General features: G+C 43.6%; 1 protein-coding gene across 3 annotated transcripts; it reads right to left on the reverse strand.

Moving 5' to 3' along the window:
• Nucleotides 1-18,600: 18,600 nt before the first annotated feature.
• LOC125537956 (sucrose nonfermenting 4-like protein) lies at nucleotides 18,601-28,935 on the reverse strand. 3 transcript variants are annotated; one of them, XM_048701275.1, is made up of 13 exons: nucleotides 28,572-28,933; nucleotides 28,408-28,483; nucleotides 26,145-26,330; nucleotides 25,924-26,040; nucleotides 25,791-25,850; nucleotides 25,281-25,370; nucleotides 25,083-25,208; nucleotides 24,554-24,695; nucleotides 24,291-24,464; nucleotides 21,931-21,994; nucleotides 19,419-19,488; nucleotides 18,914-19,013; nucleotides 18,601-18,767 (listed from the first exon to the last, which is right to left on the reverse strand). In XM_048701275.1, exons 1-13 carry the CDS (start codon nucleotides 28,637-28,639, stop codon nucleotides 18,676-18,678), a joined length of 1,365 nt encoding a protein of 454 aa, XP_048557232.1. In that variant the 5' UTR covers nucleotides 28,640-28,933; the 3' UTR covers nucleotides 18,601-18,675. The 3 variants fall into 3 exon arrangements, with proteins under 3 accessions (XP_048557232.1, XP_048557231.1, XP_048557233.1); XM_048701274.1 differs by having other exon boundaries at nucleotides 25,083-25,214; nucleotides 28,572-28,931; XM_048701276.1 differs by lacking the exon at nucleotides 24,291-24,464 and having other exon boundaries at nucleotides 25,083-25,214; nucleotides 28,572-28,935.
• Nucleotides 28,936-72,089: the final 43,154 nt, after the last annotated feature.

Here is a 72,089-nt window from a genome sequence, read left to right on the forward strand (position 1 = left end):
TTCAATCTATCTAAGCTATTATAAAAAATTGAGCAAGCCCTGGACATAGAAGGAACAAAATCCAATGCCATAAAAGAGCGACAAAACAGGAACTAAGGGCCAAATTCATAGTAGGAAAGTGATACATCGGCAATACACAATACATGATTAGGCTATAAAGTCTTTACAGATGCAGCATGGAAGTCGAAAGCTCAAGCACTACAGGAATTGGGATATACATTCAGATAGAGTGAGAACAATAACGAAGCAACATCAGCATCTCAGCGGCATGTATGCAAGCCAGTTAACCTCTACAAGGAGAAGCACTAGCACTTCATATGGCTGCCAGGATAGCCCCAACAACCCCAACAGGGGAGATTACTTTCATGACGGATAATGAGAATCTCGCTCGGGTAGCTTCTTCTAGAGACCTTCTAAATAAACCTGGGCAATGAGAGATCAGAAACCATTTAGCAGCCTTTTTCTATGCCACAAGTCATACTCAAGTCAAGATAATGCATATTCCCAGGGAACAAAACCACAGGGCACATGACTGTGCAACTCAAGTCTATCTTTCTCAATTTACAGATAATCCTACAGCGTCTTGATGTAGCATTGCTGACTCAGGTTATCAATGTCCTATGCTTTGAAGCTAGGTAATCTATCAATGAGGCATTGTAACATTACCAATGTAACATGTGCTTGAGAATCAATTGAAAGGCGTTTATGGCGCCTCCACTTTGTCTAAAAAAGATTGGTGTTCCACGCTAGCCTTCCTGGGTCCATGAGTTGATGTATAAGAAGCAAGGAGTTGACGAACCACTTGGCATGAATGGTGAGCTATGAAAAACAATGGAGCAGGGACCTAGATATTCCATTCCACTTTCATCTACTTTCAACCAAATAAAGTCATACCTAGGACCAGATATAATGTTTGTGAAGCATATAAGACTAAATTAGAGGGATTTGCACATTTGGAGTATAAGACCTCTTCCTCGTAGAGAACAAGAGGCTGGTCTGCGCCGCCACTGATGGCCTTTAAGCCTAGAGATGCAAAGGACCTCGGACCTGTCGATGGAAGGGACCCCACTCTTATTATTATTTGATTCAACGTATTGGTTGGGCATATGTGGCGGCGGTGATGTCCCTCGGTAGGAATAAATAATAATGTCTCCCATCTTCAATCCCCGTCTCGACGGTGTGTCTAGCATCGTCGAAGGGTGTGTGGAGGTGCATCTCTATCGGATCACGTGGGATTCGATCGGTGCTAGTCTTTGGTGGATATGTTTGGATCAAGTTTTTGTTCATGTGTTTATAGGTTGATCCTTTCGGTCTACAACTCTCTCCATCGATGATGGCTGTTATCCCGATGCACTGGTTCTGTGGGGTCTTAGCATGATGATTTTTTGGTTGTCTACTACAACAACGCTTGCCCGGGTTTCGTGAGGGAGGGGTGATGACGACGGCGTGCCTTCAGCTCGCTCCAATACTTATAGCGTCACCATGTGGTACATGGATCTGGTTGTAATTTTTGTTACCTCTTATGTTCTGTGTACTGCCATGATGGATTATAGATTGCAAGTTTCTCCAAAAAAGTACCCGTAGGGAACAAGAACAAGGCAACCTCCAGGTGATTACTCCCAAATACGACAATTTATATTTTCTAATTATGAAACTTCGTAGTGTTCTGAATGAGAAAAGTTCACTACAGGTCCTATTACCTGCGCTGGCGCCAGCTTTAGTCCCTGTGGTTACAAATACCCAAAATACAGTCACCAAACTTGCTCTAGGGGTCATCTATGGTCCATTATACGGTTTTGTGTATGTATGTGCTGAGTTGGCTCTAGTCAAACGATGACAAGTGTGCATTGACTGCCACATGTGCCCAGCTCGCTCGAATATGCATGCACGCAGGGTTTTTATTTTGCAAAACTGCCAGTTATTAAAATATCTCCTCCCCACCTGGTCGAATCGAGCCACCTGGTCGGTCCAACCGAGCCACTCCCCTGCTTCTCCCTTCCCCCCTGCTTGTTGCTTCTCCCCTGGTTCATCGTCACTGCCGAGGTGGTTCGTCGTCTCCGGCATGGGCGAGCGTCGCGACGGCACCATGAGCTCGTCGTCGGACGCTGCGCCGCCGCCATCCGTGCCATTTGGGAGGGCCCTACGTGACGTCCCTCTCACACCAACGCGTCATGACATCCATGCCTCGCCGCCCCTCTATGGTACGTCACCGTCACCGGCAGGTTCTGTACTCGATTTGTCCATGAAAGCTCCGGGGAAGAGCTTGCATTCGAGTCAATTGCGCACAGGTGCTAGGGTTTGGGCTATTTCTCTCCCCTTTTGCCACGGATGGTGTAGGGTTTAGGGTTTTAGCAGCGGACGTTTAGCACGGCCACAAATCAAAGCTAGGGTTTCTGATGGGCTATGGATCTTGTATTTAGAGATGGTCTAGGGTTTGCATAGCAAAATTAGAGTTTGATTTTGGATATGTTAGGGGAAGGCCATGCTCGCTTCTCCCCTGTTTCTTTGCTTTATATGTCCTGGTTGTTGATCATGAGATGAGATGATCGTTTTGCACATGAGATGATTGTTTTGCCCATGAAAGATCATATATTTGGTCAGTGGAGGCCATGAATCTGTGCTTTCTTTCTGCAACATGTATGAAATTTGCTCTGTAAGATAACTGAATTTTTATGTGTTAACCTGTCTGAATATTCAAATGTCTGAACTTGATTTAGTACAATAACTGAACATTGACACTGAGCATTGCCACTTTGCTTGTTTTGGTCCAATTACATTACTTTACTGCTTGCTCAGTACCATTGATTAGGTCCTGCTTAATCAGTTAACTGAGCTACTGGTGGTTTGATACAATAACTGAACTTTTGGAGTTAACTGAATATTTTCAGCTTGACTGAACCTTCATAAATGTCTCTGTTTATCTTGTCTGAACATTGCAACTTTGAATGTTTTGCAGGACCCCTAAGCAACCACTTCTTTGTTGAGGTCATACATGGTGGCTATTTCCTTTGTACAAGAAAGCATAGAGATTACCACAAAGGCCACTCCATTTGGTATGACTACTGTGACATAGATAACTGGACACCTACTGTTGTTACTAGTCTGGTTGAGGAAATTGGGTATGAGTTTGAGGGCAGGATCAGGGCTTATTGGTGTGTTCCTGGGTTGACAGTGTACAAGAATGGATTAAGAGAGATTAAGATGGGAGACAACACTATGACAGAGAACATGAAGGATTGTGCTATGAATGGGAATCATTTTCAGCAGAAATTTCTTGATCATGATGAGAGCTGAGATCATATATTTCACATGTTCCTGTTCATTTTGATGATGAGGATCCTCCATTTGCCAAATTCAGTGGAAGTAGGCCAAAGAAAGAGCAAGTGCATGATCAAGATGAACAAGAAGAGCACCATGTTGAGCAAATTGTGGTGGCACAGGAGCAGACTGAGCAAGATCGAGACCATGAGGCTGAGCAAGGTCTAGTTGAAGATGCACTATCAGAAAGTGAGGAAGAGTCAGAAGAAGAGGATTACATGCGAGGACCACCTCAACCAGGAGACATGCATACATTTCAGTTTGAGTTCAGGGGAAGAAGAAAAGGCTATAGGGTTTTAAACATGGATGCAGCATACACAGTTGGTTGTTCAGTAATGCAGGATTCAGATGAAGATGAAGATTTCATTCCACAGATTGTTGATTCATACATTGATCTGCAAGATGATGATGACTTGTTTGACAAGAATGTTGATTGTGAGAAAGGCAAAGGTAAAGCAGTCCAAGAAGAAGCTGATGATCCTACTGAAGATGTGGACATGTGCTTGCCTTCATCTGATGAAGATAAGGTTAAGCTGAATTTTAAAAGTTTCAGGGAAGAGGACCTGTCTAAACTAGAGTTCCAAGTGTGTCACGCATTTGCTAGTGTTGAGTTACTGAGGAGGGCTATCAAGGAGTAAAGCTGTCATGAAAGGGTTGGCATGAAATGATAAGAAAAGTGTTAAAGGCATTTGTGAAGATGGGTGTCCATGGTCTTTGTTTGCATCATTTGATGGGAGAATCAACTGGTTCATGATCAAGAAGTATAACCCAAATCATACCTGCATAAAGAAATGCAGTGTCAAGTCATTCACTACTCCCTTCATGGCAGGAAAGTATCTTGATTCATTCAAAGCAAATGAAAACATGAACATGAAGAATTTTGCAAGGGTTGTTCAGAAGGACTGGAACACGACAACAGCAAGGAGCAAACTTAGAAGGGCTGGGAGACTAGTGAAGAAAGTCATTGAAGGAGATGAGTTAGAGCAGTATAACAGTATGTGGGATTATGCAGTGCTACCTCTTGAGCTTGCGTTGGTTTTCCCCGAAGAGGAAAGGATGATGCAGCAGAGTAGCGTAAGTATTTCCCTCAGTTTTTGATAACCAAGGTATCAATCCAGTAGGAGGCCACGCGCAAGTCCCTCGTACCTACACAACACAAAGAGCTCAACGCAACCAACGCGATTAGGGGTTGTCAATCCCTTCACGGTCACTTGCGGAAGTGAGATCCAATAGATAATATTTTTGGTATTTTTGATATAAAGATGCAAAGTGAAAAGTAAAAGGCAAAGTAAAAACAAAACAAGATTAAAGTGATGGAGATATATATGATGAGAATAGACCCGGGGGCCATAGGTTTCACTAGTGGCTTCTCTCAAGAGCATAAGCTTTCTATGGTGGGTGAACAAATTACTGTTGAGCAATTGACAGAATTGAGCATAGTTATGAGAATATCTAGGCATGATCATGTATATAGGCATCACATCTGTGACAAGTAGATCGAAACGGTTCTGCATCTACTACTATTACTCCACTCATCGACCGCTATCCAGCATGCATCTAGAGTATTAAGTTAAAAACAGAGTAACGCTTTAAGCAAGATGACATGATGTAGAGAGATAAATTCATGCAATATGAAATAAACCCCATCTTGTTATCCTCGATGGCAACGATACAATACGTGTCTTGCTGCCCCTTCTGTCACTGGGAAAGAACACCGCAAGATCGAGCCCAAAGCTAAACACTTCTCCCATGGCAAGAACTACCAATCTAGTTGGCCAAACCAAACGGATAATTCGAAGAGACTTGCAAAGATAACCAATAATACATAAAAGAATTCAGAGAAGATTCAAATATTGTTCATAGATAGACTTGATCATAAACCCACAATTCATCGGTCTCAACAAACACACCGCAAAAGAAGAAGATTACATTGGAATAGATCTCCACAAGAGAGGGGGAGAACATTGTATTGAGATCCAAAAAGAGAGAAGAAGCCATCTAGCTAATAACTATGGACCCAAAGGTCTGAGGTAAACTACTCACACTTCATCGGAGGGGCTATGATGATGTAGAAGCCCTCCGTGATAACGGCCCTCTCCGGCGGAGCTCCGGAACAGGCCCCAAGATGGGATCTCGTGGATACAGAAAGTTGCGGCGGTGGAATTAGGTTTTTTGCTCCTGTTCTGACCGTTTGGTGGTACGTGGGTATATATAGGAGGAAGGAGTACGTCGGTGGAGCACCGAGGGGCCCACGAGGCAGGGGGCGCGCCCTGTAGGAGGGGGCGCGCCCCCTACCCTCGTGACCGCCTCCGGTACTTCTTGGAGTAGGGTCCAAGTCTCCTGGGTCTTATCCGAGAAGAAAATCACGTTCCAAAAAGGATTTTTCTGTTTGGACTCCGTTTGATATTCTGTTTCTTCGAAACACTGAAATAGGCAAAAACAGCAATTCTGGGCTGGGCCTCCGGTTAATAGGTTAGTCCCAAAAATAATATAAAAGTGTAAAATAAAGCCCAATATAGTCCAAAACAGTAGATAATATAGCATGGAGCAATCAAAAATTATAGATACGTTGGAGACGTATCACGCATCCCCAAGCTTAATTCCTGCTCGTCCTCGAGTAGGTAAATGATAAAAGGAGAAGAGAATTTTTGATGCGGAGTGCTACTTGGCATAATTCAATACAAAATTCTTAATTGTGGTATGAATATTCAGATTAAAAGATTCAAGACAAAAGTCATATTGACATAAAAATAATAACACTTCAAGCAAACTAACAAAGCAATTATGTCTTTTTAAAGTAACATGGCCAAAGAAAGTTTATCCCTACAAAATCATATAGTTTATGCATGCTCCATTTTTGTCACACAAGAATGCTCTCATCATGCACAACCCCGATAACAAGTCAAGAAATTGTTTCATACTTTAATAATCTCAAACTTATAAACCTTCATGAAATACATGAGCGTGAGCCATGGATATAGCACTATGGATGGAATAGAATATAATGATGGGGATTATGTGGAGAAGACAAAAAAAAAAAGGTGGGATCTCGTGGATACAGAAAGTTGCGGCGGTGGAATTAGGTTTTTTGCTCCTGTTCTGATCGTTTGGGGGTACGTGGGTATATATAGGAGGAAGGAGTACGTTGGTGGAGCACCGAGGGGCCCACGAGGCAGGGGGGGCGCGCCCCCTACCCTCGTGACCGCCTCCGGTACTTCTTGGAGTAGGTTCCAAGTCTCCTGGGTCTTATCCGAGAAGAAAATCACGTTCCAAAAAGGATTTTTCTGTTTGGACTCCGTTTGATATTCTGTTTCTTCGAAACACTGAAATAGGCAAAAAATAGCAATTCTGGGCTGGGCCTCCGGTTAATAGGTTAGTCCCAAAAATAATATAGAAGTGGAAAATAAAGCCCAATATAGTCCAAAACAGTAGATAATATAGCATGGAGCAATCAAAAATTATAGATACGTTGGAGACGTATCATGCAGCAGAATTCAAAAGATCAAGCAACTCTTTCTATATAGGTGTCAATGATGGCATATTTGGAAGTTGTTACTTCTCTCTGGATGCCTGCAAAAGGGGTTTCATGCAAGCCTGTAGGCCTGTCGTTTGTTTGGATGGATGTCACCTGAAGACAAAGTATGGAGGTGTTATGCTATGTGTTGTTGGCATAGATCCTAATGACTGCATATACCCTCTAGCTTTTGCAGTTGTTGAGGTAAAGAACACTGACACATGGAAATGGTTTATGTCAAGTCTGAAGAGTGACTTGGGAATTCTGAACACAGAGCCATGGACTATAATGTTAGACAAGCAAAAGGGGCTGATCAAGGGAGTGAGGCAGCATTTTCCTGATGCAGAGCACAGACACTGTGTTAGGCATATATGGCAGAATTTTCAGCAAACACACAAAGGAGATGTTCTTAAGAACCAGTTATGGAAGTGTCCAAGGAGCACAACACCAGAACTGTGGGCTGCAAGCATGGAGGAAATGAAGGTCATCGGCCTAGAAGCATACAAATGTCTTGAGAAGCTACCACCCAACACTTGGGTTAGGGGCTTCCAAAGAGAATTGGTCAAGTGTGATATCCTTCTGAATAACTATTGTGAGGTTTTCAACGAATATATTCTTAAGGCCAGGGAGATGCATCTCAGATCAATGATTGAGAAGATCAAAACCCAACTCATGGTCAGATTCTACAACAAAAGAAAAGAGGCAGAGAACTGGCCTGGTTCTGTATGCCCAAAAATAAGAAAAAGAATTGAAAGGAATATAGAGCTGGCAACTACATGCATGGTTTCAGGGGCGGGTGATGGCATCTTTCAGGTTGACAACAGGAGCAAGATATACATTATTGACCTCAAGGAAGAGAGTTGTACATGCAAAAGGTGGGATCTTAGTGGAGTTCCATGACACCATGCAATTGCATGCTGTAGACATGAGAGAATTGACCCAGAGAGTTTGGTGCACTCCTACTATAGTATAGAAGCATTCAAGTTAGCATACAAGCCAATTATCAAGCCTTGCAGAGATAGAAGTGAGTGGCAGAAGATGAATGCTTGTGAAATCAAACCACCTGTCTATGAAAAGAAAGTTGGGAGGCCTTAAAACAAGAGTAGGAGAAAGCAGCCTTATGAGATTGAAAAGAAAGATGGCACAAAGATACTGACCAAACATGGAGGTGATGGGGAACGTAGTAATTTCAAAAAAATTCCTACGCACACGCAAGATCATGGTGATGCATAGCAACGAGAGGGGAGAGTATGATCTACGTACCCTTGTAGATCGACAACGGAAGCGTTTGGTTGATGTAGTCGTACGTCTCCACGGCCCGACCGATCAAGCACCGAAACTACGGCACCTCCGAGTTCTAGCACACGTTCATCTCGATGACGATCCCCGGACTCCGATCCAGCAAAGTGTTGGGGACGAGTTCCGTCAGCACGACGGCGTGGTGACGATCTTGATGCACTACCGTCGCAGGGCTTCGCCTAAGCACCGCTACAATATTATCGAGGACTATGGTGGAAGGGGGCACCGCACACGGCTAAGAGTATGATCACGTGGATCAACTTGTGTGTCTAGGGGTGCCCCTGCCTCCGTATATAAAGGTTCAAGAGGGGGAGGCCGGCCGGCCATCATAGGGCGCGCCAGGAGGAGTCCTACTCCCTCCGGGAGTAGGACTTCTCCCCCAATCCTAGTTGGAATAGGATTCGCGAGGTGGGAAAAGAGAGAGAGAGAAGGAAGGGGGCGCCGGCCCCCTCTCTCCTTGTCCTATTCGGACTAGGGGGGAGGGGCGCGCGGCCCAACCCTGGCCGCCTCTCCTCTTTTTCCACTAAGGCCCATTAAGGCCCATGTACCTCCCGGGGGGTTCCGGTAACCTCCCGGTACTCCGGTAAAATCCCGATTTCACCCGGAACACTTCTGATATCCAAATATAGGCTTCCAATATATCAATCTTTATGTCTCGACCATTTCGAGACTCCTTGTCATGTCCGTGATCACATCTGGGACTCCGAACAAACTTCGGTACATCAAAATGCATAAACTCATAATATAACTGTCATCGTAACCTTAAGCGTGCGGACCCTACGGGTTCGAGAACAATGTAGGCATGACCGAGACACGTCTCCGGTCAATAACCAATAGCGGAACCTGGATGCTCATATTGGCTCCTACATATTCTACGAAGATCTTTATCGGTCAGACCGCATAACAACATACGTTGTTCCCTTTGTCATCGGTATGTTACTTGCCCGAGATTCGATCGTCGGTATTCCAATACCTAGTTCAATCTCGTTACCGGCAAGTCTCTTTACTCGTTCTGTAATACATCATCCCTCAACTAACTCATTAGTTGCAATGCTTGCAAGGCTTAAGTGATGTGCATTACCGAGAGGGCCCAGAGATACCTCTCCGACAATCGGAGTGACAAATCCTAATCTCGAAATACGCCAACCCAACATGTACCTTTGGAGACACCTGTAGAGCTCCTTTATAATCACCCAGTTACGTTGTGACGTTTGGTAGCACACAAAGTGTTCCTCTGGTAAACGGGAGTTGCATAATCTCATAGTCATAGGAACATGTATAAGTCATGAAGAAAGCAATAGCAACATACTAAACGATCGGGTGCTAAGCTAATGGAATGGGTCATGTCAATCAGATCATTCACTTAATGATGTGATCTCGTTAATCAAATAACAACTCCTTGTTCATGGTTAGGAAACATAACCATCTTTGATTAACGAGCTAGTCAAGTAGAGGCATACTAGTGACACTTTGTTTGTCTATGTATTCACACATGTATTATGTTTCCGGTTAATACAATTATAGCATGAATAATAAACATTTATCATGATTTAAGGAAATAAATAATAACTTTATTATTTCCTCTAGGGCATATTTCCTTCAGGAGGCACAATAACATGTTCATACTGCCATGAACAGGGCCACAACATCAAATGATGTAATACTAGAAAAGCTGGCATTTTGCCAAAACTACCAGTGAGAAGGGGGCCAAGGGCTATTCCTAAGGATGTGTCTGATGATGAACCAGTTATGGCATAACAAGATGGTGGGTAAGTCACACAGGAGGAGGTTCATGTCACACAAGATGGTGGGCAAGTGACACAGGAGGAGGTTCATGTCACACAAGATGATGGGCAAGTCACACAAGAGGAGGTTCATGTCACACAAGATGATGGCCAACTTACACAGGAGGATGTCAATGCCACACAGAATGATTTCCCAGTGCAGCAACAAGAGGATGAATATGATACACCAGTTGTCTTTCAGGTAAATTCTAATTTTCCATTTCTTTTAGGTTGTATTTAATATGATACACAAGTGATGATAGCATGTGATGATTGGCTGTGCACGGGTGCAAAACTTTGGATGTGCAATGCTTCTTAAGATGCAGCAGTCTAGGCCTGTACCTAGAGAAGAAACTGAAGGCACTCTGCCAGATTCATCATCCATATTACATGCATCCAGTTCTCAAGCTTCAACACAAACAAGAACAACTACAAATGGTGGCAACCTGGCCATGAAGTTATTGAAGATGAAAAGAGACAAAGAAAGGCAGATGGCAGCCAGAAGAGATGAAGCACTAGAGACAATGAATGAGATGGCAGAGAGGAGAGCAGAGGAGGCTGAAGCAAAGAGGCAAGAAATTGCTATCAGGAAAGCAGAGAAGGCAGCCAGAAGAAGAAGAGCAGCAAAAGAGAAGAAGGCTGAGGAAATAGCAGCAAAGCTAGAAGCTTCAGCGGCAAGAAAAGCAGCATTACAAGAAGAGAAGGAGGCCAGGGCAATTGAAGCAATTGCAGCTAAGGCAGAGGCAGCAATGAAGAGAAGAGAAGAGCAAGAAGCAAACAAAGCTATTGCAGCACTGAAGAAAAAACAAGATCAAGAAGCAAAGAAGAAACAGTAAGAAGAGGCCAAGAAAAGAAGAGCTGAATAGAAGAAGCAAGCAGGAAAGCCAAGTGGATGTGTGCCCAATAAGAAAAGAGTCAACATGTTTGATGAGTTCAGATGAATCAGTGTTGTTGCACTTGTAATTCAGTGATTTTTTGGCAGAAACTTAAATTTGAGTGTTTCAAACTAGTAGAGCTCAAATGTAGTTCATTGAGTAAGTGGTTCATTGAGTAATTTGATGCTCATTGAGCTCAAATGTAGTTCATTCAGTGAAGAAACTACTAGAGCTCAAATGTAGCTCATTTCAAATGTACCAGACATAAGTGGTTCATTGAGTAATTTGATGCAAACTGAAATTGATACAAACTGAATTTGATGCAAACTGAACTTGATGCACACTGAATTTTTGCTTCTCTGTCCATCTTTGCTGAATTTGAGGCACATTGAATTTTTATGACTGAATTTGTATTGCTGAATTTTCTGTAAACTGAACATATGTACCAAATTTTGTTTAAAGAAAAAAAATAAAAATCAAAAAATAGTTTTCCCTGGGTCTCGAACCCAGGACCTAAGGTATTGAACATTGTGGGTAATGCCAATGGGGTAAGTACTAGTGCTTTGATCAAGGGCAGGTACTAAACTAACTATTTAGTAGTTGCTAGTGGCCCAATAGCCCATGCCTTTTTGGTTTCCTTCTCTGCTCTTTAAGCCCACCCACCCACTGCTCCACTCTCCAATCACCTCTAGTACACAGTCCACCCACGTCGCCTCGGTTACCCCACTACCAAACCCCCACTCCGCCGTCAAGAAAACCCTCGCCGCCGACCACCACACCGCCGCCGCCGACATGGAGAATAGCCCCGCCTGGCAGAGGGTCATCGATGACCTCGCGGGCGACGACAAGGCGATGCGCGCGAACGTGACGGAGATCGGGAAGTGGTTCCCGAGCATTGCGATGCTGCGTCACCACGCGCATGGCCTCCTCAAGGTCATGACCGACGACGAGCTGGACCGCGCCATCACCGACCCCTTCTGTATCCCTTATGCGCTCGTCCTCCGCTTCGTGATGCAGGAGACGCGCTCCGACGACCCGAGGCAGTGAGCCCGGTGGTGGATGTACCGGTCCGCCATCGCGCCGCAGCAGCCGGATCCCTTGCGCGTTGGCTTGCGAACGGAGCGTGTCCACAACGTCGACCTGGTTGTCCCCGTGCCTGTCGACACGGTGTACTGGGACCACTACCAGCCCGATCTCCTCGGGCGCGACGACGTCTCTGACGCCGAGTCGTCCGACTCGGAGTATGACTCTGGCTTCGACGACGACTCTGGCTACGCTGCCGACTCGTCCTGGTCGACTGGCTGGGAGGAGCCGGAGGTGATTGTCCTCTCTGACGACGAGCCGGAGGTCAAGGTGGCGGCGCCCGTCGTCCCCGAGCCGAAGGTCCAGATGGTGACGCCCATCGCCAGGGAGGGTGACAAGCACTGCCCCATTGACGTCGAGGTGCTTCCAGATGTTCCTGACATCGTCAAGCAAGAGGTGGAGGTGGTCTTGGGCCTGGAAGCACAAGTTGACATTGCAGCACAGCCAGAGAGAAAGAAGAAGAGGAAGGTGACAGTTGCCATGGAGGTTCGCCGCTCGGAGCGCCTCCAGAAGATGAAGAATATGGCAGTTGCCAACATGAAGAAGATGGCAGATGCAGTTAGTTAGGTATGCTGAAATATACAAATTTTCAGCATATAAGTTATAAAATAGTGTAGTTTTGTTAGATGTGCTTGTATATTCAGCACATAAGTTGTTTCTAATTTCTGTTGGCAATGTTGAAGTACCATTTGTTGTTGAACTAAGTGTCAATGATGGAGTGCTATGAACTTATGTTTATGCTATTGATGATGTTGTCTTCTTGATGTTGTTGATGTTGTTGATGCTACTGGCTTGTTGATGTTATCTGTTGATGGTGCTGTCTTGTTGATCTTATCTGTTGATCCTGCTTTCTTGTTGCTATATAAGGCAACAATCCAAAAGAAGAAGCTACTAAGGTTATTTGTTGATCTTAACTGAACTTTGTCTGTTAACTGAATTTTGAAAGTTAACTGAAAAAATGTTCAACATTGAGTAGTTGAGATATTTAATTTAACTTAGTGGTCAACATTGAGTAGTTCAACTTTGTCTTGTTGCTATATAAGACAACTATCCAAAAGTGTGTTGTTGCTATATAAGACTACAGTCCAAAAGAAGTTAACTGAATTTTGTCTATTGATGCCACTGAAGTTAACTGAATTTTGTCAGCAAATTCAGTTAACTTGCTCAACACCTTTGGTCCACCAACTGGTTCAACTTTGTACTTGCACACCCTATAACTTGCATTATGTATGCACCTTTGGTCCACCAACACCACCAGCGCAACCACCATCCACCACCAGGTCCACCACCACCAGATCCCCTTCTTCTTCCTCCTCTTCCACCAGATCTTCATCTTCATCCTCTATTTGCCCTTCCTCTGCTCCTGTTCCCCTGGTCTCCAACAGTAACCATGGTGTCCTGGGATGATCTCCCAACCTCTTCTGAAGATGACTCGGTGACCAACAAGGTTAGTCATGTCCTCTCCTCCACGTAGCTAGGGTTAAACAACAGCTAGGCTTAAATAGCTTCTAGGGTTATACTTAACAAATGCAAAAAAAAATTCTTTTTTTAGCCTCCTGCAACAATTTTCTGCAAAGAATGGACTGGCCTGGCAACAGATCTGCCTAGCTTTAAATGTGAGCATGGATCTTTGTGTGAGAAGCATGTGGCTTTTCAATCAGTTGACAGTGGAAGAAGATTCCTGGCTTGTGCACACAAGGTTTGTAAAAATCCAGATAATAGTGCCATTTTATCATCATTTTACAGTGACAGTGGCTTTTATCTGAAGATTTGCAAATAACTGAATAATGTCACTTAACTGAATGTTTCTTTGGATGTTAGGAAGTACCTAAATGCACCTATGTGGAATGGATAGACCCTGAGTGGCCTGAAGCATTGAAGATGAGCCTAGCTACCATATGGAGCATGTATGAAGAGGAGACAAAACAAAGCCTAAAAGAAAATGTGTTGAGCACTGAATAGAACTTGAAGATCATGGAAGAGAAGACAAAAATGGAGAATGAGCTGAGACATTTCAAGCTTGATTTTGCCAAGATGGTGGCTGAAAAGGAGCAGGCAATGAGCCAATTAGGCAACATAGAAATTGCTCTGGCTGATCTGAAGGAAGAGCTTGAGAAGAAGAAGAGCACTGACAAATCAGTAACAAACATTCATTAGGTATTCAGGGCTAAGGCAGAGAAAGAGAGGGACCAAGTCATGCAGGAGAGGGATCAATTGAAGCAAGAGAAGAGAAAGCTTGAGTACATGATTGGTGACTTATTCAAACACAAAGAGGAGACCAAGGAGAAGATATGGAAGCTTAAGGGGATGCTGAATGATTTTGACTGAACTTATCTTGTTCTTGTCCCTGTGTAAACTGAATTTGTCCAAGTATGTTGTGAAATGGATTTGGTTGTCAACTGAATTTATCTTGCCTGTCAACTGAATTTTAAGTGCAATGGATTTGGTTTTCAACTGTAATATGTTGTTAAATGATTAGAACTGAATTGAGACATGATGTGTTGCTGTTTAAATAAAGAAGTAACATAACAAGATTGGTACATATTCGACATTCCAAGATAACATAACAACATTGGTACATAACTCCAGTCTTCATATTACTTGATCAGTTATCCATTACAACCATCACAGCATGCAACCATTACAACCATCACAGCATGCAACCATTACAACCATCAAAGCATGCATCCAAACCCAAAACAAGTACTTAATCTACTTAGTGTGCTCACTGATTTCACTACATCTCACTTCTTCATAACTACTATGAAACACAACACACAAAGCACCATAACAACAGCCATCACCAGCTTCAACAGCAGTAGGATTTCTCTACCTAATCCAAGCAACATAGCAACTTGCTGCCTGGTAGCAAAGTTCTTCTCACTAGGGGTGCCAAATGACCCAAAATCAACTCTGCCAGCACCTCTCCCAGTCATGCCTCTTCCAGCTATGCTTCTTGTGTTCATTGCTTCAGTCCTCTTCCTCTCAAGCTCCTCCCTTTTATCCTCAGCTGCTCCTATTGCATCCACGGCAGCATAACCAACAAGAACCCTATGTTCAACAAGATGCTGCACATATTCAAGCTCCCAACGCCAGAAATCACAGGTGACCTATAAAACAGAGGAAACATAGCATATTAAGTTAACTGAAAAAGTTCAGTTAACTACAAAGTTTAGTTAACTATTAGGGCATATTTAGTTAACTATAAAACACACTAAACAAAGCATATTCAGCAGCACCAACCAATTGCAGTACCCTAATCTGACCCAAAACCCTAATGCAGTCTTATAGATCAATCTGATGCAGAACCAGTGGCAATATGGAGCATGTGCAGAATCTGAGGCAGAGGAATTTGACCTGGTGTTTGGTGCACCTGTAGAAGACCCACCCCTCGTGCTCGTCGGTGCCAGAGCGGTAGAACTTGACATGCTCGTCACAATCCGGGCACGGGGTCAATGGAACTACAACGGAGCGGCCACGTAGCCGAGATCGAACAAAGCTCGAAGATGACATGAGGAGAGAGGGCGAGGGCAATGGTTGCGGCGGCGGAGAGAGGGCGGCGGCGGCGACGACGCAGTGGCGGAGGGAGAAGTCCGTTGAAAGCGAATCAACCTGTGGTTGAGTTGGTTAGGTGGACAGTGGTATCCCCAACCCACCAGGGTTCAAATCCTGGTGCTCGCAGTATTCCTGGATTTATTTCAGGATTTCCGGCGATGCGCTTTCAGTGGGAGGAGACGTTCCCGTCGACGACGAGGCGCCTACGGTGACTTCGTAAATCTTAAGATGATATGTCGGCTCAGTCTCTCGGAGGTGCTTATAGGGGTAGGGTGTGCGTGCGTGCGTTTATAGGGGTGAGTGTATGCGCGTGTATATGAGCGCTTGTGTCTGTACTGATGCTCAAAAAAAAGTAATAGGACCTGTAGTGATTTTTTTTCTCGTTCTGAATTATCTGAATCCCAAAAATGTCTCATCTTCAAATGCCCGCCATCCCTAAGCTCCGAGAGCGAAAATGGCGCCACCACCTCCAACCCTCCCTCCACCCTACCATTCCCTCCCCAACGTCCTTTCCCTCCCCCGCCGGCACGCCCGGCTCCCCATCCGACACCTCCTCACAGCGCACGCCCTCGCCGTCGTCGCCGGCCACCTCTCCCTCCCCGACCCCAACACCCACACGCTACTCCTTGCCGCTTACTCCCGCCTCGAGTGCGCCCGCGGCCCCTACACACTTCTCCTCCTCTTCCGCTCCTCCCTCCGCCTCTCCGTGCCCCCCACCCGCCGCTCCCTCCCTCTCGCCGTCTCCGCTGCCTCCTCCTTACGCCTCCACCTCCCGCTCGCACTCTCCCTTCACGCCGTCGCGGTAACCCGCAACCTCCTCCAGTTCGCGCACGTCGCCAACGCCTTCGTCTCCCTCTACGGCAAGAACGGGCTGCCGGACTCCGCGCGCAGGGTGTTCGACGAAATGCCCACACCGGACGTCATCTCCTACAATGCTCTGATGGACGGGTACATCAAGACTGGGCGACTGGGGCTTGCCATGAAGGAGTTCCATCCGATGCCGCAGCGGGACGCCGTGTCCTGGGGCACGGTGATAGCAGGGTGTGCGAAGGTCGGGCAATGGGAGGAGGCGGTGGCGCTGTTTAACAGGATGAGGGGCGAGGGATTGAGGCCAGACGATGTTGCATTGACTGCAGTGCTGTCATGCTGCGCACATCTCGGGGCGCTAGAGAAGGGAAGGGAGGTCCATGAGTATGTAATGCAAAGCAGGTCCCGGCCAAATGTGTTCTTGTGCACAGGGCTTGTTGATCTGTATGCAAAATGTGGGTGTGTTGAGGTTGCCCAGGAGGTGTTTGATTGGTGCCCTGTGAGGAATGTGTTCACCTGGAACGCGCTCATCGTCGGGCTGGCAATGCACGGGCATGGCACAGTGGCAGTCAAATACTTCAACCGCATGCTGGTTGAGGGGGTTCGGCCAGACGGAGTTACCTTCTTAGGGGTCTTGATCGGTTGCAGCCATACCGGCCTGGTTGACATGGCAAAGAGGATCTTCTCCGAGATGGAAGGCAAGTATGGCGTGTCTCGGGAGCTTAAGCATTATGGATGCATGGCTGACCTGCTTGGTCGAGCCGGGCTCATCGAGGAAGCAATGAAGATGGTGGAGAAGATGTCGACGAAAGGGGATACTTACGTCTGGGGAGGTATACTCGCTGGTTGTCGAATGCACGGGAATGTGGAGGCAGCAGAGGTTGCAGCAAGACATTTGCTGGAGCTCAACCCTGAAGACGGCGGGGTATACTCTGTCCTGGCCGGGATCTATGCAGATGCTGGCAGGTGGGAGGATGTTGCAAGGGTTAGGAAACTGATGGATCAAAGGACTGGTAGGAGAAATGTTGGTTGCAGTTCCATTACAACGAACCAATAAGACATACTGAGTTGGTCACGGCAGCATGCTATCTGAGCGTAGTAGATTCTACCTAGAAGGTTGCCATTGCAAAGTAGAAATCGGCTCAGGAAGATGACAGATACTCTGCTAGGGGTAGCAATGATTAGATAGTGACGAGGTATAAGGTATCGCTGTGAAAATTTCAGTATTTCAAGATTTACTGCACATATAGTTGTAACTGTCTTCTCCAAGAGTCCAAGACCCAGACCTCTTTGCGGTGCAAACTTTATGCTGCAAAACGCGAGTGTGAACATGACAATGCATATTCAAGGACTTCTTATCAAGTCAAAATGGGTTAGCAGTTAGGTGCAGCTTAGAATTCATGCTAATGGTTTCCCTGCCGCATACTTTGTACTAAATCAGCGACACTTACTTTGGGACTTTGGGACGGAGGGAGTGGTTCAGGTCTATCGGTGTTGCAAAAACTCAATGTGCTACAAACCACGGTTAGTCCATGCTTAAAAGATGATGGAAGAGAAGCACGCATACTGCAATTGAAATGAGTTATGAAGCCACTCGTTGGTTACTTCGTTGTTCGAACATTCAGCTCCACAGATAACTAGCCTCCTGCGCTCCTTGCCTTCTTTGCAAACTTCTCAGGTCTCAGGTCCTGCGCTCCTTGCCTTCTTTGCAAACTTCTCAGGTCTCAGGTCCTGCGCTCCTTGCCTTCTTTGCAAACTTCTTCTCAGGTCTCAGGTCTTCGTTGTAGCCCGGTACACCAATCACGACCTCTATTCCTATTCAAAACAAGCAGCACATAAACTGATCTACACACCATTAGAGCGAAACATAGCTTGGTTCTTACTGTTGTCAGCAAGATTGCAATCGGTTAGCAACTGTTGAGAATCATGAATTCTCAATGACCAACACACGCACAATTGACTGATTTCACATACTTTTGAATCTATATCCAGTTTCTTGAGTTGCCAGGGCTTTGTCTGAAACTCATCAGTAGAAATCATGCCATGTCATGAGAACATATAGGTCATTACTGAACAATGCAAGCTGCCCCATGATTTCCATCAAATCTTCAAAATGATTCTGTAGCTCTTAAATCTCAATCTGAGCTTGTTCCCCCTTCTTTACAGTAGCCAAGCCTCAACAGCACCTTGGAAGCATTCCGATCAGCAAAGCAGGAAAAGGTTGCGGCGGTACTGATCCAGTCGGTCCTGTCTTCATGCTTCCAAGGCATGGTCTGTTCTTGCCAAGAAGGCTCGGTTGTGCATAATTCATGATATTGTAAGTTTCAAAGTGAAAACACAATGGAAGATATGAACAACTCCTGCATCTGCCAAAACAACATTTTTATTTTGTCCCAATCAAATACAACAGGCTTTCATGTATGAAATGGCTACACAAATGTTATCCAAGGAGAAATGTTATTGCGTCTCTCAATGAGATAATTCCTTGCACAAATCTAGTCATCGGTTCAATAACGACAAGCCGCCGCACCCCTGATAAGATACATATATGAAGTTAGAAATTCAAACCAATCTGTCAAATTTATGTTGAAATCATCAATTTTATAGACTGATCTCATGTAAAATGCAATCCTCACTCACTCCCTACATGCATGTGCCTTTATCTCACAAACTAGTACCTGGAACAGACAATTGATCCAACACCTCGAGCAACGTACTCGTGCTCAAACAGGTATGACACTGTCTCCGCCCATTCACCTGATATTGCAGCTCCAAAGCCTAAAAAGAGGGTTCAGTATAGAGTGGGATTATAATCACAAAGAAAACAAATACACTGTAAAAATGCAGTGCATGGATATATACAGAGTTAGCAAGAACCATAGCAATTTGTGCAGTTGAGCGTATGCCCTGGTTTCAAGTGGACTTATGGACCATTGACCTCACTGATTCAATCATTCAATTATTAATGCAACAAATAAATGAGCCATTGGACATCAGCCTGGCCAGATAACTTCATGTTCTATTTTCTTCCTTTTCACATTTGATGAACCAACATCACAACATTCAAGCTGTGTCATCTAATTATGTAACAGAACGGGCATCACAGAAGCACATGAGTCCAAATTTATGCATGTCAAAAGAAGGTAACGGGTACAGGCTCAAAGCAAGATGAAGGGAACATACATTCTCCACGGTCAATTGCTCAAGTTCAATGCAAGCGTAAACATCATTCTTCGCCAGAGCCATGATATCACTGTAGAAACAGGTTAATGCTGAGTGAATTGAGTGAACAGGGCAGTTGCAAGATAATCACATCAGCTATCCTGGCGTTTTCTCTAAAGATAGTGATGCTCTGCATGGGTATATCAACTCCAGTTTTTCAGGAACATCATACACAAAAGAAAGAATTCCTTATTTAACACTATTTTAAATTGTGTTTCCCTATTTAACACTGAAAAACTTTTTCTTCCCTATGTAACACCAAGTGTAAATTTTATGCCCTTTATGACACTTCCGTCCATTTTTAGGTTTAACGGTGTTAGATTGCATGTAAAAAGACACTTTTGCCCTTACACATAGAGCTCTTGCATGTGTGTTCAACTAGCGACGTGAGTGGAAGAAAGCTTTGCTGTGTGCGGCTCATTCGGCTTGGGTTGCAGCGACGTGCAGGATGCAGTGCTCACCTCCGCGACCTGGGCTATGGCAACAGCAGCTGTGGCAGCACAACGGCATGTGCCTACGGTTATACGGTATGCATGGAGCTCACTGTGGCGTGGCGCGCAGCCGGCGGCAGGCGGACGGTGGAGCAGTGGCACTATGAGACGAGTGGGGCCAGTGCTGCGTAGGAAAGCAGAGGCCGGGAGCAGCGCAAGTGCCAGCAGGGTCACGTTTCTTTTCTTATCCGCGATGAGCTTTAACGGCAGGTTAAATATATATATGCACGATTGGTCATGAAGCTGGTGTATGCATGTGCTCGTACGTGCTATCTCTTGATGGATTGTTGCTGCATGTAAACTTTTTTTTTGACGGGTTGCTGCATGTAACCTTAGCTAATTAGCTTTGCCTCACATATGACCGCACCACCATGTGCGCATGCGTATTCGGGTATTCGTGTGCTGTCTTGTATGCGTATACACCCAATACACCCGGCTAATCATACATGCATGCAAGTATTGAAATTCTGGTCAAAAATCACATTAGGGGCAAAAGGGTCTTTTCAAGTGTTATTTAACACCGTTAAGGCTCAAAATAGACGGAAGTGTTATAAAAGGCATAAAATTTAACCTTGATGTTAGATAAGGAAGAGAAATATTTTCAGTGTCAAATAGGGAAACAAAGTTTAAGACAGTGTTAAATAAGGAATTATACAAAACATTTGAAACAGAACCAAATGTGAAAAATAATAAGGATATAAATTAGCTGGTGAACGCTATAGGATTTCTGGTGACACCAAATTTATCATCAAAAATAAACCAAGATTATGCCAAATGGACCAAAGAAGCAAAGAGTTCAAAGTTTCAACTTTCAAGACACGGCCAGTTGACCACATTACATGCATGGACTATTGACCTCACAGCCATTCATCAACCTTACCAAATGGACCACACAACTGATGTGCAGTGTACAATGAGGAATGCAATTCACATTTAGGAATCTTTAATCCTTTAGCAGCTTAGGATGCTGATCAGGAAACAAGCAGAAGTGCCACCAGGACAAACAGGATAGGTCTACCAACTCCTTTTCTAATAACTTCACTAAGATAATTAGTACCACCCTCTCAAAATCCAGATGAACCCAGTTAACCTTACCAGAAATTTAGTCACACAACATAATTTTTCAGAAATCCATGACCGATGAAAAATGCGGTAAATAGGTCATGTTTATCTTGCTGTGAAGGGAATAGACACATGAGTACGATGGAAAAGGCACCAAATAGTATACAGACGGTGCATTTCTAATAATGGCCAGTGTGTATCTAGTACTAGTAGTTACTAGTAAATGCGTACGTACAATGCACATTGATATCAGGTAGGGTATTAATTGAGAGTTAAAAAAAGGTAGGATATTAAAGCATGCTGATGTATTAGGTAGGATATGTTTTTAGGACAGGTAGTATTAATTACATGGTTAGTCCTAATGTTAATATTTGGTATGAAATTGATTGCACGCTAAACATGTTGAGCGCTCATCATTGGAGCAATCAAGGTCGTTAGATGCACATGGTTTGATGACCAAGATTAGTTGGATCTGCCCGCTTTGGGTCTTCTTATATTGGTATAGATAATAGTGTGTATCTAGTAGTAGTTATAAAGAGTGACCTGTAGGTATACTTGACCAAGATTAGTTTGATGCACATGGTTTGATGACCAGAAAGTTTGTTATGTTTTTGTAATGCTGTACCATAATCCTCAAATGCAAATGCAATAAGCAACAGCTAATCAGTATGTGTTCTTAGCATATAACAAAATCTGCATTCCTTCCAAAAAGCAAAGCTGTGATTTTGCTACTGTTAGACTGTTGGGGTGACAATTAATGACCAGAATTATTAAGAGCAAGCTCTCGTTTTAGGGTGCATCCTGTCATCAGACAAAGATAACCAGTGTTTATTCAAGCCCCAGTGGGCAACTTCATCAAGCATGGTTAATTGAGTATATCAATACAAAAGTGCAGAACAGTAATAGCAGTATATCAATACCTGAGTGAGTAGACATCAAGAAGGGATCCATTATCATCAACTATAGGAATTGAGCTTATTCTATCTGTAGAATGAAAAAAAAATGTAACAGTTAGATTCAGTAGCAGTTACTTCATAATGATGTAAAATCTCGCATGTGCCGTTTAAAAAGGAACATGTAAGATGAGTCCCATTTTTTTAAGCATTTCAAGTGGATGGCAGGTTTCCAGGAATCCAACAGCTAAAATCTGATTATTGTATTTTACAAAGAGTAAAATACACTACAAGTCCTAAAACTATTCGAGGGGTGCCAAGTTAGTCCTAATACTATGAAAATGCACATCTAGGTCCTAAAAGTTTGCTAAGTGTGTCGCCCGCAGTCCTATCTGTGCTGCATCAGCTTTTGACTTGCACGCGTGGCAGGTTGACCATTGGCATGTGGCAGCTTTTTGCATAAACCTCCCTAAAAGGTCCCCTCTTCTAATTTGTGGCACCTCCTCTTTGCACGCATCCTCTCTGTTGCCCTCCTCCCCACCTGAGCGGATCCTGTCTAGCTATAAACCTGCACAAAACACTTACAATCCTCGTGTATAGGCTACTAGCATGGCACAAAGGGGGAAAAAAACAAGACAAAGAAACATGGAAGCAAAAGGGAACGAATACAAATACGTGCATTGCATGTGGATGCGGAGCTACAATAACGACACCATCAAATTGACCGACGGGAAATAACGAGGGGGCAGAGAGGAAGGCGCACACCAGACTAATCGAGCTAGAACTCACCAAGAGGAACAAGCCTAGGGTACCAAGCACCCACTGGCGGAGATCGGGGCAGCATCTCGAGAAACGAAGTCGGGGACAAACATTCCTATTGAAGCGTTGTTGTACGCAGGACGACAAGTCGGTGGTGAGGATGTGTTCGGCGCATTGTGGTGCTCCTCTGAGTGGGGGGAATCGGTTCGGCATACTCCGGTTACCCTGATTGCCGGTGGCGACAACGGCGAACACGATAGTGGCACAACTTGTAAGGTGGCATCGATTGTGAAGAGCATTGCCGCCGCGTCATCTGATGCGGTCTACGGAGACGATGGGGAGAACTTGAGGCGCTTGGTGGTTTATATTGCATATGACAAGATGTGCCCACCCAAACATGAGTGCATCAGTAACATAATGGCCGTAGACGGCAAGAACAAGAGGAACTACGGGACCTAGTTGTGCCATGACGAGGAAGTAGATGTAGGACACCATGTGGAACATATTGGGCACGAGCTCAAGTACACCGCTGCCAATTTTGCGTTTGCGCCACATTCACCGCTAGAATATGGTTGTCGGAGGTGGAGAGGAAGCCAAGGGAAAGGGCGAGTGCGAAGGGAAGGGGCCACAAAATTAGAAGGGTGGACTTTATGGTGGGTTTTGTGCAAAATATTGCCACATAACAGTGGTCGACCTAACACGCATGCAAGTCAAAGCTGATGCAACACTGATAGGACTGCGCGGGTGACACACTTGACAAACTTTTAGGACCTACATATGCATGTTTCATAGTATCAGGACTAGTCTGACACCCCTCAAATAGTTTTAGGACTTCTGGTATTTTACTCTTTTACAAATATAGCTATCCAAATTTCTCGTTTGAGAGTTTAATGGGTACCCCATTAAACTAGCCATGGACAGGTGCGTGGAAGCTATCTATCCATGTGCCACAACCATGAGTTGGTTGCGAGATCGTATAGGTTTCAGCTCTAGCCTACCCCAACTTGTTTGGGACTAAAGGTTTTGTTGTTGTTTGTTGTTGTTTACTGTTTAATGGGTACTCCATCTATTCATAAATAGACGATTCTCCGATATGCAACTTTGACCATTATATTTTGTGTGGATGTATTAGGGGGGGAAATCCAAACCTGTTGCAGGGTAAATGTATTTCTCATAACAAATCTAAATGTATCATTTTTGTCTAAACCAGCCTAAATGTGTTTTAGTATATTATTAGTCCTTAGGAAGTTTGACTGCTCACTTTGTAAAACTCATCTATTTCTGGACAGAGGTTATAATTCAGGAGGGCGAGGTATTAGAGTTAACAGGTAAAACTCAAATGTGTCACTGCAAAAGATGACAACTAATGGGATGTCTGCATGAGTCAATGATGACACGTGTTAGAAGCCATTGTACAAGTCCTAGGCACATTTATTTCAGACTTGATCACTTGAAATTGATTACCTGCACTATTCAAGAAGGTACTAATCACCTATTCCCTCAAAAAAAAGGAACTAATCACCTACTTAATTTGATTATGTAGCCAACAACCACCGCGCCATGTTCTTATGGATCAACTGGGGAAAATGACATGACTATCTGCATTTCAAATGTCATTCATATGGTACCTTCCAGAAGAAAATCCAGGCAAGTAATTAGAGGAGCACTCAGTCCCGATGTTCTAAGCTGTCTAGTACTTGCCCTTCCAGTATGCTGCGACCATGTACCAATAGGAATACTGGAAATCTGATTTCGCAAAATGGGATAACCTTCTGGTTGTTCTTGGAGCTTTGAGCAAAGAACTAAATACATCATCAAGGTAAAGGTAAGCTCAAGTCGAGATGCATGTAAAATTAGCTAGGAGAACAAAGTCTCATAAAAAATACCGTACATTTCAAAATCCCTGGAAGAGTTGCAAGATTAAGTAACGGTATCCCTGATATATCCGTCGAGGACTTAAAGATAGGGACTGAAGATATTTCATTTTGTATTATAGTCAGTGCCACATCCCTTAAATTATCCGAATCCTTAACCTGAGAAAGAAAAAGGACAATTATTATTTCACCTTACTGATAAAAAGAATTAAAAAAAATGTGATTCCAACAATTTTCAATTCCTGCAAATACAGAAGATTCAAACTATCTGGCATGTTTGGATGCGGGGGAATTTAGGCTTTGGAATAGCCAGGCCCCATTCTACCATATCCCAAAAGGCCTGGGTTAGCAGAAAGAATCCCAACAATGAATGGTAGATCAGTCAATATGAATGTTCAAGTAACGATATTGACATATTTTGGAAAGTGATGGTAGCATTATATTTCTGGGCATATAATTAGTTTTTCCTATTTGCCAATGCTGATCTTTAGAATGTTTACACAGCTAATCAGATGAGAGAAGCCTGGAAAATGTACAGGAAAATACATGAACTAATGGCCTTCTTTGCATGCCTGCGACATCAGCCCCTCCATAATACTGCAGTTTTGCTTCTTTCCAAGCAGAAACTGAATGCATTTCAAGCTCTTCATGGCCCAGAACTCGAATGTTCCTCTGCAACTGCAGATCTGAGAATTAGTAAAAACCTCGCTGACAGAGGAAGAAATACAGTAATTGAGATCTCACCTTTCTCAAAATTAATACAAAATCAGAAGCAGTTAGCATGCCTGTTACGGTTCCTTGGCCATCATCCCAAAGAGGAACCAAAGCAAGGCCCTAAAACAAGAAAAGGTTAATTGCGTACTACTCTTAAGGTATTTGATTGACAAGGTAAATCACATGTTGGCTAGTGGACCACACCATAAATGAATACACCAGGACAAATACCAACACAAATAGAACCTTGAAAAGTAAATGATAATTTTTCTCATCTAAATTACGTTACTAAATGGAGGTACAGTGGTGATAGTAATTGTGTTATTCTGGGTAAAGACAAAGGAGATGTCTGCTGCTATAAGAATTTGGATAACTGTAGAACATATAGGGCGGGATGGGATTTGCGGCTAATGATGAGGGTACTTGTTCCAAGAATATTTTTTAAATTCCTCAATAACATGATGATCCAACACAGGGAAGTTCAGACATAACGAAGTAAAAAAAACAAAAGCACACATAGCAGTTCTTGCAAACACATACCTCATCATGCATAATATTAAATGCTTGTTTGACAGGAAGCCGAGCGTCCAAAATTGCTATCTGAAATACTTATGTGAAAACTGATTATTGCATGGTCAAAGACAAAGTGTTGATCATAAAACAAGAGCCTAACCTTGCTAGAAACAGGAACAACATCATATATGGTATTATGTAATAGTATTTCAGAGACCCGATGGCGGAAAACTGCAATCTGCATGCCTGAGTTTCGAGATGGTGGTTCTGGTGGCATCTGTATGGAGATTTATGGCACAGTACACAATTAAGCATTAGTTATTCAGGAGAGTCTATGAATTGTGCAAGACAAAAAATAAAATTTGGAACTTCGACACGTACTGTTGTCAAGATAGTACCCTCATCCAAATTCATTCTTCTAATGGGAGGTGGCTCTAGCTGTACAGCCGGGTGTGTATTATTCTCCACAAGTGTGACAAGCATTTCATTGCTGATCAGGCCATATTCATCACGTACAATAGGTTTTGTGTCATCACATCTCCAGACACCATCCACCAAAAAGCGGTACTGAATTGAACCAAAAGACCACATCAATGTACGCATATGCATTAATAAAACACAGAAGCTGGAGAATATTGTACGGAAGTAGTGGGGCACTGGTACAGAAAGCATAGAAGGAATGTACTATCGGCAAAAAAATTACCAGAGCAAGATCATGTTTGAGTTGCTTCCTAACCTAAGAACGGAACTATAAAGAATCACATTGGGAACGTCACTAGCACAATGCCCATATTGCTACAGATTTAAATAAATCTGGGCCAGATCCAACGAACTATGCTTCTGCCAGATCCATTAGGTGGCATAGCCCAAAGGTGGCCAGACCGCCGCCACCAGTTGACATCTTTATAGGGATAAATGGTAGAATGTTCAATAACAAGTGAGTAAATTTGCTGCATAAACGCAATGTTTCCTACAATTACATAGAGAGTGAGTTGTAAAAGAATAGCAGCAAAGGGCTTTATAATTAGAGTCATGCTTGGCTGCATTTGCAGAAATAGAAGGTGCTAATCTTGGAGCAAAACAGCCAAAATACAAAACCCAATATTGAGTATGCGAAAGATTCCATGGTTATAATTAATTAGGCAATAATTTTGAAAGATCTTATGGATTGCTAAGTAACAAGGTAAAGGGATGTCAATGCATGGCAAATCAGACAAATTTGGTACAATTCAAGTATTAATAGCTTCCAGCAGAAAAGAGGCTTAGATGGAATAAATGGCAAAAAAGGAAACCTGGTCACAACATACTGCAAATTACAAACGGCATTACAGGCATTGATGTTGTATACTCAAATCGAGAGCAGCCGTTAAGCCCGTTACATAACATCTCCAACTTCTTGTCTGGAGTTATGGAGACATGGAACAGCTTCTTGTCCTGATTCGTTTTTTAGCATTAAAGATTAATAACTCCCTACCTATTAAGTTCACTAGATAGATGCGCATGTCTATGGCTTTGAAACAGGTAAGACTCCAAACCATGAAAAAGGGTAAGTTGAATCCTTACAATTTTTGTACAGGTCAAAGTGCAAAACTAGGAATGTCAATGGTGCAGCTGAAACAACAGTCTTTCCCCTCAAACTCCAAATAGTAAATGTAACAGGTCAACTTTTGATTCCCCGCTTTTTTGGCAGCATGCTCTACAACGAATGGCGGTACTATCAGAAGTTGTTAGCTACCATCGTTTCGACATAAAAATATGGCACGTATCTGGCACTGAATCTAAGATGTCATTTATTACAACCATACCTGGTTTATCTGCTAGTGCACAGGGCCTACAATCATAGAACTTCAGTAGCATATGTTATCAAACAAGACATCAATTATGTTAGGCATTCCTCAAAACAAAACAAAATCACTGTAGGCCAATTGTACGTTATTCCAGACCTAGTCCTTGTGATCCTATGTCTAACCAGAGTTTTCATACGGCTACTGCCTGCCACACTGCAAGACAGTCATCGAAAGCAGCAAAAGGGTCACATAGAAGCGTAACAGTTAAAAAGTATCTGACATCAGTAAACCACCCCTCGTCATCCATATGCAGATTTTAATCACTGCGTGCAATTAATGTCAGATCACCAGTTAAGCTCACTAACTGTAAATCTGTATGAAAGCTCTCTGCCTGCCACACTGCTGGCAAAATGGATACAGCTTGTGCGCATAAAATAGCTCGACCCAAGAACCGGCTACATTCTCACTTGTGTGCCAATGATAACTACTTCACTAGTTCATCCGTTCATTCATGCTCGAATACAATACATTGAGCCAGCACCTTCGATGGCCATCCACCACAACTCAACTACTGCAACAAACCTTAGATGCATTGCCGTCCATGCACCCGTCTGACAGGAAAAATTGGACACAAGGACAAACACAAAATCAACACGATAAGCCCTCCCGACAAGCAACTCGATCCTGCTTGTCTGAAAAACACCATAGCTCATACATACAAGCACGCCAATCGTAACTAACAAGCCTAGCAGCAAAGCGATAAACAGTGCAACAGCACACAAATACATAATCGGAGCGAGGAGCGCGCGTAATTTAGGCAATTCGAGCATAATCTAGGCAATTCGAGCATAACGCACCTGATAAAGCCCTGGTGGGAGATCGAACACCACCTGGAACTCAGTCCCGACGAGCCCCATGGGGCACTCCCTCCAGCTGACAAGAGAAAAGAAGATGAAATCAGTATTACCAATGGAAAAAAGATCCAGCTTCTGGGCACCGAGATCGAATCCCTGCGGCCCACCCGGTGAAGCTGCCACAGAAGGAGGCGCGCTGGCCGCCGAAGGGCCAGGCGAAGCGCCGCAGCACCATTGGAGAAGCCCCGGCCAAGAACCCTAGGAGTGAGTGTCGCGCGCCCTCCGCGCCGAGCAGGGCCTATAGCTAGTCGAGACCCGAGTCCATCCAAGGACCAGCAGCCCGGATTGGGTTGTAGGAGAGCACGCGAGGGCAAAGGACGGTAAGGATTGGTGTGAGGTGAAATAAAAAAGAGGAATTTTGGTGCGAGGAGGGAGAGGGAGGGAGAGGGAGGGAGGCGGAGATGGAGAAGCGAGGGAGGAGTGAAGAGAGAGAAAAGCGTTGGTGTTTAGTGTTGGAGTGCGTGGAACGTTTGTTTTTTTCCGCTTTCGTTTTGGTTGGCTTGGGTTGTTGGAGCGAAGAGCCTTGGAGTGTGCTCATGGCTTTGGACGCTGCTCCATGCCACTCGTGCGCCACCAATTCCCTACGGCGCACACTACATCTCCAACACACTAAATACCTGTAAAAATTGCTTTTCCACGTAATTAGAGCAAATCTCCATCTCCTTTTTTATCTTCATCTTCATCTCCATCTCCACTAATATTAAAAGCGCGAGTAGGATTAGATCCATATAACACCAGCCGTACGATTACTTGCATCTAACGCTCTAAAGTTGTTCAATGTTGTATCAGCATAAATGATACCCCCGTAATCAGAGCCCTTAATCGCCTAAATCTAATGATCTAGATTACCCCAATAATGTACCAAGTAAACTCATTGCCAAAGTGAACAAACTGCCACGTAGAGTTTATACAGATTCATGTCACACGGTGACGTAATACCCTACTTCATATTTGTGGTTGGTTGATGGTGGTCATATGGCGAAGTTTACATACACTCGGGATGGGTTGTTAGTATGCTCGGGAAAGCTTTGACGTGCTCGGATGAGCCTTGGGTATGCTTAGTGCTTCTGTGATGGCCTAGACTACGCTGCCGAGCGTCCTTTTGGTGGCTATCTTACTCCCGACCTTGCTACTGGTGTGTGTGTGTATCTTTTTCTTCTGGTCGAGCTCTTCCCTCTTGGTGGCCGCGGTTCTCCCCTTATATAAGCCTGGGGGCACCACAGTGGCCACTTTACATATGTGTGAACATACGTTGAATACGTGGGCTAGAGCCCACGTGACACCACATTACACAATTCCTCGCCTAGGAATCGTACACATGTGGCGGTCTATGGTTGGTAGTCTGCTTTCATATTTAATGCAAGGTGTTGGACGTGTCTTGGTTTGCATTCGTAGTCATTTGAACATGCACAATGCTCAGCATGCGTGTACCATGTTCGGGTTGCAAGCACGCCTGCAAAGGCGTCATTGATGACATTTTATCCTCTAGCCTGTTTATCCTCTGTGGCACAGATCTTGCCAACGATCTACATACCTCTATTGTGGCTTTTGAAAGGAAGTGGACTTCTTTTGGATGTTGTAGTTCACTTTCTCCCTCTCATGCCCTGACCTAATTCCGTGGATCGGGTACCCCCGTCCCGATTATGCTGACAGATCGATTCTAGACTCCTCCTGTTATTCTCCCTCTCTCTCTCTAACACCAAACCGAGCACAGCCGCTCTGATTCCTTCGCCGAAGCCACTTTGCTGCTTCACTGCCAGAAGGACGTCGTCGACGAATTTCCTCAAGTCGTGGACCATCCTCCGCGACGCCGTAGTTGGATGTCTTCACCAAGCTATCTTACGAGATCCTGAAAACAGCTCTTCACTCAGTTGTGAATTAGTGTTCATCCGTCGTATTTTTCTTTGGATATATATTGCATGTTTGATCCATAAAAACTTAGGATTCTCATTGTATACAGTTTGTATATCTCCCTCGCATACAAATCTCTGAAGGGTAACCATGTGTTTTCTCCCGATCGGCAATTGTTGTAGACTCTATTTGTGCAAACTTCTCTGTATGTACAAATTTCTCTCAGACCACTATTTTAACTTCAAAATCATTTCTCACACCCAAAGAATATGCTAAGGAAATATTCTCATTTCTCTTGGGTCACTTTTTTATTTTCAAATTCATCTTTCTATTCATGCACTCTTGTATTTTGCCTCGCACCTTAATCCTCTTCACATTACAATGGCCTCTATCAGTTCAACCGGGAACACTACAAAAAAAGCACTACTGCAGGATGCTGCTAACATGACACTACGATCAGAAACCCTTTGACGAAACTTTGTGCGATGCATTAATCGCAAACGGTGATCTGAAAACCGTCAAAAAAGATGCAAAACGTTTGTGATAAATGATACATCAAACACGGTTCAGATTTTAGTTGCGTGTGCTATGCGAGGCAAACGTTGATCCATACAAACTGTTTACGATGAGACAGAACAACAGAAACGGGCAGCCAGATCAAGGTGTGTACGATATACGGCCAGTTCGCTCTGATGAACCGTTTGCGGTGATCGAGGTGAACACAAACGATTCGGCGTTACAAGATGTGTGTGATATCCGGCAAACAGGTTGGTAATCAGAATTGTGTGTGATCATTATAGACAGCCCATACGGTCTTTTTTGTGAATTGTGTGCTCGTCAGGTGTCGGTGTCAAAACCGGCAGACCTCGGGGTAGGGGGTCCCGGATTGTGGATCTAGGATCGATGGTAACAGGAGATAAGGGACATGGTATTTACCCAGGTTTGGGCCCTCTCTAAGAGGTAAAACCCTACTCCTGCTTGATTGTATTCGATATATGTGTTACAGGGTCGATCTACCTCGAGATTAGTATGAGCAAACCCTAGGCTACGGGGGATGAAGATTGCCCTCTCCCTAATGACTACACCCTTCGGTTTATATAGACACTGATATGGCTAGGGTTACTAAAGATAGATTGCATATCAGGAATAAAAGAGATCTTGTGCCTTCATGACTTTGAGGATACTCCACGGCTTCATAGAATTCCTCCCATAGTACGGCTCCACCAGTCCGGCCCGTATACAATGGGCCGTCACCCCGAGGACCCCTTAGTCCATGACTCCATCAGTAGCCCCCGAACTTGCCTTCAACGCCAGAACTTGTGTCCGACATCCGCTCTGATAACTGTATTCCGCTTGCAAGGTGAGTACTTCAGCGGATCTTTTCTTGAAGCGCGGCTCGAGGCCGATGCCACCCTTGACACGTCCCTTCGAGGTGGAGATCGTGTCCCGCCTTTTGGGGGATATGGTTAATGATTTCGATCCCCCCTTTCATAATGTTGCGGAGATATCGGGAAGTGGAGAAGCCAACACTACAAAAAAAGACACATCCCTGACATTTTGGGCCAAACGAAATTTTTTTGTCATACTTATGACACTTCTATGACGATAATTGTGACAAAACCTGGTATCATCATAGATGTGGTGGGGTCCTACTTCTATGACAGAAAATGGGCTTTTCGTCCTGGGCGGGCCGGAGACGTAGCTGCATGACATTCTTTGGACCGTCCATGACGGAAAAAACCATGGTAGAAGCGAGGGCGAGGAAAATATCGGGGAGTTCCCGGTTACGGTGGGTGGTCGGGGGCCGAGCGATGCGCGTTTCTCTCGTATGTACATGTGTGTGTGCAAGGCGTTGCGCTTTAACTGAACCTGAGCGAGGCGTTGTGCTCTAACTGAACCCGAGCGATTGCACTGCAGGCTACGCATTACTGAACCCGAGTGATCGATCGATCCCTTGCTGTTAACTGAACCCGAGTGATTCCTTCGCTACTGCTGCTAACTGAAGCCGGTCGTTGTTGCCTCTTGATGAACAGTGAGTGTTGTTGGGGGGTTTGGATGAACAGTTCCCGGTGGGGTTGGATGAACAGGACCTCGTGGTAGTAGAGGCCGTTGCCGCTGGATGAACAGTACCCCGATCGATCGAGCCGGTGGATGAACAGGACCCCGTGGAGGGCTGGTTGAACAGTAGCTGGTGGAGGGCTGGTTGAACAGTAGTCGGTGGAGGGCTGGATGAACAGTAGCCCGTGGAGGGGTGGTTGAACAGGACCCCGTGGAGAGGGCTGGCTGAACAGTAGCCGGTGGAGGAACGGTGGAGGCTGGATGAACATGAGCCCATGGATGAATAGTCGCAGATGGAGGCTAGAGGAGGTCAACGATGGATGAACATGAGCCCGTGGAGGCAGTCGACGGTGGATGAACAGTAGCCCGTGGAGGCAGTCGACGGTGGAGATGAACAGTATCCCGTGGAGTCCTGTTTTGCGGTACGCCACACCCCTCCCGATGAACAGGACCGCCGTTTCGACCGTAGCGCTCCAACACAAGTCTATTTCCTCCGTTTTGCGGTATGCCACACCCCTCTCGATCAACAGGACCCCGTTTCGACCGTAGGAGGTCCGTTTCCTCCGTTTTGCAGTACGCCAGACCCCTCCCGATGAACCGGATCCCGTTTCGACCGTGGACGGTCGAACACAAGGCCGTTTCCTCCGTTCTGTAGTACGCCAAGCCTCGTTTCCATTGGTTGTTCCATCCAAGCCGGTTGGCTCCTGATGAACACGACGATGCATTCCATTCTGACCCAGCCGGTTGCCCACCCATGATCACGACGATGAGCAGCTTCTCCGTTCCGACCCAGCCATGTACACGAGCCCTGGCCGTATGTATGCGCGAGTAGGCGTTTGAGACCCCGTCCGTATGTACGTACGTGGCCGTATTTACTTTCTTGCACACTGGCCACTATACGTACGTGTACATGCTACGTGTGCGCCTCTATTACGACACATGCCCTTCCTTACACGGCCACGGTTCATCGCTGCAGCCTGCGGACAGACCGATCGTATGTACGTACATGTTCGTGACCAGAATGACAACGCTACGTATGCTTCGACCGGGTGGGTCCCGACTGTCAGGCACTTCCTTGCGTGCGAAGATGTAGCTGGTGGGTCCCAGCAGTCAGGGGGAAACAATTTTTTCATGATATACGGTGGCCCGTCCAGTGGGTCCCTGCTGTCAGGTGGAGGAATCATTATTTTCTGCGTAATAAGGAGGCGCTTCCTTGCTGCGGCCGTGGACCAACTGTCGGCCCCTCCACGTACAGTACTCTTTCGGTCGAAGTCGTTTTTTGACCGCGTTGACCACGCCGCGTCGAGAGCAATAGGGCGGTGGACGGCGGCAAGGCCTAGGAAAGGGACGACGCGGAGCTGGGGAAGACGCGACAGTGGATGCCCACGCGGAGGGGAGTACGTGGGTTGACTGCTTCGACTGCGGTGTGAGGCTGTCGTCGCCGGAGAATAACAGAAAGTGTGGGTGAGTATAGAGGGATGGCATGGCCAGTGATGGCAGCACAGGCGGACACAGGAGGCAGGAGCCGGCGGCACGGCCGACGCTTGTTTGGGCGGTTGGAGCAGGAAGACCAGAGGTTGAAGAAGCACTACGACCGTTCGATGGACATCGTACGATCACTAGAGCTATAATCGTTCATATTCACTAAGTTGACAAAGCCCTCCGTCCCCGTCATCTTAGTAGGCCCACAAGTCAGCCTCCCACAATGGTGGATCCCAGCTAGCAGGCGGAGTATTCATTTTTTTGTGCGTAATAAGGAAGCACTTCCTTGTGTGCGAAGATATAGCTGGTGGGTCCGAGCTGACAGTGGGGGAAACATTTTTTTTCAAGAAATACAGAGGCCCTTCCAGTGGGTCCCAGCTGTCGGGTGGAGGAATCATTATTTTGCGCGTGATAAGGAGGCATTTCCTTGTGTGGACCCCTACTGTCAGCCTCTTCTGATGGCTGTTGTTTGTTGACCATGTTGACCTCACCGTGCCGAGAGCACAAACGCAGTGGACGAGGGTGAGGCCCAAGAAGGGAACGACCCGGAGCCGGCAAAGCCACCAAAGTGGATGCCCACACTGAGGGGTGTACGAGCGTTGACTGGTCAGCTGCGGGATGAGGCTGGCATCGCCGGAAAATAACAAAATGTGCGAGTGAGTAGAGGGATGGCCTGGCGGCAGCACAACCAGCAACGGGAGGAGGGAGCAGGCAGTCCCGCCGGCGCTGGTTTGGGCGGCTGGAGCAGGAAGATCAGAGATTGAAGAAGCACGGCGGCCGCTGGATGGACATCCAACAGCCACTGCTCTGTGTTGACTAAGTTGACAAAGCCTTGCGTACGCGTCAAAAAAAATTTAGGACAGCGTCATCGTCAACCTAGTAGGCCGAGAAGTCAGCTCCAAATCTGTGGAAAACAACATACAACCCATTAGCAATTATTTTCAATAATTTACAGCCCATTTGCTGATTCTTAAGGATATTTGAATCCCATATTCTTTTTATTAGCATTACAGACCATATATTCTGGGCATTGCTAAAAAATTCAACAAATTTTTTTATATTTCGGTGGGGTCTGAACTCTTTTAATCATGAAGTTTTGAGTCATGTTAAAAATATTTTTTTTAAAATTATATCAAAATAAAATTCAAAAAACAAATCTCCGCAAAATGAATGAAATTTAAAATCTTAACTAGCAAGATGCCCGTGCGTTGCATGGAACATGAAGATGCATTTGTATAAGTAGTTTATCTTGTGGGAGAAAAGACGATCTTTTAATGTAATCGCCAGTTGGCTTTGGTTTTTATAAGAGTAGAGAGTAGAGAAATCCAGAAAAAATGATATTTTAATGTAATTGCCGGTTGGCTTTGGTTTAAAAATTTACAACCCATTTCTTACAACTTATAGCCCATTTTCTAGGGAAGCCCATTTCTTACTACTTTACATCCCTCCCTCCTCGTCTTGAAAGATTTGCTGCCCAGCAGGGCTTAGAAAAGCAAGTAGGCCTCGGTTTTGGTGTTCTCCAAAAAAAAGAACTGGGCTAGCCATTTTCAGAAAGAAAAAAGATATCAACTGGGCTCGTCATGTGCTTAAATAAAAGCGTAAGCGTGGGCTATAATATCCTGAAAGAAAAAATTGTTTCAAAAGCAGCAGCGAGAAATGCCGAAAAACACCAGATTTTGGAACAAAGCGATTCCTTGAAAATGGCAAAGGTTCGGTGAACATCAGAAGAAGAAAGCAGAAAACAGATGCACTTCTGGGGTGATAGCTTTGCACAGATAGCACTGGCTTGGATCAAAATTAGACATACAGTAACCTTTAGTAGCAGAGACAGAGAACCTGATCGGGTTGTTCACTGCGAGTGGCCTTGCATTGGTTTGCTGCTTGCATCACATGCACAGATCCCAGGTAGATCACAACAACATCGGATAATTAATGTCCCTATACAGCACATCAAGATCTGGATATACAATTTTTGGACAGCTGCAGTTGGTTTAAGCAATAAGCATCACCATGCCTGGAAGTGGAAATATTCTACAGGAAATAAACAGGGCACAAGGCCAAAGTATGGAAAATATGGAATATTGTTTAAATTGCCAAAGTATGGAAAATATACCAATACTCCTTATTGTTGATGAATGGCACTGGATGCAAAATTCATGAAGAGCTTTGTAGCTTCTTTTAGTAGATTTCTCAAAGCTGAGAGCATCTACAGTTAACTAAGAGCTGCTACAAACCCTGGTCTACATGATATTTTAAAAGTAATACCACGATAAATGGTCGGACCACAATTTAAACAATTACAAAGATAGCTCCCCGGCAATGTGATACATCTCCAACGTATCTATAATTTTCGATTGCTCCATGCTATAATATCTACTGCTTTGGACATTGTTGGGCTTTATTATCCACTTTTATATTACTTTTGGGACTAACCTATTAACCGGAGGCCCAGCCCAGAATTGTTGTTTTTTGCCTGTTTTAGGGTTTCGAAGAAAAGGAATATCAAACGGAGTCCAAATGGAATGAAACCTTCGGGAACGTGATTTTCTCACTGAATACAACTCAGGAGACTTGGACCCTACGTCAAGCCAATTAATAGGAGGCCACGAGGTAGGGGGCGCGCCTGCCCCCCCTAGGCGCGCCCTCCACCCTCATGGGCCCCCTATTGCTCCACCGACGTACTTCTTCCTCCTATATATATCCACGTACCCCCAAATGATCAGATACGGAGCCAAATACCTAATTCCACCGCCGCAACTTTCTGTATCCACGAGATCCCATCTTGGGGCCTATTCTGGAGCTCCGCCGGAGGGGCATCGATCACGGAGGGCTTCTACATCATCATCCAAGCCCTTCCGATGAAGTGTGAGTAGTTTACTTCAGACCTACGGGTCCATAGTTAGTAGCTAGATGGCTTCTTCTCTCTTTTTGGATCTCAATACAATGTTCTCCCCCTCTCTCGTGGAGATCTATTCGATGTAATCTTCTTTTTGCAGTGTGTTTGTTGAGACCGATGAATTGTGGGTTTATGATCCAGTCTATCTATGAATAATATTTGAATCTTCTCTGAATTCTTTTATGTATGATTGGTTATCTTTGCAAGTCTCTTCGAATTATCAGTTTGGTTTGGCCTACTAGATTGATTTTTCTTGCCATGGGAGAAGTGCTTAGCTTTGGGTTCGATCTTGCGGTGTCCTTTCCCAGTGACAGAAGGGGCAGAAAGGCACGTATTGTATCGTTGCCATCAAGGATAGCAAGATGGTTTTTTTTATCATATTGCATGAAACTATCCCTCTACATCATGTCATCTTGCTTAAGGCGTTACTCTGCTTTTAACTTAATACTCTAGATGCATGCTGGATAGCGGTCGATGAGTGGAGTAATAGTAGTAGATGCAGGCAGGAGTCGGTCTACTTGTCTCGGACGTGATGCCTATATACATGATCATACCTAGATATTCTCATAACTATGCTCAATTCTGTCAATTGCTCAGCAGTAATTTGTTCACCCACCATAGAATACTTATGCTCTTGAGAGAAGCCACTAGTGAAACCTATGGCCCCCAGGTCTCTTTCTCATCATATCAATCTCCATTACTTTATTATTGCTTTGCTTTTTTCTTTGCCTTTTACTTTTCACTTTGCATCTCTATACCAAAAATACCAAAAATATTATTTATCATCTCTATCAGATCTCACTTTCATAAGTGGCCGTAAAGGGATTGACAACCCCTAAGCGCGTTGGTTGCGTTGAGCTATTGTTTTTGTGTAGGTACGAGGGACTCGTGCATAGCCTCCTACTGGATTGATACCTTGGTTCTCAAAAACTGAGGGAAATACTTACGCTACTTTGCTGCATCATCCTCTCCTCCTCGGGGAAATCCAACGCAGTGCTTAAGAGGTAGCAAGAAGAATTTCTGGCGCCGTTGCCGGGGAGTCTGCGCAAAAGTCAACATACCAAGTACCCATCACAATCCCTATCTCCCGCATTACATTATTTGCCATTTGCCTCTCGTTTTCCTCTCCCCCACTTCACCCTTGCCGTTTTATTCGCCCTCTCTCTCTATCCTCCCTCTCTTTCTCTATTTGCCTCTTTTTGCCCATTTGCCTTTTGTTTGCTCGTGTGTTGGATTTCTTGTTTGTCGCGATGGCTCAAGATAATACTAAATTGTGTGACTTCACCAATACCAACAATAATGATTTCCTTAGCACTCCGATTGCTCCTCTTACCGATGCTGAATCTTGTGAAATCAATACTGCTTTGCTGAATCTTGTCATGAAAGATCCGTTCTCCGGCCTTCCTAGTGAAGATGCCGCTACCCATCTTAATAGTTTCGTAGGTTTGTGTGACATGCAAAAGAAGAAAGATGTCGATAATGATATTGTTAAATTGAAGCTATTTCCTTTTTCGCTTAGAGATCGTGCTAAAGCTTGGTTTTCGTCTTTGCCTAAAAAAAGTATTGATTCATGGAACAAGTGCAAAGATGCTTTTATCTCTAAGTATTTTCCTCCCGCTAAGATCATCTCTCTTAGAAACGATATTATGAATTTTAAGCAACTTGATCATGAACATGTTTCACAAGCTTGGGAGAGAATGAAATTAATGATACGTAATTGCCCTACTCATGGTTTAAATTTGTGGATGATTATACAAAAAATTTATGCCGGATTGAATTTTGCTTCTAGAAATCTTTTAGATTCGGCCATGGGAGGCACTTTTATGGAAATCACTTTAGGAGAAGCTACTAAACTCCTAGATAATATTATGGTTAATTATTCTCAATGGCATACTGAAAGATCTACTAAAAAGGTGCATGCGATAGAAGAAATTAATGTTTTGAGTGGAAAGATGGACGAACTTATGAAATTATTTGCTAATAAGAGTGTTTCTTCCGATCCTAATGATGTGCCCTTGTCTACTTTGATTGAGAATAATAATGAATCTATGGATGTGAATTTTGTTGGTAGGAACAATTTTGGTAACAACGCGTATAGAGGAAATTTCAACCCTAGGCCTTATCCTAGTAATCCCTCTAATAGTTATGGTAGTTCCTACAACAATTTTTATGGAAATTATAATAAGATGCCCTCTGATTTTGAATCTAATATTAAAGAATTTATTACTTCGCAAAAGAATTTTAATGCTTTGATTGAAGAAAAATTGCTTAAGATTGATGATTTGGCTAGGAACATTGATAGAATTGCTCTTGATGTTGATTCTTTGAAACTTAGATCTATTCCACCTAAGCATGATATCAATGAGTCTCTCAAAGCCATGAGAATTTCCATTGATGAGTGCAAGGAAAGAACCGCTAGTACGCGTGCTATGAAAGATGCCTTTATTTGTAGCGACCAGACCTCAAACGGTCCAATCTCTGTGCTCAGGTGTCATCCCTGGATCAGTAATGCTGACACCACACAGTACTTGAAGGATTTATAACAGAGTAGCAATCACACACTTATTACATCGAGTGTCTCAAAAGAGAACTTATTACAATAAATATGGCTTAAGGCCATCTAATAACGATAACAACGGAAGTCTTGGAAGATAAGTGAGTCCATCAACTCCAACGGCATCACTGAGTATAGAACCATGACCTAAAAACTCCATAATCGTCGTCTGAAAAGTCTGCAACATTAACGTTGCAGCCCGAAACGGGTCAGCACATGGAATATGCTGGCAAAATAACACATAGAGAGTAATGGAATGAAACAGCTATACTATGTGCATATTTGGCTGGTGGAAAGCTCTATGGTTACAGTTTTGCGTAAAGCCAATTTTTCCCTACTGCAAAGGAATAGATTTTATTTAACTATCATGGTAGTTGTTAAACATTGAGAATGGTTGACAGCATTCTCAATCCCAATTAAGCATCAGCATTAAACAAAACCCAACAAATTAAATTTTAGAGTAACATGTTGAGATTCACATGATAATCCAGGTACTAGATACTCAAGATGTCCATAACCGGGGACACGGCTAACCATGATTAGTTTATACACTCTGCAGAGGTTTGCGCACTTTTCCCCACAAGACTCGATCTCCTCCCTTGGTTTTCTCGCACTGCATGGTGTTTGAGAAACGGATGACCGATACATAGTCTTTCAGAAGCGCTAGCACCTTACGAACGGGTAGACTGTACCAACCTACATCCCCTACATCTTCTAGTCTACCATTGTAAGAGTTCGCACAACTTAGTCAACTATGCTAGAGCCCATAATAGCTTGTGGCTGCACACGGAAGTTTCTAGCATGAATAATCTCATGATCCCTTTGAGCCTGGGTGGCGGTCCATAAAGAAAAACAGGCAATCGCTGGAATACCCAGGTGCCTCAATCCACCCAGATGTGTATTTAAGTTGCCACCTTAGATAAACCATTAATTAACAATCTCACATCTGTCATGGATACACTCACCCAATCCACGTCTACTAGCATAGCATGGCATAATAAGCAAACGTAGAAGTAACTTCAAGGTTTGATAATAACGGGTAATAGGTACTACCTCAACTACTTCCTAAACCCAAAATTTAATTAGATCCTAATCATGCAATGTGTAAGGATTGATCTAGTGCAATAAAACTGGGTAGAGGGAAAACATGATCAAAGTGTTACTTGCCTTGCTGATGATCCGGGAAACCTAGCGATTCGAAGTAGCAAGTGGCGCACTCCAGGTACTCTATCGCAAACAAACAAGCATACAATAAGTACTCAGCTAATGCACAGGTAAAACTCAAATAAGAGATCTAACCAGAAAGTTCAACTTAAGAACTCCGGTTGGCAAAAAGAATCAAATCGAACGAAGCAACAGAAGACAAACGGCAAAAGAAACAGGCTTCGTTTACTATTCTGGATCTAAGGCAATTTTTACAGTGGCAAAAAGTTGTTTAAGTTGGCTAAACGGAAAGAGGGTTTCGAGATGAAACTCCAGGCGCTTGAATCGCCTGATTCCGATAAATCAGCTAAAAGTTAGACTAAAACGAAAATTGGATCAAAAATCACGATCAGAAAATCGTGGATTTAATCCGAGAAAAAGAAAAACGACGAACAGTTTAACGAACGAGCGTTTGTTAACTGGATCTAAACGAAGAACGCGTTCGTTAAAACGAATGAATGAGCGAACGCTCGCTAATTAACCTAAACCAAAAAAACCGATCTAAAGAAAAAAACGGAAACTAAAAAAACCAAACGAAAACCGGCGAAAACCGAACGGTATTTCCGGGAAAACCGGCGGTGGGTCAACCTCGGCGGCTCGGGCGGCAAGACGGGCGGCGGCGGCTTCGGCGAGGCGGCGGCGTCGGGGTCCGGCGGGGCGGCGGCGTCGGGCGCAGCTGCGTGCGGCGGGCGGGGCGGCGGCAGCGCGGGGTTCGAGGCGGGGCGGCTAGGGTTTCGGCCCGGGACGGGCCGACGGCTTATAAAGGCTGAGGCCTGGAGGAGTCCGGGCCTAGCACGGCCCGTAGGTCGGTTCAGTTTTTTTTAAATAGTTACGCTGAGAAAAAAACAAAAGGACTACTAAACGGACTCCAAAAATCCCGAAATAAATTTTCCCCGGCTTCTAAAATCAAGTCGCACAGGATGAACATTTATTTGGGGCCTAAATGCAATTTTGAAAAACGCGCATTTTTTCTAAATTCAAATAAAATAGCAAATAAAACCAAAATAAATCTTATTTGATTTTTTTATTAAATCCTCAATATTTCTTTATTTTGGGAAAGTCATTTTATTCCCCCTCTCATAATTTTTGTAATAGAAATAATTGAAGATAAAATAAATAAAATCAAATGATCCTATTTTCAAAATTTGAGACAACTCAAATATGAAAATAACGAAATCCCCAACTCTCTCCGTGGGTCCTTGAGTTGTGTAAAATTTCTAGGATCAACCAAAATGCAATAAATATGACATGCAATGATGATCTAGTATATAACATTCCAAATTGAAAATTTGGGATGTTACAAACCTACCCCCCTTAAGATGAATCTCGCCCTCGAGATTCAGGTTGGCTAGAAAATAGGTCAGGATGGTCCTTCAGCAAATCTTCCTCTCGCTCCCAGGTGGCTTCATCCTCCGTGTGGTGGCTCCACTGAACTTTGCAAAACTTGATAACCTTACTGCGGGTGACTCGACTGGCATACTCTAGAATCTTAACTGGTTTCTCCTCATAGGTCAAATCACTGTCCAACTGGATTGCTTCCAGCGGCACTGTATCTCTCAGCGATATATCGGCCATCTCTGCGTGGCACTTCTTCAACTAGGAAACATGGAACACATCGTGAACTACTGACAATCCTTCGGGCAAGTCCAACTTATAAGCTACTTCTCCCATGCGTTCCAAAACTTTGTATGGGCCTACAAAACGTGGCGCTAATTTTCCCTTAACTCCAAAGCGCTTAACTCCTCGAAGTGGTGATACTCGAAGATAGACTCGGTCTCCGACTTCGTAAACTGTCTCCTTGCATTTAGAACCTGCGTAGCTCTTCTGCCTGGATTGGGCTACCTTGAGCCTATCGCAAATCAATTTCACTTTCTGTTCAGATTCCTTTATCAGATCTGGTCCAAACAACTGGCGATCTCCAACTTCACCCCAAGACAATGGGGTCCTGCACCTCCTTTCATACAAGGCTTCGAAAGGGGCCATCTTCAAACTGGATTGATAGTTGTTGTTGTAAGAGAACTCTGCATATGGCAAATTCTCGTCCCAACTAGATCCGTAATCTAGCGCACAAGCTCTTAGCATATCCTCCAAAATCTGATTGACTCTCTCAGTCTGTCCATCTGTTTGCGGGTGGAAAGCTGTGCTAAACTCCAGCCTAGTTCCCAAAGTTTCATGCAACTAATTCTAGAACTTTGGGTTCCTCTATCTGATACTATACTCCTAGGAACTCCATGCAGACATACGATCCTGGTCATGTATATCTTTGCCAACTTTGCACTGGTATAGGTAGTCTTCACGGGAATGAAATGAGCTACCTTTGTCAAACGATCGACTACAAGCCAAATCGAGTCATAGCCTGAACGTGTTCTGGGCAATCCCGTGATGAAATCCATGCCTAACTTATCCCACTTCCATTCGGGTATCAGCAATGGCTGTAGCAATCCGGCTGGCTTCTGATGCTCTGCCTTTACTCTCTGACATACATCACAAACTGCTACATATTCTGCAATATCCTTCTTCATTTCAGTCCACCAGAAAATATCCTTCAAATCCAAATACATCTTGGTATTTCTGGGGTGTATCGAATACGGTGAATCATGGGCCTCTTGTAAAATTAACTTCCTGATCTCCGAATCATTTGGTACATAAACACGATCTTCAAACCATAAGGTATCGTGCTCATCCTCACGAAATCCCTTAGCTTTTCCTTTGCTCATTTTCTCCTTAATAGAGGCAATCCCCTTGTCAGTCTTTTGGGCTTCTCTGATCCTATCCATCAATGTAGACTGAATCTCCAATGCTGCTACATAGCCTCTTGGAACTATTTCCAAATATAGCTCCCGAAGATTTTCGGCTAACTCACTTGGTAAATCTCCCGTCATTAAGGTGTTGACATGACTTTTACGGCTCAATGTGTCAGCTACTACATTAGCCATTCCAGGGTGATAATGCAATCTCATATCATAATCCTTGATGAGCTCCAACCATCTCCTTTGTCTGAGATTCAACTCCTTCTGTGTGAAAATATATTTCAAGCTCTTGTGATCCGTATACACCTCGCAATGGTTTCCAATGAGAAAATGTCTCCAAGTCTTCAATGCATGCACTACGGCTGCTAACTCCAAATCATGCGTAGCATAATTCAACTCATGGGGCTTAAACTATCGTGAGGCATATGAAACAACTCTTCCTTCCTGCATAAGCACTGCTCCAAGTCCTCGACGTGAAGCGTCACAATACACCTCATAATCCTTGGTCTGATCCGGTAAAATCAACACTGGTGAGGTAACCAAACGTTTCTTCAACTCCTGAAAACTAGCCTCACATTCCTCAGTCCATATGAATTTGGTATCCTTCTTCAATAACTCCGTCATAGGTTTCGCAATCTTTGAGAAATTCTCAATGAACCTCTGGAAGTATCCTGCGAGTCCAAGAAAACTCCGGATCTCTCCAACTGTGGTTGGCGCTTCCCACTTGGTCACGGTATCAACTTTAGTGGGATCTACTGCTATACCTTCTTCGGATATAACGTGTCCGAGAAATCCAACTTCTTTCAACCAAAACTCACATTTGCTAAACTTGGCATATAACTGATGTTCTTTGAGCTTACCAAGTACCAAACGCAAATGCTCCTTATGCTCCTCTTCATTCTTCGAGTAAACCAGGATATCATCAATGAACACTACGACGAACTTATCCAAGAACTCCATAAACACTTTGTTCATCATGTTCATAAAATATGCAGGTGCGTTAGTCAGACCAAATGGCATAACGGTATACTCGTACAGCCCATACCTGGTGGTAAAAGCCGTCTTGGGTATATCCTGTTCCCGAATCTTCAACTGGTGGTATCCTGATCGCAGATCGATTTTAGAAAATACCTTAGCTCCTTGCAATCGATCAAACAGATCAATGATCATCGGTAGTGGGTACTTGTTCTTGATGGTTACTTCATTCAATCCTCGATAATCAACAACCATCCTTAATGATCCATCCTTCTTTTCCACTAGAAGTACTGGCGATCCCCAAGGTGAAGAACTTGGGCGAATGTATCCTTTATCCAGTAACTCCTTAATTTGCTTCTTAATCTCCACCAAATCCTTTGCGGGCATCCTATATGGTCTCTTTGATATTGGCCCTGTGCCTGGCAAAAGCTCAATCAAAAACTCAATATCTCTATCCGGCGGCATGCCTGGCAATTCTTCTAGAAAAACATCGGGGAAATCCTTCACTACTGGTACTTCCTCCTGCACAACTCCTGTTAAACAATTTGCTTGAGTCCTCTTTGGCACATGTCGGGATACATACTTGATCCTTCTCCCTTCTGAGGTGGTAAGAAAAATTGACTTACTGGCACATTCAATATTCCCTTCATACTTTGACAACCAATCCATGCCTAATATCACATCCAATCCTTGAGATTCCAGCACTATTAGGTCTGATGGAAATATGTAGTTACCAATCCTTAATGGTAACCGATCACACCATAAACTAGCCATATATTCTGCTCCGGGCGAGATTACTAACATGGGTGACCTAAGGGCTTGGGTTGGAAGTTTATACTTATCCACAAATCCCCTTGATATGTATGAATGCGATGCACCAGTATTGAAAATAACAAGTGCAGTAAATGACTTAACCAAAAACTTACCGATTACTGCATCCGGCTGCTCTTCAACCTCTTCCACGTTAACGTGGTTCACCTGTCCCCTATTGAAAGGGTTCGGCTTCTTCCCAGAGCTTCCATTGCCATTTCCATTCTGGGATTCAGGACATTCATTGGCATAATGTCCGGTCTTCTAGCACTTAAAGCAAGTGACTTGGCTCAGGTCTCTCTTGGCTGGGGTCGATGGGTTGGGGCGGTTCTGGCCGTTGCTTCCTCCATTCCCATTACCATTCTTGGTGCCATTGTGGTTGTGCGAGCTACCTCCTCCATGGGTATGCTGAAAATGTCCTCCCGACCTAGGGGTAAAACGTGGCTTCTGCTGAGCTCCTGAATTGTGCTTCCCTTGTCCATACTTCCTCTTGTGATTCTCAATCTGCTGCTGCTTCCCTTGAATCATGAGAGCACGATCTACCAACTCCTGGTAGTTGTTGAAGGTTGCTACCATCAACTGCATGCTCAACTCATCATTCAGTCCTTCCAGAAACTTCTCCTGCTTTGCTGCATCCGTAGCAACGTCATCTGGGGCATAACATGCTAATTTACTAAAGTCCTCCATATACTGGCCAACTGTCCGTCCTCCTTGGCGCAAGTTGCGAAACTCTCGCTTCTTTATGGCCATAGCTCCTGCTGAAACATGGGCAGTTCGAAAAGCTTGCTGAAACTGGTCCCATGTGACAGTGTCGACAGGGAAAGTGGCTGTGAAATTCTCCCACCATGATGCTGCGGGTCCTTCAAGCTGATGTGCGGCAAACTTCACCTTTTCCGCATCCGTACATCCTGCTGTGGTCAACTCTCTAGCTGTCTTGCGGAGCCAATCATCTGCTACTATGGGCTTGGTGCTACTGGAAAACACCGGCGGATTCAGCCTAAGAAAACGGGCTAAGTGATCAACAGGTGGTGGTGGTGGTGGGTTGTTGTTGTTGTTCCCCTGATTCTGATTCTGGACTAGCAACTACATCAATGTGTTCTGCTGCTGGATCAACTGGGTGAGCTCCGGTGGAAAGGTAAATCCGGGGTCATGTCTCAGAGGCATCTAAGGGTTTAGAAAAGATGAGATTTAAGAATAGAGGGGGTCTATAGAGAAACACTACCCATATACACATGAGGCAAAACAAACAATTCACTTCATTCAAACAATCAAACAAGGGCATACAAACGATCTAACTATCGAAAAGTGATCGGACTACTATATTTACATGGTGGACTACTACTACTGTTGGGGTGGTCTTCTAGAAATATTCTTCGGTTGCAGACTCCATGATATCTGCTCCAGCTTCATCAACATAGTCATCATCGCTATCATTTGGATCCGAGTCGGTGTCGTCGATGATGATGTAATCTTCCGGGCGAATCTCCTTGGGTTCCTTGTCTTCTTCTACCGGTGTAGGGCCTCCCATGAATATTCCGATCTTCTTGATCAGATCGTCATTCTTTTCCACTAATACTTCGATTTCCTCTTCATAATCTTCACGTGTAGCTTTGAGTTGTTCCTCCAGTTCCTTGATTCTTGTCTTTGCCTTCTTCAGATCTATCATGTCGACGCACATCTGGTTCTCCTGACGTCGAATGTGCTGGTTTAACTCTTGGATAAAAGCTGCAACTGATCTATCCTTCCTGGTGCTGATCATCTCCCAGTGCTCATCTCGGCGCCCACAAATCTGGTAGATAGTATCCTTGAGATCATTGCGGTAGACTTCTCCAATGCATCCCATGGCGATGTGAGTTGCCATGCTCTTTCCTAGACTCCAAGTTGGTGCATCAAAAGAAAACTCTATGGGATTAGTGACTGGCATGAACGTTCTTCCTGGAACTTGAACTTGAATCATCCAACGTTTCTCTTCAGGTAAAGTGGCGTTGTAGGTTCTGGTGAAGCTTGGTACTCCTATATTCAGGTATCTAGTGACTTCCTTCAAGTGACGTCCAAAGGGTGTATCTTCATCCGGTTGAGTGAACTTGTTCCTTGCATCCATCATCCTAAAAGAATAGAGAAGATGAGGAGTCAGAAAAGAGAAGAGAGTGAATAGTGATCTAGGTCTTTAGCTTAGTGGTCGTGTCCTACAGTCAGCGTGTGCTCTGATACCATCTTGTAGCGACCAGACCTCAAACGGTCAAATCTTTGTGCTCAGGTGTCATCCCTGAATCAGTAATGCTGACACTACACAGTACTTGAAGGATTTATAACAGAGTAGCAATCACACACTTATTACATCGAGTGTCTCAAAAGAGAACTTATTACAATAAATATGGCTTAAGGCCATCTAATAACGATAACAGCGGAAGTCTTGGAAGATAAGTGAGTCCATCAGCTCCAACGGCATCACTAAGTATAGAACCACGACCTAAAAACTCCTTAATCGTCGTCTGAAAAGTCTGCAACATTAACGTTGCAGCCCGAAACGGGTCAACACATGGAATATGCTGGCAAAGTAACACATAGAGAGTAATGGAATGAAACAGCTATACTATATGCATATTTGGCTGGTGGAAAGCTCTATGGTTACAGTTTTGCGTAAAGCCAATTTTTCCCTACTGCAAAGGAATAGATTTTATTTAACTATCATGGTAGTTGTTAAACATTGAGAATGGTTGACAACATTCTCAATCCCAATTAAGCATCATCATTAAACAAAACTTAACAAATTAAATTTTAGAGTAACATGTTGAGATTCACATGATTATCCAGGTACTAGATACTCAAGATTTCCATAACCAGGGACACGGCTAACCATGATTAGTTTATACACTCCGCAGAGGTTTACGCACTTTTCCCCACAAGACTCGATCTCCTCCGTTGGTTTTCTCGCACTGCATGGTGTTTGAGAAACGCATGACCGAGACATAGTCTTTCAGAAGCGCTAGCACCTTACGAACGGGTAGACCATACCAACCTACATCCCCTACATCTACTAGTCTACCACTGTAAGAATTCGCACAACTTAGTCAACTATGCTAGAGCCCATAATAGCTTGTGGCTGCACACGGAAGTTTCTAGCATGAATAATCTCATGATCCCTTTGAGTCTGGGTGGCGGTCCATAAAGAAAAACAGGCAATCGCTGGAATACCCAGGTGCCTCAGTCCACCCAGATGTGTATTTAAGTTGCCACCTTAGATAAACCATTAATTAACAATCTCACATCTGTCATGGATACACTCACCCAATCCACGTCTACTAGCATAGCATGGCATAATAAGCAAACGTAGAAGTAACTCCCAAAGGTTTGATAGTAACGGGTAATAGGTACTACCTCAACTACTTCCCAAACCCACAATTTAATTAGATCCTAATCATGCAATGTGTAAGGATTTATCTAATGCAATAAAACTGGGTAGAGGGAAAACATGATCAAAGTGTTACTTGCCTTGCTGATGATCCAGGAAACCTAGCGATTCGAAGTAGCAAGCGGCGCACTCCGGGTACTCTATCGCAAACAAACAAGCATACAATAAGTACTCAGCTAATGCACAGGTAAAACTCAAATAAGAGATCTAACCAGAAAGTTCAACGTAAGAACTCCGGTTGGCAAAACGAATCAAATCGAACGAAGCAACAGAAGACAAACGGCAAAAGAAATAGGCTTCATTTACTATTCTGGATCTAAGGCAATTTTTACAGTGGCAAAAACTTGTTTAAGTTGGCTAAACGGAAAGAGGGTTTCAAGAAGAAACTCCAGGTGCTTGAATGACCTGATTCCGATAAACTAGCGAAAAGTTAAACTGAAACGAAAATCAGATCAGAAATCACGATCAAAAAATCGCGGATTTAATCCGAGAAAAAGAAAAACGATGAACAGTTTAACGAACGAACGTTCATTAACTGGATCTAAACGAAGAACGCGTTCGTTAAAACGAACGAACAAGCGAACGCTCGCTAATTGACCTAAACCAAAAAAACCGATCTAAAGAAAAAAAGGAAACTAAAAAAACAAGCGAAAACCGGCGAAAACCGAACGGTTTTTCCGAGAAAACCGGCGGTGAGTCAACCTCGGCGGCTTGGGCGACGAGACGGGCGATGGCGGCTCCGGCGAGGCGGCGGCGTCCGGCGGGGCGGCGGCGTCGGCGGCGGCGGGCGGGGCGGCGGCGTCGGCGGCGCGGGGGCAGTGGCGGCGGCGGCGGCGCGGGGTTCGAGGCGGGCGGCTAGGGTTTTGGCCTAGGACGGGCCAGCGGCTTATAAAGGCTGAGGCCTGGAGGAGTCCGGGCCTAGCACGGCCCGCAGTTCGGTTCAGTTTTTTTAAATAGTTATGCTTAGAAAAAAACAAAAGGACTACTAAACGGACTTCAAAAATCCCGAAATAAATTTTCCCCGGCTTCTAAAATCAAGCCGCACAGGATGAACATTTATTTGGGGCCTAAATGCAATTTTGAAAAACATGCATTTTTCCTAAATTCAAATAAAATAGCAAATAAAAACAAAATAAATCTTATTTGATTTTTTATTAAATCCTCAATATTTCTTTACTTTGGGGAAGTCATTTTATTCCCCCTCTCATAATTTTTGTAATAGAAATAATTGAAGATAAAATAAATAAAATCAAATGATCCTATTTTCAAAATTTGAGACAACTCAAATATGAAAATAACGAAATCCCCAACTCTCTCCGTGGGTCCTTGAGTTGTGTAAAATTTCTAGGATCAACCAAAATGCAGTAAATATGACATGCAATGATGATCTAGTGTATAACATTCCAAATTGAAATTTCGGGATGTTACATTATTAAAGCGTGTTCTTCTAGTTCCTATGAAAATAAAGATGAAGATATAAAAGTTATTGATGTGTCTCCTATTAAATCTTTGTTTTGCAATATGAATCTTGATAATGATGGGACTTAATATGATCCACCTTTACCTAGAAGGTGTTCTAAAAATTCGGAGTATTTAGATCTTGATGGTGAAATTGATAAAAGTGGGATTAAAAGAAATAAAACCCTGGATGATGCTAAACCCACTATATTGGATTTCAAGGAATTTAATTATGAAAATTGCTCTTTAATTGATTGTATTTCCTTGTTGCAATCCATGCTAAAATCTCCTCATGCTTATAGCCAAAATAAAGCCTTTACCGAACATATCGTTGATGCCTTGATGCAATCTTATGAAGAAAAACTTGAATTGGAAGTTTTTATCCCTAGAAAACTTTATGATGAGTGGGAACCTACTATTAAAATTAAAATTAAAGATTATGAGTTTTATGCTTTGTGTGATTTGGGTGCTAGTGTCTCTACTATTCCTAAAACTTTGTGTGATTTGCTAGATTTCCGTAATTTTGATGATTGCTCTCTAAACTTGCATCTTGCGGATTCCATTATTAAGAAAACTATGGGAAGAATTAATGATGTTCTTATTGTTGCAAATAGGAATTATGTGCTCGTAGATTTTATCGTTCTTGATATAGATTGCAATCCTTCTTGCCCTATTATTCTCGGTAGACCTTTCCTTAGAACGGTTGGTGCAATTATTGATATGAAGGAAGGGAATATTAGATTCCAATTTCCATTAAAAAGGGGCATGGAACACTTCCCTAGAAAGAAAATAAAATTACCATATGAATCTATCATGAGAGCCACTTATGGATTGCCTACCAAAGATGGCAATACCTAGATCTATTCTTGCTTGTTATGCCCAGCTAGGGGCGTTAAACGATAGCGCTTGTTGGGAGGCAACCCAATTTTATTTTTATTCCTTGCTTTTTTCTCCTGTTTAGTAATAAATAAATTATTTAGCCTCTGTTTTGGTTGTGTTTTTTTGTTTAATTAGTGGTTGTGCCAAGTAGAACCGTTGGGAAGACTTGGGGAAAGTCCTGTTGAACTTGCTGTAAAAAGCAGAAACTTTAGCGCTCACGAGAACTGCTGTCATTTTTATTTGGAGAGTGCTATTTAGTTAATTATTTTTTCATATGATTAATAGATAAATTACTCACGCCCAGAAATTTATTTTAGAATTTTTGGGGTTCCAGATCTTGCGCTAGCTATAGATTACTACAGACTGTTCTGTTTTTGACAGATTCTGTTTTTCGTGTGTTGTTTGCTTATTTTGATGAATCTATGGTTAGTAAAATAGTTTATAATCCATAGAGAAGTTGGAATACAGTAGGTTTAACACCAAAATAAATAAAGAATGAGTTCATTACAGTACCTTGAAGTGGTTTTATGTTTTCTTTCTCTAACGGAGCTCCCGAGATTTCTATTAAGTTTTGTGTTGTGAAGTTTTCAAGTTTTGGGTAAAGATTTGATGGATTATGAAACAAGGAGTGGCAAGATCCTAAGCTTGGGGATTCCCATGGCACCCCCAAGATAATCTAAGGACACCTAAAAGCCAAAGCTTGGGGATGCCACGGAAGGCATCCCCTCTTTCGTCTACTTCTATCGGTAACTTTACTTGGAGCTATATTTTTATTCACCACATGATATGTGTTTTGCTTGGAGCGTCTTTTATGATTTGAGTCTTTGCTTGTTAGTCTACCACAATCATCTTTGCTGTACACACCTTTTGAGAGAGCCATACATAATTTGGAATTTGATAGAATACTCTATGTGCTTCACTTATATCTTTTGAGTTATATAATTTTGCTCTAGTGCTTCACTTATATCTTTTAGAGCACGGTGGTGGATTTGTTTTATAGAAACTATTGATCTCTCATGCTTCACTTAGATCATTTTGAGAGTCTTAATAGCATGGTAATTTGCTTAATAATAATATGCTTGGTATTCAAGATTTTTAAAACTTTCTTTTGAGTGCGCTGAATACTAAGAAAAAAATTGATGCTTGATAATTATTTTGAGATATGAGGATGGTGATATTAGAGTCATGCTAGTTGAGTAGTTGTGAATTTGAGAAATGCTTGTGTTAAAGTTTGTGATTCCCGTAGCATGCACGTATGGTGAACCGTTATGTGATGAAGTCGGAGCATGATTTATTTATTGATTGTCTTCCTTATGAGTGGCGGCGGGAACGAGCGATGGTCTTTTCCTACCAATCTATCCCCCTAGGAGCATGCGCGTAATACTTTGCTTTGATAACTTCTATGCAATAAGTATATGAGTTCTTTATGACTAATGTTGAGCCCATGGATTATACGCACTTTCCTTCCTTCCACCATTGCTAGCCTCTCTAATACCGCACACTTTTCGCTGGTATCATACACCCACCAAATATCTTCCTCAAAACAGCCACCATACCTACCTATCATGGCATTTCCATAGCCATTCCGAGATATATTGCCATGCAACTTTCCACCATTCCGTTCATTATGACACGCTCCATCATTGTCATATTGCTAGCATGATCATGTAGTTGACATCGTATTTGTGGCAAAGCCACTGTTCATAATTCTTTCATACATGTCACTCTTGATTCATTGCATATCCTGGTACACTGCCGGAGGCATTCATATAGAGTCATATTTTGTTCTAAGTATCGAGTTGTAATTGTTGAGTTGTAAGAAAAATAAAAAGTGTGATGATCATCATTTTTAGAGCATTGTCCCAAGTGAGGAAAGGATGATGGAGACTATGATTCCCCCACAAGTCGGGATGAGACTCCGGACGAAAAAAAAGAAAAGAAAAAGAGGCCATAAAAAAAGAGAAGGCCCAAAAAAAATGAGAGAAAAAGAGAGAAGGGACAATGTTACTATCCTTTACCACACTTGTGCTTCAAAGTAGCACCATGATCTTCATGATAGAGAGTCTCTCATTCTGTCACTTTCATATACTAGTGGGAATTTTTCATTATAGAACTTGGCTTGTATACTCCAATGATGGGCTTCCTCAAAATGCCCTAGGTCTTCGTGAGCAAGCAAGTTGGATGCACACCCACTTAGTTTCTTTTGTTGAGCTTTCATATACTTATAGCTCTAGTGCATCCGTTGCATGGCAATCCCTACCCACTCACATTAATATCTATTGATGGGCATCTCCATAGCTCGTTGATACGCCTAGTTGATGTGAGACTATCTTCCCCTCTTTTTGTCTTCTCCACAACCACCATTCTATTCCACATATAGTGCTATATCCATGGCTCACGCTCATGTATTGCGTGAAGACCGAAAAAGTTTTGAAAATGTCAAAAGTATGAAACAATTGCTTGGCTTGTCATCGGGGTTGTGCATGATTTAAATACTTTGTGTGGTGAAGATAGAGCATAGCCAGACTATATGATTTTGTAGGGATAGCTTTCTTTGGCCATGTTATTTTGAGAAGACATAATTGCTTTGTTAATATGCTTGAAGTATTATTATTTTTATGTCAACATGAACTTTTGTCTTGAATCTCTTGAATCTGAATATTCATACCACAATTAAGAAGATTTACATTGAAATTATGCCAAGTAGCACTCCGCATCAAAAATTCTGTTTTTATCATTTACCTACTCGAGGACGAGCAGGAATTAAGCTTGGGGATGCTTGATAAGTCTCCAACGTATCTATAATTTTTGATTGCTCCATGCTATAATATCTACTGTTTTGGACATTATTGGGCTTTATTATCCACTTTTATATTATTTTTGGGACTAACCTATTAACCGGAGGCCCAGCCTAGAATTGTTGTTTTTTTGCCTGTTTTAGGATTTTGAAAAAAAGGAATATAAAACGGAGTCCAAACGGAATGAAACCTTCGGGAATGTGATTTTCTTACCGAATACAACTCAGGAGACTTGGACCCTACGTCAAGCCAATTAACAGGAGGCCACGAGGTAGGGGGGCGTGCCTGCCCCCCCAGGCGCGCCCTCCACCCTCGTGGGCCCCCTGTTGCTCCACCGACGTACTTCTTCCTCCTATATAGATCCACGTACCCCCAAACGATCAGATACGGAGCCAAAAACCTAATTCCACCGCCGCAACTTTCTGTATCCACGAGATCCCATCTTGGGGCCTGTTCCGGAGCTCCGCCGGAGGGGGCATCGATCACGGAGGGCTTCTACATCATCATCCAAGCCCTTCCGATGAAGTGTGAGTAGTTTACTTCAGACCTACAGGTCCATAGTTAGTAGCTAGATGGCTTCTTCTCTCTTTTTGGATCTCAATACAATGTTCTCCCCCTCTCTCGTGGAGATCTATTCAATGTAATCTTCTTTTTGCGGTGTGTTTGTTGAGACCGATGAATTGTGGGTTTATGATCCAGTCTATCTATGAATAATATTTGAATCTTCTCTGAATTCTTTTATGTATGATTGGTTATCTTTGCAAGTCTCTTCGAATTATCAGTTTGGTTTGGCCTACTAGATTGGTTTTTCTTGCCATGGGAGAAGTGCTTAGATTTGGGTTCGATCTTGCGGTGTCCTTTCCCAGTGACAGAAGGGGCAGCAAGGCATGTATTGTATCGTTGCCATCGAGGATAACAAGATGGGGTTTTTATCATATTGCATGAAACTATCCCTCTACATCATGTCATCTTGCTTAAGGCGTTACTCTGTTTTTAACTTAATACTCTAGATGCATGATGGATAGCGGTCGATGAGTGGAGTAATAGTAGTAGATGCAGGCAGGAGTCGGTCTACTTGTCTCGGACGTGATGCCTATATACATGATCATACCTAGATATTCTCATAACTATGCTCAATTCTGTCAATTGCTCAACAGTAATTTGTTCACCCCCCGTAGAATACTTATGCTCTTGAGAGAAGCCACTAGTGAAACCTATGGCCTCCGGATCTCTTTCTCGTCATATCAATCTCCATTACTTTATTATTGCTTTGCTTTTTACTTTGCCTTTTACTTTTCACTTTGCATCTCTATACCAAAAATACCAAAAATATTATTTATCATCTCTACCAGATCTCACTTTCGTAAGTGACCGTGAAGGGATTGACAACCCCTAAGCGCGTTGGTTGCGTTGAGCTATTGTTTTTGTGTAGGTACGAGGGACTCGTGCGTAGCCTCCTACTGGATTGATACCTTGGTTCTCAAAAACTAAGGGAAATACTTACGCTACTTTGCTGCATCATCCTCTCCTCTTCGGGGAAATCCAACGCAGTGCTCAAGAGGTAGCACAATGGCGCCAGAAAAGAGCTTGATGTCTACTACACAACCTTCTTCTTGTAGACATTGTTGGGCCTCCAAGTGGAGAGGTTTGTAGGACAATAACAAATTTCCCTCAAGTGGATGACCTAAGGTTTATCAATCTGTGGGAGGCGTAGGATGAAGATGGTCTCTCTCAAACAACCTTGCAACCAAATAACAAAGAGTCTCTTGTGTCCCCAACACACCCAATACAATTGTAAATTGTATAGGTGCACTAGTTCGGCGAAGAGATGGTCATACAAGTGTAATATGGATGGTAGATATAGGTTTTTATAATATGAAAATATAAAAACAACAAGGTAGCAAGTGGTAAAGTGAGCACAAATGGTATTGCAATGCTAGGAAACAAGGCCTAGGGTTCATACTATCACTAGTGCAAGTTCTCTCAACAATAATAACATAATTGGATCATATAACTATCCCTCAACATGCAACAAAGAGTCACTGCAAAGTCACTAATAGCGGAGAACAAACGAAGAGATTATTGCAGGGTACAAAACCACCTCAAAGTTATTCTTTCTGATCGATCTATTCAAGAGTCCGTAGTAAAATAACACGAAGCTATTCTTTCCGTTCAATCTATCATAGAGTTCGTACTAGAATAACACCGTAAGACACAAATCAACCAAAACCCTAATGTCACGTAGATACTCCAATGTCACCTCAAGTATCCGTGGGTATGATTATACGATATGCATCACATAATCTCAGATTCATCTATTCAAACAACACAAAGAACTTCAAAGAGTGCCCCAAAGTTTCTATCGGAGAGTCAAGACGAAAACATGTGCCAACCCCTATGCATAAGTTACACGAGGTCACGGAACTCGCAAGTTGATCAAAACATACATCAAGTGGATCACGTGATATCCCATTGTCACCGCAGATAAGCACATGCAAGACATACATCAAGTGTTCTCAAATCCTTAAAGACTCAATCCGATAAGATAACTTCAAAGGGAAAACTCAATCCATTACAAGACAGTAGAGGGGGAGAAACATCATAAGATCCAACTATAATAGCAAAGCTCGCGATACATCAAGATCATGCCAACTCAAGAACACGAGAGAGAGAGATCAAAAACATAGCTACTGGTACATACCCTCAGCCCCAAGGGTGAACTACTCCCTCCTCGTCATGGAGAGCACCGGGATGATGAAGGTGGCTACCGAAGAGGGATTCCCCCCTCCGACAGGGTGACGGAACGGGTCTAGATTGGTTTTCGGTTCATTTGCGTGCCCCCACCCTCGTGGGCAGCCCGGGACTCTTCTGGCCCAACTCTTTTACTCCATGGCCTTCTTCTGGTCCAAAAATAAGTTCCGTGAAGTTTCTGGTTAATTGGACTCTATTTGATTTTCCTTTTCTGTAAAACTCAAAAACAAGGAAAACACAGAAACTGGCACTAGGCTCTAGGTTAATAGGCTAGTCCCAAAAATCATATAAAATAGCATATAAAACATCCAAGGTTGATAATATAATAGCATGGAACAATCAAAAATTATAGATACGTTGGAGACGTATCAAGCATCCCCAAGCTTAATTCATGCTCATCCTCGAGTAGGTAAATGATAAAAACAGAATTTTTGATGTGGAATGCTACCTAACATATTTATCCATGTAATCCTCTTTATTGTAGCAAGAATATTTAGATCCATAAGATTCAAGACAAAAGTTTAATATTGACATAAAAATAATAATACTTCAAGCATACTAACCAAGCAATTATGTCTTCTCAAAATAACATAGCCAAAGAAAGCCCATCCCTACAAAATCATATAGTTTGGCCATGCTTCATTTGCGTCACACAAAATGCTGCCATCATGCACAATCCTGATGACAAGCCGAGAAATTGGTTCATACTTTTTAATGCGCTTCAGCCTTTTCAACCCTTACGCAACACATGAGCGCAAGCCATGGACATATCACTATGGGTGGAATAGAGTATGATGATAGGGGTTATGTGAGAAGACAAAAAAGAAGAAAGTCTCACATTGATGCGGCTAATCAATGGGCTATGGAGATGCCCATCAATTGATGTCAATGCGAGGAGTAGGGATTTCCATGCAACAGATGCAGTAGAGCTATAAATATATGAAAGCTCATCAAAGAAACTAAGTGGGTGTGCATCCAACTTGCTTGCTCACGAAGACCTAGGGCATTTGAGGAAGCCCATCATTGGAATATACAAGCCGAGTTCTATAATGAAAAATTCCCACTAGTATATGAAAGTGACAAAATAAGAGACTCTCTGTCATGAAGATCATGGTGCTACTTTGAAGCACAAGTGTGGAAAAAGGATAGTAACATTGTCCCTTCTCTCTTTTCCTCTCATTTTTTTATTTGGGCCTTCCCTCTATTTCCTTCTTTTTTTTCTTTTGGCCTCTTTTTCTTCTCTTTTTTTTTCTTTCGTCCGCAGTCCCATCCCGACTTATGGGGGAATCATAGTCTCCATCATCCTTTCCTCACATGGGACAATGCTCTAATAATGTTGATCATCACACTTTTATTTACTTACAACTCAAGAATTACAACTCGATACTTAGAACAAAATATGACTCTATGTGAATGCCTCCGGCGGTGTACTGGGATATGCAATGAATCAAGAGTGACATGTATGAAAAATTATCATGGTGGCTTTGCCACAAATATGATGTCAACTACATGATCATTCAAGGCAATATGATAGTGATGATGCGTGGCATAATAAACGGAACGGTGGAAAGTTGCATGGCAATATATCTCAGAATGGCTATGGAAATGCCATAATAGGTAGGTATGGTGGCTGTTTTGAGGAAGATATGAGGAGGTTTACGTGTGATAGAGCATATCGTATCACGGGGTTTGGATGCACCAGTGAAGTTTGCACCAACTCTCAAGGCGAGAGAGGGCAATGCATGGTACCGAAGAGGCTAGCAATGATGGAAGGGTGAGAGTGCGTAATATCCATGGACTCACATTAGTCATAAAGAACTCATATACTTATTGCAAAAGTTTATTAGCCCTCGAAGCAAAGTACTACTACGCATGCCCCTAGGGGGATAGATTGGTAGGAAAAGACCATCGCTCATCCCCGACCACCACTCGAAAGGAAAGCAATCAAAGAACACGCCATGCTTCCAATTTGTCACACAACGTTTACCATACGTGCATGCTACGGGACTTGCCAACCTCAACACAAGTATTTCTCAATTTCACAATTACTCAACTAGCACAAATCTAATATTACCACCTTTATATCTCGAAACAATTATCAAGTATCAAACTTCTCATAGTATTCAATGCACTCTATATGAAAGTTTTTATTATATCCCTTTTGGATGCCCATCATATTAGGACTAAATTCATAACCAAAGAAAATTACCATGCTGTTTAGGACTCTCAAAATAATATAAGTGAAGCATGAGAGTTCATCTATTTCTTCAAAATAAAACTACCATCGTGCTCTAAAAATATATAAGTGAAGCACTAGAGCAAATGACAAACTACTCCAAAAGATATAAGTGAAGATCAATGAGTAGTCGAATAATTATGCAACTATGTGAAGACTCTCTAACATTGAATAATTTAATATCTTGGTATATTATTAAAACAGCAAGCAAAACTAAAGAAAATAAAATGACGCTCCAAGCAAAACACATATCATGTGGTGAATAAAAATATATCTCCAAGTAAAGTTACCGATGAATGAAGACGAAAGAGGGGATGCCTTCCGGGGCATCCCCAAGCTTAGGATTTTGTTTGTCCTTGAATATTACCTTGGGGTGCCTTGGGCAACCCCAATCTTAGGCTCTTTCCACTCCTTATTCCATAGTCCATCGAATCTTCACCCAAAACTTGAAAACTTCACAACACAAAACTTAACAGAAAACTCGTAAGCTCCGTTAGTATAAGAAAATAAATCACCACTTAGGTACTGTTGTGAACTCATTATAAATTCATATTGGTGTAATATATACTTTATTCCAAATTATCTATGGTTAATACCCTCCGATACTACTCATAGATTCATCAAAATAAGCAAACAACACATAGAAAACAGGATTTGTCAAAAACAGAACAGTCTGTAGTAATCTGTATCAAACTTATACTTCTGGAACTCATAAAATTCTGAAATAAATTGGTGGACGTGAGTAATTTTTCTATTAATCATCTTCAAAAATAATAAACCAAATATCAATCTCCAGTAAAAAATGGTATCTAATCTCGTGAACGCTAAAGTATCTGTTTTTTACAGCAAGATCACAAAGACTTCACCCAAGTCTTACCAAAGGTTCTACTTGGCACAAACACTAATTAAAACATAAAACCACATCTAAACAGAGGCTAGATGAATTATTTATTACTAAACTGGAACAAAAATCAAGGAACAAAAATAAAAATTGGGTTGCCTCCCAACAAGCGCTAACGTTTAACGCCCCTAGCTAGGCATGATGATTTCAATGATGCTCACATAAAAGATAAGAATTAAAAAATAAAGAGAGCATCATGAAGAATATGACTAGCACATTTAAGTCTAACCCTCTTCCTATGCATAGGGATTTTGTGATCAAACAACTTATGGGAACAATAATCAACTTGCATAGGAAGGTAAAACAAGGATACCTTCAAGATTTTCAACACATAGAGAGGAAACTTGATATTATTGCAATTCCTACAAGCATATGTTCCTCCCTCATAATAATTACATGTAGTATCATAAGCAAATTCAACAATATATCTATCACAAAATATATTCTTAACACGATCCACATGTATGCAAAGTTGACACTCTTCCAAAATAGTGAGATTAACATTAACTAAAGTCATGACCTCTCCAAACCCACTTTCATAATTATCACAATAAGATTCAACACCCTCCAAAATAGTGGGATCATTACTTCCTAAAGTTGACACTCTTCTAGACCCACTTTCATCAATATAATAATCATAAATAGGAAGCATGCTATCATCAAAATAAATTTGCTCATCAAAACTTGGGGGACAAAAAAATATCATCTTCATCAAACATAGCATCCCCAAGCTTGTGGATTTGCATATCATTAGCATCATGTATATTCAAAGAATTCATACTAACAACATTGCAATCATGCTCATCATCAAAAGATTTAGTGCCAAACATTTTTCATGAAAGATATTAAAAAGGTGAAGCATATGAGGTACCCTTAATTCCATTTTTTGTAGTTTTCTTTTATAAACTAAACTAGTAATAAAACAAGAAACAAAAAGATTCGATTGCAAGATCTAAAGATATACCTTCAAGAACTAACCTCCCCGGCAACGGTGCCAGAAAAGAGCTTGATGTCTACTACACAACCTTCTTCCTGTAGACGTTGTTGGGCCTCCAAGTGCAGAGGTTTGTAGGACAGTAGCAAATCTCCCTCAAGTGGATGACCTAAGGTTTATCAATCCGTGGGAGGCGTAGGATGAAGATGGTCTCTCTCAAACAACCCTGCAACCAAATAACAAAGAGTCTCTTGTGTCCTCAACACACCCAATACAATGGTAAATTGTATAGGTGCACTAGTTCGGCGAAGAGATGGTGATACAAGTGCAATATGGATGGTAGATATAGGTTTTTGTAATCTGAAAATATAAAAACAGCAAGGTAGCAAACGGTAAAAGTGAGCACAAACGGTATTGCAATGCGAGGAAACAAGGCCTAGGGTTCATACTATCACTAGTGCAAGTTCTCTCAACAATAATAACATAATTGGATCATATAACTATCCATCAACATGCAACAAAGAGTCACTCCAAAGTCACTAATAGCGGAGAACAAACGAAGAGATTATTGTAGGGTACGAAACCACCTCAAATTTATTCTTTCTGATTGATCTATTCAAGAGTCCATAGTAAAATAACATGAAGCAATTCTTTCCGTTCAATCTATCATAGAGTTCGTACTAGAATAACACCTTAAGACACAAATCAACCAAAACCCTAATGTCACCTAGATACTCCAATGTCACCTCAAGTATCCGTGGGTATGATATATGATATGCATCACACAATCTCGGATTCATCTATTCAACCAACACAAAGAACTTCAAAGAGTGCCCCAAAGTTTCTACCGGAGAGTCAAGAAGAAAACATGTGCCAACCCCTATGCATAAGTTACACGAGGTCACGGAACTCGCAAGTTGATCAAAACATACATCAAGTGGATCACGTGATATCCCATTGTCACCACAGATAAGCACATGCAAGACATACATCAAGTGTTCTCAAATCCTTAAAGACTCAATCCGATAAGATAACTTCAAAGGGAAAACTCAATCCATTACAAGAGAGTAGAGGGGGAGAAACATCATAAGATCCAACTATAATAGCAAAGCTCGTGATACATCAAGATCATGCCAACTCAAGAACATGAGAGAGAGATCAAACACATAGCTACTGGTACATACCCTCAGCCCCAAGGGTGAACTACTCCCTCCTCATCATGGAGAGTGCCGGGATGATGAAGATGGCCACCGGAGAGGGATTCCCCCCTCTGGCAGGATGCCGGAACGGGTCTAGATTGGTGTTCGGTGGCTACGGAGGCTTCTGGCGGCGGAACTCCTGATCTAGGTTTCTTTCTGGAAGTTTCAGTATATATAAGAGGTTTTGGCGTCGAGAACAAGTCAGGGGGTCTCCGGGCTGTCCACGAGGTAGGGAGGCATGCCCAGGGGGTGGGTACGCCCCCACCCTCGTGGGTAGCCCGGGACTCTTCTGGCCCAACTCTTTTACTCGATGGCCTTCTTCTGGTCCAAAAATAAGTTCTGTGAAGTTTCAAGTCAATTAGACTCCGTTTGATTTTCCTTTTCTGTAAAACTCAAAAACAAGGAAAAAACAGAAACTGGCACTGGGCTCTAGGTTAATAGGTTAGTCCCGAAAATCATATAAAATAGCATATAAATGCATATAAAACATCCAAGGTTGATAATATAATAGCATGGAACAATCAAATATTGTAGATACATTGGAGACGTATCATGCCTCATCGCAGACAGTTTGAATGGATTAACCGTATGCCCTTCATTGCACACGCAACTAAAACCTGAACCTTGTTTGATGCATACATCATCGCAAACGTTTTGCACCTTTTTTGACGGGTTTTTTACACCACCGTTTGCGATTATTGCATTGCACATAGTTTCGTCAAAGGGTCTCTGATCGTAGTGTCGCGTTAGCAGTCTCCTGCAGCAGTGCTTGCAAAATAATCAACTACCACGTTGGCATACATGAGCATTGGGCCCACTTGTCAGCATGCTGGACGGAGGAAGGAACGCAAGACAAAATGGAGCGTGGAAGGGTGCGAATCGATTGGCTCACGTGTGATGACCACTGGAGCAATACATTCAGGTACTATGTTAAAAAATTAGTGCAAACATGGCCGGTTATACTGTGAGTAGGTGACCGTGCGCTTGGCTCTTCGCATCTTCCGAAAGTCGAACAATGATGATGGTACTACAGTCGATAGTGTACTAAGCAAAGCTTCTCATCGTTTGCGAGTAGACCGGACACATCAAAAGTAGTCTCCAAAAAGGGTTGACCATGTCCATGGCTACCATCCCATGCTCTGTCATTCAGTGTGTGCTTCTCGTTGTTCTGCGAATTGATGGGACACATCAAATTTAATACGTAGTTAGTACTCTCTCCAAAAAAGGGCTGACCATGTCCATGGCTACCATCCCGTGCTCCATCATTGAGTACATGCACTATTCACGTGCCATCAAGGAGGAAAAATATTATGTAGTACTAGGTGCCATCGTAGTGCATGACTCACTTACGCACTGCTTATCTCCATTTTCTTGCATGACACGTGCACCTTGATGCTAGATGTCCCGTGTGTTGGCAAAAGGATGAACAAAGCTCATGTCAAAAAAGAGTGGAAGAACATAGATTCCCGACGACCGAGAAGGAGCAAGGCACCTCGTGGTGGAGCGTCTGCACTCATAATATTTTATATTATTTAGCGATATAAAATCATCCAATCATCTCCATAGTAGACCGGAAGAGTACGAAACACGGCAGCCCAATGTAGTTACATCATATTGTACGTGGACAACCCACGCTATCACCATATTTCTTGGCCACCGTGCGACACCTAGCTCTAGTAATCCACCAGCCCGTATCACTTCTCGCTCCTCGTCTCTCTCAAAGTGCGGCGGGCTGGCGTTTTTGCCGTCTATTGAGGTCGGTTAACTCATCACATGTCAGCGACATGCCAAGAGCATTCTAAATTTTTTTCTGTACTCTATTGTTATGCCAAGAAGAGGAAGCGCTTTGACCAACGGACCAAATGAGACAGGCGTGCCGTGCTGTTAGTGGGTCCAGTTTCTCGTTTTGAACTTGTTTGGTGTAGTAGTAACACTTGGTTTTGACTATTGGTAAGATTTTATATACTCCCTTCGTCTAGTGAATAAGACTAGTCACAATGGGTAGTAACATAGAGTAGTAACATGCCCATGTTATTACTCTATGTTAATAATTCTATAGTGGGGAGTAACATATGTGTGGTAACATGCAACACTTCATTTATTAGGCTATAGACTCATCTTGCCTTGATATGTGTGATGTTACTCATCTAGTAGTAACTAGCCATGTTACCACATGCCTCTTTTTCTTCATTTATTACTTGCCACATCATCTATTTTATCTAGATATGCGTGATGTTACTACCGATGTTACTCCCACTGTGAGTAGTCTAACTCATCTTAGATTGTTCATCGTGACCAAGGAAGAGGGGAAAATGAGAGAAATTAATATTTATTTGCTAATTAATAGCATTGCATGTAATGAACTAACCATTGAATGTCGTGTTTGGTAGTTTAAGTCATTGAAAACATGCACGCCCCACATCTCTTATTTGTGGATATGTCAAGAAACAAGAAACGAGGTGGGAGTTAATGCACCGCGCCTAAGTATTTTGGGATTATTTGGTTTTCGTAAGAATTATAGTCGACCTAGCTATATGTAGGGAGATCAGTACGTATACATGCATGCATGTGTTAGAAGCAAATAAGGTCCGGAGAGACATACAAGGGGAGAGGGGTGCGGCTAGGAGGTGGTGCGAGAGGCCTACTATGTCGAGGGGGGAGGAGTGTGCGAGTATGAGATCGATGAAAAGAGGGGCGGGAGTGTGCACCTGCGTGGAACCGTATTGGACATAGGGGCATGGATGGTGAGAAGAGAAGAGGGGAAGTATGTGTTTGTGGTAGGCACACTTGTCTAGAGAGGTATATCGACCGGTGTGTGCCGGAAAGGAGTCGGGGGCCTACACACACCGTGGGTGAACGACCTAAAGAGAAATAACGAACTTGCGCGATGGAGGGGACGCTGAGGGAGGGTGAGAGCGGGCGTGTGCATGCACGATAGAAAATTAGCGCTAGCTAGCTACAAAGAGAAGAGGATCATGAAGGTGTTAAAGACGAACATAGATCATAATTCATTATAAAAAAGTGGATACAGATACTTGAAGAAGATATCATAATGTAGAACATTGATTATAATTTGGGCTAATGTGTTTGGTTTTGCAGCTCAGGGTTAAATACTTGTCATAATGTAGGGGGCAGGGCACTATACTTTGTGTGATAAACACGGTGTACGTATGGAACATGGTTTAGATTATGAATATCTAGTTGGTACATCAAATGTACTATTATTTGGAATCAACATCAAGTGTGTTCAAAAAATTGAATTCGAGTTCATATAGTACACATAGTTCATATCTATCTCTATAGTAATCATGTGGTGTGTTGTTAAGGTAATACACGAATGATGGTTGAAGTTGGCAGCAATCATGATTGTAGATTCTTATTGAAATAGAGAAACGAATTCAAATCCAGTTCAAATTGCAGCGGTAGTATAGACATTTGGAATGCACTAAAATGTTGGCATGAGTAGGTTACATGCATTATACAACCAAAGAAAAAATTTAATTGGACAAAACATGGATTCATACTCCCTCCTTCCATTTTTACAGCCAGCGAAAACTCCCTCCATCTCAACCCGCGCCTTGCTATCCCAAAATTACAACGCACGCGAAAACTCCCACCTCCTGCGAATTCCCGACACGCGAAATGCCCGTGATACCCCTGAACTGAAAGAACCGTCTAGCTCAAATCGGTGGGGGTACTTTCTTAACTTACCCCACATTTCGGACAAGCGCGTCCCTAATCCATGGTTCCCCCTCCCATTGCCTCCTTTTCGCCATTCGAAATCCCAGGCCGCCATAACCTCTCCGCTCCAGCCACGAAACCCCACCCTTCTCCATCCGCCACCTCACCGCTGCCCAGACGGAGCCTCTTCCCCGATGACGTCGTCCACCGCAACAGGTCGACGTCCCTCATCTGCCTCCCCGGATGAGAATCCGTCATCCATCCCGTCGTCCCGCCGGTTCAGCCTCCCCGTCCTCCACCTCCAGGGAGTTGCTCCGACGATCGCCTCATCCATCGCGGCTGCTCCATCCCCATAGCGCCGCCTTAACCTGCTCCACCGAAACCGCAACATCCTCACTGACTCCTCGGACGAAGCCGAGGCCTACTCGGCGCCACCAAAGAGGTTGTACACTCATCGCATCGCACCTTCTCCTTAACTCGACCTACCGGCACCGATGGTGCTCCCCCACACCCCCATGGAGCGGCTACCTCGAAGCCGCCGTTGCAGGCGACATCTCCACGGTGGCTCTCCCCAGTGTGAGGCCCCTTTGGCGGAGGCGTCCATACCAGCCGGATCTGCTGCTGCTGCTCCGGCTGTCGCTCGGTCCCTCGCGCTGCTGCTGCTACTCAGGCTCTCGCTCGTTCGCTCGCCCAGATGTTGCTGCTGCTGCTCCGGCTCTCGCTCGCTCGCACTGCTGCTACTGTTGCTTCAGCTCTCACTTGCTTGCTCGCGCTGCTGCTGCTGCTCTCCCCCTCGCTCGTACTGCTGGTCTGCTCTGATTTAGCTACACTTCAGTCGACTGAATCGACTTTTGGGGCAGTCAATTTTCAGGGGGTGGGGGGTCTCGTCGGAGTTAAGGAAGAACCACCCGCAGCGGGGAGGGGGGCTCGCCGGAGAGGTACCCCACTATCTATCTTAGGGTTCTGGGTGGGGTGCTGCTCGCCGGTGGTGGGGGGTGCGATGGTGGGGCGGTGGCGTGGGGATCACCGGAGAAAAAGCTTGGTGTGCGGAGGGGGAGGGGGGGCTAGAGGGCTGGCCGGGGCGGTGGCGGACCGGCGGTGGGGAGTTGTTTCGGGGCGGCGAGGCACCGGCGGACCGGTGGTGGGGAGTTGTTTCGGGGCGACGGCGGACCGGTGGTAGGGAGTTGCTTCGGGGCGGCGAGGCGGCGCGGGGTTCGGCTGGTGGTGGCTGGCGGCTCAGGGGGGTGCAGGTTGAAGATGAACTGCAGGCCCTGCCTAAACTATCCCATGTGAAGTGCCTCTCTGCTACCATTGCATTCAGTTTTGACAGTATCATTCAGATCCACAGTAAATTTTTGTTTCGATAGTTAAGTTCAGAGTCAACAGTTTTTACCTCATCTGTTGTAGTCAGGTGGTTTTTGGTGATGTAAATTTTACATCTATCACTTTTTGGTAATGCATTTTACATCATCTATTGGAGATGCTATTAGAATCCCACTTGATATTAACGATGTCTGTCTTGTGCTACTTTAGCCTTGACGTTTGACGGCTCACCGGAGCTGCTCCAAAGACGAAACGATCCATCACAACAGAGCAGTGCCCTGGACACCATCTACAAATTCCTCAGATCTTCCTCCACACCTCCGACAGCCACCTCTGCCTCAACTTCTTCAGCAACCAACCCAATGATGCTGAGGTTGACACGGCTACGGCAAAGAGGTTGTACACTTGTTGCATCACTTATTACTCTACATTCATGTCAAGTTCAGAGCCACCTCTGCCTCAACTTCTTCAGCGACCAATCCTATGCACGAAAAAAAGACCAAGTGCATTAGTGGCAGAATAACATTCTAACTGTACACGCTTTCATATGGTTTCACTTTATTTTGGCCATGTTTCTTTTCATTCCTCCGCTCCTCCAATTCCTGTGAACCAAACACCCAAGTTGACACAAATCTTGTCTTCACAAATGCTCTGTTTCCCATGTGCATTCCTATACTATTCCGGTGTTTTTCCTCCTATCCCTGCGTTTTTAGAATCATGCAGGTAGGTGTCGAAGAAAACTTTGTGTGGTTTGTCCTGCTCCTGCCGCGACGTCGTCCACCTCACCTGAGCCGCTCCATCGATAGAAGCATCCACCAAACCAGACATCACGACTCCTGACCGTCTTTCGCCGCCTTAGATCTCCTTCCCTGCCGCCGGCACCCACCGCAACGGCATCACCATCATCGACTCAGCAGATGAACCTGATGAGTACACGGGTCCACAAGAGAGGTCGCACTCTTTTTTTTCTGCTTATGTTATGCATTGCTTAATATTACCTGCTACTTTATTGTCCTGTTCACCTCTTAGACTCCAAGTCAGGTCCAAATTGATGTTCAAACTTGAGTTCTAAATTAGTTGTGGGGCACATATCGAGGCAGCAATGAATAGTATCCCTGTCTAATATCTGGTTCACCTAGGGTATGCCAATGTTGTTCATCTTGGGTGGGAAACAAATAGTAAAGTAATCATCATTTGTTTTTTATTAAATTAAAGCAATCATCAGCCTGCTATCATTATTTTTGGATCCATCCACTGGTTTTTACCATTACTCTAGATTTCTGCATGCTCTCCTTACATAATCTCACTATATTTTTTTGTATGCATGTCAGATATTGTACACAGTCATGCTGAACATGTAGAAAAAAAGAGAAGAGTTTTGCGTGGCAATACAATGTCATGCAGACATCGCTCCATGGTGCGTTCAATGGTAAACCCTCCCCCCTCTCTAGATTGTAATCCAGAGGAAGATATCTGTTCTGAGGTAGATTCAGACGCAGCTGACCACTCCTATTTACCCCCCAAGGTGTTTGCTCTAACTTGGCATGATGATGTTAGTCATATCATGCATATGTTGCCTTGCAGTGCCTACTTTCGACATCATATATGTCATCTGCTTAGTTTAGACATGTTCTGTAATGCCACCTGTTTAGTTTCAATATCATATATGGGAATTATGTAGTCTCATGTCTTTTAGCCAGCCATAATATATGTGAAATGTGCAATGCCATCCTATTTAATCAGGCATCATATATTTGAATGATATCGAGCCCATCCTTTTGTTCATTAAATTTCCATTTGTCGACAATGTTTGTACATTAAACTACTCTTCTTGTGAATCAGCCATTTGAGTGGGTGATGGAAAGATCTGGAGTGAAAACAAGGCCTTCAGAGCTGACAGTGCTACCCGTCGAAGCAAATCTCTTGTTGGGTCCCGATAGCTCCTCAGAGATGGATTCAGAGACAGATGACCAGTCCTATTCCCCCACCGAGGTGTATGCTCTAACTTGGCACGGTTCTACTGCTCATATCATGCATATGATGTCTTGCATTGCATAGTTTAGACATCATATACACAATATTCAACACCATGTTCTTAGTTCAGACATCATATATGTGAATGCCCCACGCTTAGCATATAAATCACATATGTGAATTAAATCATGCGATCCTGGTTACTTAGATAACATGTATGTGAATTATGCCATGCGATCCTGTTTAGTTAGTCATCATATCTTTGAATTATGTTATGCTATGCTATCCAGTTTAGATAGACATCATATATGTGAAATTATGTCACGCTATCCGTTTTAGTTAAACAATACACATGTCAATTATTTAATGCCCTCTTTTTCCACACTATCTATTGCATCTGTCTCTCATACAATGTATGTACATTCAACTATGTTTCCTGTTTATCAGCCATTTGAATTGGAGCAGGTGATGGCAGTATCTAGCGGAGTAAAAACACGGTCTTCAAATAAAACAGTGCTACCTCTTGGTGGAGATAGCACCCTGGTTGTACATGCACGAGAACCAGCCCTACCACACATAACCCAGACTCTCGCAGATTTTACCCCTACTGCGATGGACAGAGAACCAGCTTCACCCAATCTAACCCCAACCCCAGCAGATAGTAACCCAATTCCTGTTGACACAGCACCATCTCCACCATAGAGCTCCCAAACAAGAGCAGTTAGTAAGGCAGCTCCAGTGCCCAAAGCGCCAGTACTACCATGGTGAACCCCAACTCCACCAGTTAGCACGCCTATTCCTGTGGAGGTAGCACAACCATCCATTCATAGATTAGCATCTATCGCATTTGATGTTGTTAAATCCTATGTGCGTATCTTCCCATCATGGAAATATTATACCGAAGATGAAGGAAAATGCCAGTTGCAGGTGTTTATCCAGGAGTTATGTGTAAGTAATGTTATTCATGGCAATTACTTTGCTTTGTCCCATACATTCTACCTCCATGATGGTTATAATACAGCAAATTTTCCCATTTTTCTCTATAGAGAAGGACCGATTTGGAAACTCAGGATGAGGTAATCTGTGCTAATACCTCTGCTATCTTCAAGAATGCTTGGTGGCAGTATCGGAATTACTTGAAGAAAACGTACTTCACTAGCAAAGAAACTCATCAAATTCCCTTACATTCTCCTAAGACACATTTACTGGACGATGACTAGGAACGCCTTGTTCTTTACTGGTCCCGAACCAAGAATGTGGTAAGGTCTAGGAGCTCATTTTATTTTAAGTACTATATGCTTGCGTCTAGATGTACTTTGTTCATGTAGAACAAGTGCTTAAACCTGAAGAACAACTGTTCTCATTTAAGATTTCATTGCTATCGTGCATACTGCTTTGCTCTTGTATCACTGTATTTACTCATACAAACTTATTTTTAAATTGAACTATCCAATGGAAACTCCAATGGCACAACAGGTATGTTTACGCATGTTTCTTTAAATAGCTCTTATAAATAGCTCCGTTGATTTCAATTTCAATTGTGTATACAGTTGACTTCTCATATCATGCACATTACTAGCATCATAACAGGGCCAATAGTGTTGTTGTACACGTAGACCCATGGTACCCATCTGAAATCTTGTTGTGCCATTTAGTTTCCCACGCTTTGTATTCTTTTAGTGCTGCTTTCTCTTGAACTGATATGATTTGAACTGTGTCTCTATTTTGTTTTGGCAAGATAATGCAGTGACCATAGGACATAGATATATGTTTGTTTAATGCTTCTATAATGTACTACTTGACAATAGAAGACTTGGTAGTTTAATCTTGTCCACCTTACTAATGAACTGGTTCACCGAAATGAGTTTCATATACTAGTACATGCTAAACCTGTTATGTGTCTGCTTGTTTCTTCTTTTAGAATGCTGACGGAATATTGGGGAAGAGTGCCTTATTAAGCAATGATAAACGGAAGTAATGCAAATAAGGTTCATGATCGTGAGACATCCTTGTTGGTCTCCAACAAAGCTGATAAAACAACTAAGGAAAACTATCTTGAAGACAGTGAGGCAACCCCAAAGTCCTGTCTTGGTTTACTGTTCTAGTTACTGGCCACTACCGCTTGTGTCGGCGTTCTGGGAACGGGGGTCCCCAGACTTGCCTGCCTGCGGCCTGCGGCCTGCGGCGTGGCTCAAGTGGGGGCCCAGCGCGGCCCATCTTCATCAACTCAAGCTCAAGACCCTTGCGAGGGGCCAAGCCTCGCAGGGCGGACGACATCAAGCTTCCTCAGAAGTAGCCTCATCAGGCAGGCTCGCGAGGAGGCGGAGAGATCAAGGCAGGGATACCTCGTGAGGAGCCCGTGACGCAAGCCATGACGATCGAGACCAGGCGGGTGCCGGCTTGCGCAGTGTCCTTGTTTCCCCTTTGGTGCAAAGGGGGCAAGCACAGGCCAAGGCAACGGGCATAGGTTACCATTCCGGTGCAACGAGACCAAGACCAACAGAGCGGCAGGACGGAGGTCACCATGGAGCCCAAGACGGCGTCACCACTAGTGCTTTTGGCAGCCGAAGACCACCTTTGGTCAGGATAACTTGTACTAGATGTTCCCCTTCAAAATGGCCAATTGTTGGCGCCCTTCCCACTCATTATTTGGGGAGAGGCCCAGGGCCTCTATAAATAGAGCTAGCCACCACAGAGTAGTGGGGGATCGACACACCTAGACATCTAGAGATCTGATAGAGCCCTAGCAGAGAGAGAGAGGCGACTGAACTCACCCCAGCAGTTCATCGCACCAGCTCAAGAACACCTCTCGCGAGGTTGTTCTTCCCTTGTACTGTTCATCATCAGCCCCTAAGGCAATCCACCACACCACACACTGGAGTAGGGTATTACACCACAACGGTGGCCCGAACCAGTATAAACCTCGTGTCCCTTGTGTTGTTCGTTGTTTCCAGCTTAGATCACGCGAGGAGATTGGACGTAGATTGGTAGGGGAGAGATCTCCGTGCACACCCCAGTGTTCGAACCTCAAGGGTCTGCCGGAACCCGAAATCCGACATTTGGCGCGCCAGGTAGGGGGTGCGCCGGAGTTCTCCCTCCCGACGACCCACTCTCCCCCAACATCGCATCCCGCCCTCATGGCGGACAACGCGCCGCCCACTCCAGCAACGGATGCCGGCACTGGGGCCAGGGGGCTCCGGGCCTTGGCCCCCACCTTGCGGCAGGTGCAGTGGCCGCACAAGTTCAAGCCCGAGATGCCGCTGCGCTACAACGGCGCGACGGACCCGATGATTTTCCTGCTGGCGTACGAGGAGGCCGTCCTCAGAGCCAGGGGCGACGACCGGGTGATGGCCAACTGGTTACCCATGGCCCTCACTGGCGTCCCGCGCGCGTGGCTCCTCCACCTGCCGACGGCCTCTGTCACCTCCTGGGAGGAGCTGCGTGACCTCTTCCTCGCCCGTTTCACCGCACCAGCGCCGCCCGTCATCGCAGCTCTCCTG

This window comes from Triticum urartu, chromosome 2 (genome assembly GCF_003073215.2).
Source record: "Triticum urartu cultivar G1812 chromosome 2, Tu2.1, whole genome shotgun sequence".
Taxonomy (NCBI): domain Eukaryota; kingdom Viridiplantae; phylum Streptophyta; class Magnoliopsida; order Poales; family Poaceae; genus Triticum; species Triticum urartu.

Excerpts from the sequence above, each read along its gene's own strand:
- LOC125537956 (XM_048701274.1), bottom strand. The coding sequence starts at position 28,639 with ATGGTGCTGCGGCGCTTCGCCTGGCCCTTCGGCGGCCAGCGCGCCTCC. Across the intron at positions 26,331-28,407 it reads TCCCACCAGGGCTTTATCAG|TACCGCTTTTTGGTGGATGG; the intron begins GTGCGTTATGCT and ends GGTTCAATTCAG. Across the intron at positions 24,465-24,553 it reads TCTTCCAGGGATTTTGAAAT|TTCTTTGCTCAAAGCTCCAA; the intron begins GTACGGTATTTT and ends TGATGTATTTAG.